Source organism: Streptopelia decaocto (assembly GCF_964273445.1).
Source record: "Streptopelia decaocto genome assembly, chromosome: 16".
NCBI classification, from domain to species: Eukaryota; Metazoa; Chordata; class Aves; order Columbiformes; family Columbidae; genus Streptopelia; species Streptopelia decaocto.
In genome coordinates, this window is record NC_138671.1 from 10,931,330 (window position 1) to 11,003,418 (window position 72,089).

The 72,089-nt window shown below is 42.5% G+C and overlaps 1 protein-coding gene, 1 long non-coding RNA gene and 1 pseudogene across 3 annotated transcripts in view; 2 read left to right on the forward strand and 1 right to left on the reverse strand.

The window, feature by feature from the left end:
* Positions 1-19,101: 19,101 nt before the first annotated feature.
* Positions 19,102-27,020, reverse strand: LOC309447056. The gene is made up of 3 exons (XR_014185553.1): positions 26,966-27,020; positions 23,054-23,129; positions 19,102-19,504 (listed from the first exon to the last, which is right to left on the reverse strand). It is a non-coding gene; the product is annotated as an uncharacterized lncRNA (long non-coding RNA).
* Positions 26,015-43,220, forward strand: LOC309447054 (myosin heavy chain, skeletal muscle, adult-like; the record flags this gene model as incomplete). The annotated part of the gene is made up of 38 exons (XM_082067315.1): positions 26,015-26,218; positions 26,307-26,450; positions 26,543-26,699; positions 27,036-27,063; positions 27,161-27,269; positions 27,363-27,455; positions 28,051-28,114; positions 28,278-28,376; positions 28,474-28,577; positions 28,660-28,798; positions 30,006-30,124; positions 30,221-30,370; positions 31,050-31,220; positions 31,894-32,188; positions 32,291-32,376; positions 32,881-32,968; positions 33,064-33,181; positions 33,356-33,479; positions 33,565-33,701; positions 33,795-34,050; positions 34,996-35,238; positions 35,455-35,631; positions 35,714-35,859; positions 35,948-36,038; positions 36,126-36,515; positions 36,692-36,818; positions 36,923-37,041; positions 37,290-37,486; positions 37,836-38,019; positions 38,106-38,271; positions 38,443-38,567; positions 38,761-39,069; positions 40,934-41,137; positions 41,491-41,616; positions 41,712-41,882; positions 41,969-42,073; positions 42,217-42,312; positions 42,935-43,220. The coding sequence occupies 38 exons, from the start codon at positions 26,015-26,017 to the stop codon at positions 43,088-43,090; spliced, it is 5,817 nt and encodes a 1,938-aa protein (XP_081923441.1). The 3' UTR covers positions 43,091-43,220.
* A 24,133-nt stretch (positions 43,221-67,353) lies between these two features.
* LOC309447052 (myosin heavy chain, skeletal muscle, adult-like) overlaps positions 67,354-72,089 on the forward strand; it is a 16,554-nt pseudogene continuing 11,818 nt past the window's right edge. The window contains exons 1-12 of the transcript XR_014186709.1: positions 67,354-67,557; positions 67,646-67,789; positions 67,882-68,038; positions 69,136-69,163; positions 69,261-69,375; positions 69,469-69,561; positions 70,231-70,294; positions 70,387-70,485; positions 70,579-70,682; positions 70,763-70,901; positions 71,159-71,277; positions 71,374-71,523. The product of XR_014186709.1 is annotated as a myosin heavy chain, skeletal muscle, adult-like (transcript). The remainder of the gene's footprint in view (positions 67,558-67,645; positions 67,790-67,881; positions 68,039-69,135; positions 69,164-69,260; positions 69,376-69,468; positions 69,562-70,230; positions 70,295-70,386; positions 70,486-70,578; positions 70,683-70,762; positions 70,902-71,158; positions 71,278-71,373; positions 71,524-72,089) is intronic.

Consider the following 72,089-nt stretch of genomic DNA (forward strand, 5'->3'; position numbering starts at 1 on the left):
ATATTGCTGTACTGGATCCATTGTGAATTTTAAGCCATTACATAACGTTTGAACATATGTAATGGCTTTATCCACATGAGGCTTAGGACTGCTTTCCCATAAATTGCCAGCAAGATCCATGGATTTCTCTGACCTTGCATCTTTCTGACCATGTGACTGATGAAACAGCAGAAACTTGCTGATAAATGAACAAAGAGACCAAACTCATACCCATTGGTTGTCTTAACTACAGTGCAGTTCTTAGATTGACTACTTGGTAACAAAAATAATATAGTTCCCCATTAGTAACTGAATAGTCTCTTCTTCCAAAAGGTCTGTTCCAACTTCAGTTCTGCTACAGCCATGGTTAATGGGACTTTGAGCCTTTCTTTATTGCAATGCCTGTTAAAGAAGGATTTTGAGAGTATATCCTGCTTTCAGATCTGCCCTTCTCTCTGTGCAAAGTCTTGGACTCCTGACCCTCTTCTTAACAAATCATCCTGACATTTACCTGACTTCCATGTGGATCTTAGGTCATTATGCTGGAGGACAAATCAGAAGTGTTAGGAACCCATCTGTACCAGTATAATATCTAACTTTATGTGACAGTCAAAGGCATAGATTTGTGGCCTGTGAACTTGCTTTAAAAACAAGTGCAGAGCCATTTTTCCTGTACTTTGAAGAAATCTCTGAGTATAATGCCTGTGATTCTAACTTTGAAGATTCAGATCTCCTTTGACCATCTTTAAGTGGCTTCCTCATGTCTTCAGTTACTTCTGGTTCCATCCTGTACCTTTCTGGCTTTATCTTGTTTTTATTTAGGCAATAAGAAGTTTAACTAGTGCTATAGAAAACACAGTCAGGACTGTTGCATTCAACAGAATTTAGGCACTTGCCATCTTCCTTTAATTGTAATGTTGAGGATTCGAATAGGAGAGGGTGAGGCTCACTGCTTTTTCAATGTTTCTGTGCACTCTTCCTCTAGGCTTGTTTCCTTACGATAAAGATAACCTTTTAGCTGGCCTTGGCTGGACTGGAAGAGGTGCAATAACCATGATTACAGATACTTTGGCAGTGTTTTAGATAACTAGTGAATTACAAACATGTTTGGAAAGCTTCCCAGTCTGACTGGCTCATAAGACACGAATCTTAGCATTTCTCAACTATTTTAAACACACTAATTAACCAGTCAGTGTTGACAGGTCGGAAGCTTGTTAGAAAGTAAATCAGTCAAAGAAGAAGAGAGAAAAATAGATAGGATTCAGGAAAGCAAATTATCCTGCTTCTGAGTCTTATATCTTCATGTGAATAGAGTCTGAGTTATTAAGCCAAATTCAGACACGTTTAGAAACCGTTCCCTTGGCTATTAGTGCAGATGGAGAAGACACCTAAAGAGCATTTGGCTTATAGAAGATACGTATGTAGTCAAGAAGAGCTCTTTTCTATTCAAGAGTTATTTGGGTTTATAGAAACAACTCAAACAAGAACTTAATTAAATTCTCAAACATTTTGTTTTCTGAATAATAGAAATTCCTAGATGCCAGTATGAGGCAATGTTTGGCTGATCATGAATGAATTTCATTTCTTTCCACAAATTAAGTACAATAGGCCCATTTGGGCAATTACTGTGATATAGTTCTATTCTATTCTATTCTATTCTATTCTATTCTATTCTATTCTATTCTATTCTAATCCACCCTCAAATTTACAGAAAATCTTTATTTTCCTAATAAGTCTGGACCTAAGGGTCAGAAGGCTTATTAAAAACCTCAGGGTGATCACTGTTAATTTTCAACGAGTAATTGCAGCACCAGACACTAGCATGTTCTGGCTAGAATAACATGGACAGTCAGCATCATGTACCTTCTATTTTATTCTGATGACACAGTGCCAGAGAACTTGACTGGTTTTTGCCTAGGTCCTTTATTGTTTTGAGGAGGAAAGGAGCTATCACAGTTGCTCATATTAATATTCCTTCTGAACTTTTAACTTTCACACCAGTTCCTAATCTTTGGTTCTTTTATGTAATAATTTTGTCTGTCCAGTTTTGTGGCCAATTTTTACATGCCATAGAGAATTCTACATTTTATTCTACAGTCCTGTAGAATCTCAGAATACTTGAGACTGGAAGGCATCTCTGGAAAACATACAGTCCAACCTCCTTGTTGAAGTACAGTGAACTAAAGCAGATTGCTCAAGACCTTGCCCAGTTGTATTTGGTTATTTCCAAGGATGGAAACCAAACAACCTCTCTGAACACTCTGCTCCAAAGTTTGACCACCCTCACAGCAAAAAGTCTTTTATTCTGTTTAAAAAAATTTCCTGTATTTGAGTTTTTGCCCATTGCCTCTTGTCACTGATCACCACGGAGAAAGGTCGGGCACTTTGTAAGTTCTGATTGAGGAAGCAAAAAGCTAGTTTTCCACAGGACTTGGCCCAGTCCTGTGATTCACCAAAAAATAATCAGAATTACTGAAAAGAGGTGGCATTTGAACCTAATGCTACCCAGTGTAGCCACAGTACTGATAATAATCAGCATTATAAAATCATAGCATAGTTTGAGTTGGAGGGACTTTAAAGGTCACCCAGTCCACCCCCTGCCATGACCAGTGATATCTTTAACCAGATCAGGTTGAAGGGGAGGGTCTTGCTCTAATTAACAAAAGCTCAAGTCTTTGTTCCAAAAAGCCCACGCGTTCCCTTTGCTGCTAAAGCTCTGCTTCCAAGCAATTTATTTGTAGCCCTTTTTAAGAATCACGCTTCTCTAACTGGACTGTGAATGTGCGCAGGTCCTGTGCTTGCTTTAAGCAAGCGCACAGAACAATACTAAGCACAGCACAGACAGAGAAAAGTGCACACGCGGCTACGGTCACTCTGGGACCATACCAGCTCGCTTCCTCCCAATGTGTGCAGATCAGCGTGGAAGGATTATTACTCCAAAATATTAATAATTCCTCCATTTCTGATATCCTGCTGACTACATCATTTAAAATGTCATGGAGGGACCCTAAAATTAGTTTTGTGGAGGCAAACAAGGTCCAAAACATACTTTATTCTGGCTGGGAAAGTCCAGCAAAACAACTGATAAGAAATGGGGTTTATACAATTAGTTAGCACTCTGGTAACGTAAAATGCAGGTTCAGATATCAGTTGAGGAAATCATTGGGGTACAGCAAATAAGAATAATGGAGATCCACAGCGTACATACACGCACTCTCAAAAAACAATGCTAGGGCCGTCCAGCTCCAGGATACTACACTCACTTGTCTAGCGAGGAAAACACTTGCCTGACTCCAGCAAGGAAAATACACTTTCTTGTCTAGCAAGGAAAATTACACTTGCCTGTTCAGCAAGGAATATACACTTGCTTATTTAGCAAGGAAAATACACTTGCCTGATTTCGGCAAGGACCTACACTCCCTTAAGCAGTGAGGAATTATTCAAGGATATATCTAATAAGTTATCGCTCACCCACACGTGGCGGTAAGGTGGTCCCAGTCCCGGGGGGTTACCTTAGGCGGTGTTCCGGCCTGAGGAGCGGGCTCATTGGCTGCGGCAGACCTATGGCTCCAAGAGGACCACAAAAAAGGGATCCTCGGCGGGCACACCACTTTTGTAGTCTTGTCAGATCTGGCTCTGGGCATTCCAGAAGCTTCTCTGCCCCCTCCCTGCCCCCCCAACTCTGGCTATGGGCACCCAGAAGCTTCTCGGCTTCTCTGCACCCCCCTCCACTCTGTCTATGGGCGCCTGGAAACTTCCCAACTTCTCCGTGCCTCTCTTCTTCTCCTGGCTAACAGACATGAGGGTCAAACAAGAGGAGCTATTAACTGCCCCATTGAAGGAGCGGGGGATGTGTTGATGGAGAGGGGGATGTGCATGCACCTTCCACATCAAAGGAAAAGCGGGCAGGGGGGGAATGTGCGACTGTCACAAACAGTCTGTGTATCTTTCTACTACAATACAGACTAAGCATTCTTTGTTGGCTTGTGAAAGAGTTGTCCTTCATTTTTTGTGTAGACTTGTCTGACATCCCAGAAGCAATGTGTATAGTTCTTGATGTTTGATTATGACCACGTATCTCAGGGTAAAAGGGGATATGCAGTGTTCTCCACAATGTTGGTTGTCAAGACTTTAAAGAGTTTAGTATCTCTTGAGTGAGATACAGCTTCCTCTGATCAGACAACAGCATCTTTGTGGACCAATACTGGGAACTCAGCAAGTGTAGCTATTCAAACCATCCATAATTTTCCTTCTATGGACAATGAGAAGGGGCTGTTCTTCCTCTTCTGGTGCTCCTGTCACGATGGGTAACCAAAACTGCAACTGCACTCACATTATCTTTTTCCCAAAAGATCTAAGGACTGATTAGTAATGCTGTAATTGAGGGATAGCAAAGTACTTTTGACCATGGACCATGCTGATGAGTGGGATCTTGCATTGCAAAATTCATGAAAATTTACCACATAGTTTTGCCTAGTTAAGACTTGCAGAGCCTTTGGTATTAAAGACTTAAGGGAGAAAGACACTTCTGCAGCCATTTATCAGTAGTACGCGTGTTTTGCTGACTATATGGTGCTGCTGCTTCTGTAAGTAACACAGATGCCACATATGAGACCTCCCTCCAGCAGTATTCAAGAGAGGACAAAGTGTGTGTGGGGAGATCATTTCCACCACCTCAATCATGCTGCCGAGGAAGAAAAGCTACATCTTAGGGCAAAACAAGTGGTGGAAAAATCTCTCCTGGACACTCTTGTATCTGAACAGCTGAGGAAAGTTTTCGGTCTCCAGTATGAAATAACTGCTTTCCTTACCAAAGAGAGCTGAGGATGTGATGAAACAGGGCAGAAGAGAGTGATCATGGTGGTCACATTCAGAGAAATGTGTGGAAAAAGGAGCCGCTCTGTACCTCGCATGGACAATTCTTCCCAAGGAGACATCAGGCTCTGCAGAGCAACAGCAAGACCAGCCCCGAAGGAAGATGTTAGTGTGTGTGGGTACATGCAGGTGTGAGTACATGTATGTGCATGTGTGCAGGGAGAACCACTTCCTAAAATTTATGTATGATATCTGAAACAAATTTATAAATCCCTCAGTTCTTATATTTGGCTCAGATCATATTCCCTGTGCAGCTGGTAGAGCTACATGTTTCACTCCTCAGAGAGCTCAAAGCTCCCCTTCATATTTTAAGATGTCAGCGAAACACTAGCTTCCTTCTGCTGAAACCCAATTCGAAGGAGCAATGACACTAACATCCATGAAAAATAACTGTCTGGGCTGGGGTCCTTAGAGAAGTGTTTGCTATTGGATTCTTGAGCGCAGAATAGAACAGGCATTTTCATAACAAGTCAGACCCTGTGGGGTCCCCATTTCAGCTTGTTCCATTGCAAACTTCATGTGTGGCAGGGAAAGGAGCAACTTTATATCACGTCCTTGTACGATGCCAACTCAAAATTACTGATATTTCATGCATTACCAGGGTTGTCCTTGCCATCTTCTGCTTACAGTAAACACGTGGCATGAACATCTGAGAAATTGTATTTTCTTTGAAAATTACTGTTGTCGATATCACTACTGACTAATGGCTACAAGTCCACTCAGGATTAGCTGAGAAGAGGCTGCGCAATGCAGAGCTTGGAGCCCGCGTGCTCCATGCTCCTGGCTGTTGCGGTACCCAGTGGGCTAAAGGCTTCTGGCTTGGTTACTTACAGTTGTAGGTTAAACTTGAGAACTGGATTTTGTGGGACTGTGGGCATGATCTCGTAGTAGATGTGCTGTCTGCCTTTCCTACGTTTCCCCTCTGGAACTCTGCAGATTGCTTTAGAGCATGCCTGTGCTGGCTCCCTCAAGCAGAACAGCACTGTCACGTTTGGCAATGCTGACACTGCAGAGGGGTATGAGAATGGATGTTTTTACACCCATCTACTGGCAGAAGGGCGTCATCCATCAGTGCCACTAAAGAGCTGTTTTCATTCCACAAGTCTGGTTGTGCTGATTTTAGGATAATGATCTTGGTTTGAATACCTTTCGGGTGGTGTTTTCTGCCTTCTCAAGGAGTCAGAAATGGGAAGTTCGATACCAAATAGCAGTTGGCTAGAGCAGTATTTCCTGTGTGGATCTGAAGTTGCTCCTATGGAGATACTGGAGTAGTGTCTCTTTATATCATCATTTTTTTCTAATAATTCCTAAGAAAAGAAAAATAGTAAAATATTGCTCACAGCATGGGCAACTAGGTGTGTAGGACTTTCTTTTTCAGATGTCAAATGAGATAGTCAGAGAAGCAGAGCACAGTAAAACAACAATTAATCTATCATTTATTCTTAGATACATACTTTATTAGATAATTCCTATTAGCCCTGTGACGTGAGACTAAACATGAGATGTCAAACTCAGGTGATGATATACTGTAAATGGAATCTTTGAACCAATGTACTGGAATCTGAGCTTTCTCCTCCATTTCCCTTGTGAGTTTTTTTTGGATGGTCCATGGAAAAAGTTTAAATGCAAAGAATCATTTCCACTGTTACCTGATTTTCTGGTGCTGTAATGACTCCATAATGGGGTATTGTCTATTTATTAAGACAATGGGCTACAAAATGTGGCAGTTCATCTGGTCTTAGATATCTGTCTCAGCCTTTCTCTCCTTTGACTGTGCAAGGAGGCTGTGTTAACGACAGACTCAGAAATCTGAATTTTAGACTTTGGAAGCTCAAAGAGAATCCAATCCCAAACTCCTTACAGATGCATCCCAAAAGGAGGTTTGGGAACATGATAACTTGCCAAGATCAGGTTGTGTTAATGTTGGAGGGTGGTTTCACAGGAGAGATAACAGCTTCAAAACTACTCGTTATGTTGCATAACTTAACTTTCAATTCCTCTGTACACAACAGACGGAAAAAAAGAAACTAGTGCTTTAAAAAGGCTTCAAGAGTGATTTTAAGGAATCCAAATCTGAAGAAAGTATAGCAAAGAATATAATTACTGAACATATAGTACAATGTCCATCAAAGGTCTTTGAAGGCACCAGGAAGGACAGTGTGTATTTATTCTCATAGAATCATAGAATCATTGTGTTTGAAAGAGACACTCAAGATCATAGAGTCCAACAGTTAACCTAGAAGTACCACTAAGCCGTGTCACTCAGAACCTCATCTACACATCTTTTAAATACTTCCAGGAATGGTGACTCAACTGTATATTGCTATTCTCTCTCAGATGATTTGTCTTATTAACAAATGCATGCTCAAAGAATACTTTGTCTTCCCTCCTGTGGGTCACTGGTGGATCTGGTTGCCTGTCTGAGGGAATGTCTAGCATGAGAGATCCTGCACATGGAGCTAAATCAACAGGGAAATGCAAAGGCCAATCACCTTCCCACCAATAGAGTTTAAGTGTGGTGCAAAGGCTCCTGTTTGAACTCCTATGGCCTCTGGCTGCTCCCTGGCATCCTCAGCAATCTGTCATGCTGTGTGGAAAGGGTCTGTTTCTGAATGGCTCAGACAGTCACTGCTCCAAATCAAGGCTGAACTGAAAGCAGTTAGGTTCAACCTAGGCTAAGTGGCAGCTAGTATCAGAACTACTTCGTGATTAGCTGTCAGAAAACAGTTCCTGCAAGCTGTCCTCTGTTTCTGCCTGTTGTCTGTGAGATATGACCCCCATTGTCACCCAGCAGCAGATCCTTTGACTTTTCTCCACACTCAGATTTTTTCCTGCTGTTTCACAGGAGACTTTTACAGGACCACATGGTTTGTTTCTCAGCTCAACTCTGCATTCAGACTCTTCATGATCATCCTTATTTCATTTTGGTTTGTCTTCCCTCTAGTTTTGTTTGCATGCCCTTCAGAAATCAGTGTCCATGCTGAGTAAAAATCTGATGATGGCAGAGAATTACTTTTCCTTGATAATTATGTCATCTGGTGCCCAAAATCTCATGTTCACCTGTGGTGTCTTGACTGCATGTGTCCCTCTGTCTCATAAGAACACATTACGTAGGTTTATGCCTCACTTTCATGGTCAAGACTGAAATGAAGAAAAAAAAGTCATATTTAAGATAGCTTTGGTGCATTATCAGCTGCTTTGTCTCTGTTGATTGTGTTCATGATCCCACTGTGCCTACACAATTTATAACTATAGAGGTAAAATTTGTTAAAAAAAATCTGTTAAAGGAGAAACAAGCTACCAGCCAATCTGAAAAATGCTCAACTTTGTTTTGCTTGTTGTGCAATGAAATTAAACACTCCTGAATATTTGCCAAAGTCCAGAGACATTAGTATAATGCACCTGTTCTTTCACTGTCAAATAGAGTGTTGAGTTTCTTCTGTGATTTAGTGATATGTCATGTCTAATGGACTACTGCTGATCCAGCATGAACTTTTGCTATGGAGCATGAATTGTGCTATTAAGAACCAGTGTTTGTAGGAAATCCTTCTCGAGTGGACCCTTTTACACACACTTTCAATGTATCAGATTGTCTGACTCCTCTCCAGTGTATTTTTTTTGCCCTGGCATTTCTTAACTGTTTGATCTAGAGAGATTGTTTTTACTCTTGTAATAACTTGTGGTTATACAAAGAATTGGGAAAATGCTTAGGACCACATTGCTGCATAGTTTAATACAGCTGTCATCCCAACAGCCTTGTGTGTGCAAGGGAAATGGCTCAGACGCACGACTGTGGCAGAGAATCTCATAGCCAGAGGAAAATCTGTGTAGAGGAAAACATGGTATGGACTTGATGTTTTCCCAGGGACTAATGCTGAGAGTAACAGCAATTTTCATTGTCACAGAACAGACAAAGGTTTGTTCTGAGGATATACATTGATGTGGGACTTGCACAGGGATAAGGACCACTGTGCTAGGAAATCAATGTGTTTATGGTTGCTCTTTTAGTGTATTGATCATTACAGAATTATGACAGCATAATTTTTAAAGCATAATTTTCTCCATGTTAACATCAACCAAAAAAATCCTGAAAAACCCCTTTTTTTTACAACATTGAAATGATCTGACTCCATGGAACTTGGAAAATCAGTTTAAGCACTTGATCAAGCAGGGAGTGAAAGGCTATAATTCATATACTGGTCTGTTGGATGTTTCCAGGGCAGAGGTCACCTATCCTGCATTGCAGTGCTATTCTTGAGTAGCTCAGAAGTTATTATAGCCAGCAGTCCATAGCTGCAGCTAAAGTATATGAGATCCACCTTCTGTGATCCTGGGAGTTGGTTATTGAGCATTCTCTCTTGAGGACTATGTTCTGTTAGGATGTCAAATAAGGAATGAGGAATCTGCACTTCCAGCAAGCTACAACACCATCCCAAGATTTCAGATTGATCTGAGTCTTAAACTCTTCAGATAAAAATACAGTTTTAAATGTTTGTATCACGCTAACTGTAGGAAAGCTACGAATTGTACAAGGGTATGCAGTCACCGACATCACAGCAAAACCAGACATACTAAGTTTGGCCTTCCTGAGCTCAGCTTCTGGCAGTTTAAAATTTCTGGAACAACAGTGTGCCACTCTTTTGTGGTCCCTCACAGGTGATTGGTATTAATGTTCTTCATGTGTTGACTTCCTTGGCTGTAAAACAAAACCAAACCATGAAAAAAAACCCAGAAAAATAATGGTGCACTCCAGGGATCAAAACAAATGCCAATATTCTTTAACATCTTCACTAACAACCTAGATGCTGGAACAGAGTGCGTCCTCAGCGAATCTGCAGATGATATGAAACTAGGAGTGGTTGATGCACCACATGGTTGTGCTGCTGTTCAGAGGGGGTATGACAAGGTGGTGAAACAGACTGACATAAGTTCTGCAAATGGAAATGAAAGGTCCTGTACCTGAGGAGGAATAACCCCATGACCCAGCACAGGTTTGGGGATGACTGTCTGGAAAGAGCTGGTAGACACCAAGATGAATGTCAGCAATGTGCATTTGTGGAGAAGAAGGTCAACATTATGAAAAACGTTTCCAGCAGGTCAAGAGCAGTGATCCTCCCCCTCTACACAGCTCTGGTGATTGCTGAGTCTGGGTCTAGGCTTCCCAGTGCAAGAAAAGGATGGACGTCCTTGAGAATTCCAGTGAAGGATCACAACGATGCTTGAGGAATTGGGACATTTGACTATGGACAGAGGCTGAGTGAGCTGGGACTGTTTATACTCAAAAAAAGAAGCCCCAGGGGGATGATGTCAATGTGAGTAAATATCTGATTGGAGGAGGAGTAAAGAAGTCAAAGCCAGGCTCTTCTCAATGCTATCCAGTGTCTGGACTAGAGGCAATGGGCACAAATTAAAATGTAAGAAATTTCACTTAAACATAAGAAAAGGTTTTATACTGTCAGAGTGTTCAAACACTGGAACAGCTTACCCGAAGTGAATGAGTACTGTCTGTCCTCCGAGATATTCAAAACACAGCTGTTATAGTTGATCCAGCTTTCAGCAGGAGGATTGGACTAGATAACCCCATGAGACCCCTTATGATCTCAGAATCCCATGACTCCCTGATTTTATATCATTTTTTTTCACCTAAGGTTATAGAGGACAACAAGTTAAACTCTGTAAAGGGTTATTGGGCACAAATGATAATATTTGGTATCTGGATACCAGTAACACCGGAGGGACTGAAACTGATTGGAGTCATCCCACAGTCTTCCATAACACAGAATGAAAGGAAGGAGAGAACATGAAACCTTTGGTCTACATTTTGTTCTTTGTGAGTCCGTAAAAAAGTTTTTATTTGAAAAGCAGAAAATGTTAAGGTCTATCTCTATTTGCTGAAGGACAAAGATCTTAATCATACTTTAGCAAATTTATAGTTAGCCATAATCCATTCTGTTTACTTCGGATGATATCACAAAGAATATGGAATGAATGACATGTCTATTTTAAAGTACTAACAAATTATTTTAAATCAAATATTTTTATTTTTTTATTAATATAGTATTGTTTCGCAGTGTCTTGCAGAAACTATTGATATTGTGGAATCTTTTTGTATAGGCAAACTCTGCAAATTTTTTAAAATAAAAATATCAATTGAGTTTCCTGCTACAAGTGGTACATTGAGGAAAGACAAAATTTCAACACATTGCACTGTGCAGATCTCCATTAGACACACTATAAAGTATAGAGGATTATCAGGATCAAAATAGAATATTACTAGAGGTGAAATGGAAAATTAATTTCTGCTCGCTTTGTGATTTGCTGACACACACAGAGGACAGGAGTCACTTTGCATTGACACACTATTTCTGGAGTAAGGCTGCCTGTCAGCTGGCAAGTGCTGATGCAAAGGTAACCGATCTTGGGAAAAACATGGATCCATAATAGGCATAAACGAACTTCTCTGAGAGAAAGTTTAAAATAGATATATCTGATACTTTGTTTGTATGACATACACTTTCAAGTCCATAATAATCTTGATGTGAAAGAGTGAAATGTATTTCTTAGCATATACGGGCTCCATTCCCTTTCCTGTCATCAGAATCAGATGTACACATCTCAGTTCCACAGAAAGCATTTTTTCTTGAGGGACTTTAGTTTTATAACACTAACTAGTGAAACTGCTTTAACCCTAGTAATCCGATGCCCAGGAAGAAACTGTATCTGAGTCCTGAGATGTAATTTAAGGCTTGATAATGGCAGGGTTTTTCATAGTGGGGAACGCTCAGCATTTGCACATGCTGCTGAGCTCTTTTAAAACAAAGATGTCACTAATATGAATAAGTATTATATAAGCAGCAATGAGTGGAGGTTTTCAGTCTTTAAAGGTAAATACGTAATTTCAGAAGAAAGAATGGAGATGAACCTCTGGGAAACGTCTGAAAAAAAAAAAAAACATCTACCAGCCTTGGACATATTCTGTTTTTCCACCAATTTCATGCCCATGGACTGAATATCTCAGTGCCTGTCTCACCGGGTAACAAAAGAGCACCTTGGGAAACAAATCAATTTGCCAGATCTCTGCTTTATCCTGGCACTGCAGGAGAGGCAGGAAGGCTCTGTCTGGTGCCTCATCATGCCCCAAGTTCTTGTGAGCCATGATGCCAAAAGAAATGGCTGAAAACAAGAAAGAAAGGGAAAGAAGAGGTACTGGTGGGGACTGGGAGGACAGAAGATGTTTAGGGCACTCCTGGGAGTGCTGAAAGAGTACGTGCACACTGGGGACTGCAGGGGAAGTTATTCTACCAGCATGTAACTCTTTCAGATAGAGACAGTCCGAGTGTGACCTTCGTGCAAACAGCTATGAGGCACAGCACTGTGAGATCATGCTCCTCACAGCACCACCCTGACCACTGAAGAAGAGTGTCCTGCCCAGAAACAGTTGTGGGAGTCTTAGAAGGGGTGGAAAATGCTGTCAGTCAGTGACTGTCAGGTCACTAAAAGGACTGATTTGGAAAGAAATAAATACTTCTCTCTGAACAAGGTGGGCATTCGAGTTACTGCTGAGCAGTAAAGGCTTTCCCAAAGTACTTGAATCCAGCTTCCCTTTTGATCACCTCACTAGTGCTTTTCTTCATCTTCTGCTTCCTGGTCCCTACTGCACATCTCCCTGTCTCTTCTTCTCTCCTGTTCCACCCCATTCATCTGCTCTTTTACTGAAACCTCAGAGCCACTCCAGTTTGCAATGGAGAGCACTGTCAGGGCAACACTTCTGTCACAGCACGTACTGCTAAGGTTTCTCTCAGAATCCCAGAGTGTCAGGGGTTGAAGGGCCCTGGAAAGCTCATCCAGTGCAATCCCCCCATGGAGCAGGAACACCCAGATGAGGTTACACAGGAAGGTGTCCAGGCGGGTTGGAATGTCTGCAGAGAAGGAGACTCCACAACCTCCCTGGGCAGCCTGGGCCAGGCTCTGCCACCCTCACTGGGAAGAAGTTTCTTCTCATATTTAAGCAGAACATCTTGTGTTCCAGTTTGAACCCATTACTCCTTGTCTTATCACTGGTTGTCACCGAGAAGAGCCTGGCTCCATCCTCCTGACACTTGCCCTTTACGTATTTATAAACATGAATGAGGTCACCCCTCAGCTCCTCTTCTCCAAGCTAAAGAGCCCCAGCTCCCTCAGCCTTTCCTCATAAGGGAGATGCTCCACTCCCTTCATCATCTTCATTCTGTCTGTACTATGAAGGTAGGACTGCTCTGACTGAACAGGTATATCTAACACGCTGCCTCTTGGCACTATGCAATCAATTGTCCATTTTGAGACAATGTGTGCAGCGCACCCTGTGGGATCTCTGATGAACCATCCGACAGAGAACACTACAGCAACATTTCTGCTTCTCTGTGCAAAATGAGACCTAACCTGTTGTTCTTCATCTTGTGCAATTTATTGTTTATTTGTAGTTTGAATAGTTTGCACTTGTCCTTATGGAGTTACATCTCTTGTCTGAATGGACTGTTTCAGTTTACTTTTCCAGTGTAACATTTTCAGCCCTGTCTTCTGGCACGTTGGCAGCCTCTTAACTTTTGGGACCACCTAAAATTTCACTAGGAAAACTTCTGTAATCTACCATCCGCATATTAGTAGCAGTGTTCATCTCAACTCGTTGCTGCACAGCGCCATACATCCATTTTGAGAGTGACTGTGTGATTGCTACTCTTTCAGCAGAGAGGGTTTCTCTAGTATTTTGATCTCAGCCTTTATGTCCCCAGAATATCTGTGTGTTTTAAGGAAATATCAGGACTTCTCAGAAGTTTTACTGAAGTTACTTGCTGTTTTTCTTCTATCCTGAAGCCTCTCAAAATGTCACAGAACATTTAAGTATGGTTTGTTTTTGACAGATCTGTGTAGGCTACTATTCAATAGGCAAATGAACAAACATTGTCATCAGACTTAAGAACGACTAGAAAATAATATTATTATATAGACTTGGTGCTCAGAACTAAATGGATCCTATAATTTCACAAATGCAGAATGGCCCAGGAATAAAGTTTTCAGTATCAACAAAGATCTCATGAAAACATGAGAAGGACAAGACATTCTACAGAGTGAATGATGATGTAGCAAAATGGCAAAGTCTGAGAAGATTTTTATATTGATTAAAATATTAGATCATGTTACGAAAGCAACTCTTTTGGGTTCTTGCAAACAGGAGCATGATACTTGAAACCTGTGCTAAGCAGTATGTAAGGGATCCTTCCCAGTGGGCAGTAAGGAAATGGATGCCTTAAGAAGATATACCTTGATCCCTATGACAGGAGCCATGGCTTTAGCAGATATAGAAAACTGTTGCCACTGTTTTCGTAATCCCATTACAAGCTTTCTGAAAAAAAAGCATGAGATATCTGATAAATCTGTTTTGGCCAGCAAAAAGCCAAAAGACAAAATAAAAAACCCCAAACAAACCCCAGTGTCTCTTATTCTCCAAAGGGTGGTAAAGAAGAATGTGGAACAAAGGATGCAAGGAGATCTGTAGAAAAAAATTGAAAAGAGATTCCACATCAGAAATTCAAATTCAGAAATGATGTTAATGGATAAAAAATAGCTGAAGTTACGTAGCTCAGATGACCTTCAGAATGCCTTTCAGTGTTAAAACCTGCGTTACATATTTGTTTCATGTTTTTCCATAATTGTAGATGGGAAATGTATGCATAGTTGAAAGAATGGGAACTAAAACCTTGATCCCTCCTCTCTGCACTGAGTGCCTCTGGCTCCTTCTCGCCTGGCCTCGCTGCTGCGTGTGGGTGTAGCTGGAAGACGGCAGCTTCTACCAGCACATCAGTTCTGCTGTCCGAAGGGGGAGATGTGGCTGTGATCTTCTAGCCTGAGAGGTTATTTATGCCATATATGGTCATGTGAAACTGTCAAACTGGGAGTCAACTACAGAAAAAAAAGCAACAACCAAGCAACCAAACCAAACCAAACCAAACACAACACCACCACAAACAAACAAAAACAAAAGCAAAACCAAAAAACCCCAAAACAAACACAAAAAAACCCCCATAATAGCTGTACTGCAGAACAGGGAAAATGTGTTTATCCTAAGAGCCATCTCAATAAAACAAGTGTTGATAAAACAGTAGAGAAAGATTCACTTATCCTTATCTGCAACAAGTGCAGCTCAGAATTATTAAAATGTCCATGAAAATAGATGGACTAGTTCATGATGAGTGACCTGAATAGACTGGATTGTTTAGTCTAGTAAGATGAAGCTGGTACAAGATGGATTTATCTGTATAACTCTACCAAGGGAAAAAAAAAAAAAAAAAAGAAAAGAAAAAGGAGGAAAAAAATCTCTTTAGGTTGAAGGGAAATGTTGGGAGTAAAATGAATGACCATATGCTAATTCATTTTGAGAATCTGAGGTACATTTCTGATCCTCAAACACCTACATGCTAGATCTATCTTCTGAGAATTTTAGAGGCAAACAAATACATTTTCTAGAAATTCAGAACTGGAAAGATACCATAACATTCTGGTCATTGCAGTGGTAAGCACCAGATCACAAATTTTTCTCCATTCCTGTATTGTTCTTCATTATAACTAGTAGCAATTTGAGACCCAATTAGATTACAAAATTGATTGTAAGACATGTTGATTGATACAGACTGGAGAAGTGTCTAGTTCTATGTTCCTATCTGTTTTCTCTTGCCTTCAGTTTAAAGATCAACCCTCTTTTTGTCCCACCTGGACCGTGAGGAGTACAATGTCCTTCTGCTCAAGAACTGTTGGCAGTGTCATGGATAACAATTGAATGACAGGGATATCTGTCAAATTTCTGTTTGGCCAGATTCGTAGAGCAGAAACTGTATTATTATTATTTAGGTAAATTAATATGCCAAAATCCCCACTCAGCAATAGCATCACAGAATCACAGAAAGCATTTAACAGAAATTTTCGTAAGATGCCAAACATTTCTAACCCTTAGAGAATTGCTTGAGGAAGAACAATAGAACTTCTAAATATTGAATTTATAACAAGGGGTGGGAATATTACACTGACTGTTGGTGGCTTTTCATCTTGTTTGTTGTGGGGTTTTTTTGTTTTGGTTGGTTGTTTTTTTTGTTGTTTGTTTGGTGTTTTGTTGTTGGGTTTGTGGTGCTTTTTGTTGCTTTGTTTTTGTTTCTTTCTTTGTTTGACTTTGCTTCTCTTTGTTTATGTTATTAGCAGGAGATTGCTGCTCCCTCTGCCCTCTGGCACCCACCTGCATTGTCTTCTGGATGAGCTGCTCGCTGGAGGTTATACAATACGGGCTACAGAAAGGGTTCATTCATGCCACATTGTACTCGCTGATTGTGACCCTGAATGCGGAATCACATTCCGCCTGCACATGCCTAACACTTTGTTGACCTGCATCAGAAAAGCCACGAAGCTCTACTGAAAGCAGCAGCCAAACTTCCTTGCTATGCAGATAATCCACTGTTTAGTAGATGCCATGCCGCTCAGGCTCTTCCCAAGCAATCCATGTAGCCATTGCATGTGTGGGTTGTTTCCTGGGCATGTTAACAAGCCCTTTTCTGTTGGCAAGACTGGCATGAACATCTCAGCTGGGGACATGAAGGAACTGCTGCTCTGGTGAGAGCGAACTGGTGGAAGGCCAGCACCCAGAGCTAAATGCAGAGCACCATCAACAGTCCTGTTTCCCTACAGCTATGGGAAGACCTATAACAGGGCTGTCCTGTCATGGCAGGGGACCAACATTTTTCTCTGGAAGGGAAAAGACTGTCAGATTGACACACTGTCTGGGATGCTTTCATACTCTGGAGGGGGTATGTTATATTAGCTGCACTGGACCAGAGCAGCGAAGCAGCTCCAAGACCCCTCTCTGGCCCAGGTTTCCTTCCCGTCCCTCCCCTTAGGAGAATCATGTCACTGCTGTTCTCTCGCAGGGCTGACAGTGACTGGCTGTGGCAGTGAGGTCCCCGGTGTTTCCAGTCCTCCCTGTTCAGTGCGTCTGGTACGACATTAGAAGGGGGCACAAGAGTCCAGGCTCACAGCATGGGGACCTAGCACATCTCTACCAAGGCTCATTCTTTTTCACACTGCTGTAGGGGTGGATTTCCCAAACTACACCCCCCACTCACTGTCTTCTTTTTCCAAAAGCTCTGGGAACTGCTTGGTAACATTACAATGGAGGGAGAGCAGGATGCGTCTAAGCATGGAGCACATTGCTGTGTGAAATCTTCCATGGTAAAATTCAGGGAACTTCTTGAAATTCTGATGCCCTGAATTGTATAAATCCTTGTGTTCTTATTACAGGCACAGATCATATATTCTGTGCAGCTGACAGAGTCAAATGCTACACTGACACCCTAGAGATTATAATCTTCCTCTCAAATTTTAAGGTGTCAGTGAAGAACAAGCTCCACGTTACTGAAACCCAACCCCAAGGGGCAATGAAATTACCATCCACAAAAATAGCTGTCTGGTCTGGGATCCTTAGGAATGTATCACTGACAGAATTCCTCTGGCCAAGGCAATGCAGATGTTCATATTAAATTAGATCTCACCTGGTCCTTCCAAACCAGCAACATCAATTTGAAGAAGCTACTTGCACAGGTCATGTGTGAGGCAGTAGAAACAGTTCTCTGTCTCATTTCAGCCTGTTACAGGGTCAGAAAAAGAGATGATCTGGAGGGGATATTCACGGGCAACAATAGGGCTGGCCATACAAGCATCCCAGGCACACCAAGGCAGGACTCACACCTGCATATTAGTAGGTTCCTCAGGGGCCTCTCTATCCACCAGCAGCCAGTTTGCAAACACAGAGTTCAGAAGCACACTCTGACTGCCTCTTCTCCAGCATTCCATCCCTTGGGAGAGAAACAGCTGGTTAAATCCAGGACCTTAATAACTCTAGCAATTGTAGAAAGACTGTGCATGTGAGTGTGAAGGGAGGGTCTGCCCATGACATGGTAGAACGATATTTCTTCTTGGATCCTGGCATCCTTGCTGACTTTTCCTTGTAATGCCCATGAGGTATCTTTGTGGGCTGTATCTTTGGCCTACTGCCCACCTGCCCTGTTGATGGCTTTGGCGAAGACTCTTTTTGTGTGATCTTTAGTTTAGTTTAGTTTAGTTTAGTTTAGTTTAGTTTAGTTTAGTTTAGTTTAGTTTAGTTTAGTTTAGTTTAGTTTAGTTTAGTTTAGTTTAGTTTAGTTTAGTTTAGGTGGATGATAGAAGTTCATGACTCACCTGTGCTGACACAACCTCCCCTAAACACTCACATAATATCTGCTATACCAATATGTTGTAGGGATGCAGGAGTCCAGCTGAGAGATTTCTTGCCTGTGATACAGCTGCTTCCATCCTGTGGCTTTCTTTAAAGGCTTCATTTTAATGCTACATATAGGAAATAGTGCAAGATGTAAAGGCAGGTCATCGCCCTCTACCTGTCGGGAGCTTTTAACTCAGGTATGTGCACTGGCCATTTTGGCAGCCCTTCACTGGATCCTCTCCAGTTTTTCCAGAACCCTCTTGAACTGCAAAGCCCAAAATGCAACACTGTGTTCCAGGTGTGACTGCACCAGCTCCAAGTACAGGAGGCAAAGCAAATTCTTCCAGTTGGTTGGACACAGTGTTCCTGATGCAGCTCAATACAGGATTTGCTTTCCTCACAGCGAGGAAGCACTGCTGGCTTACATTCAAACTAGCATCTTCCAAAACCCCCACATCCTTTCCAGAAGGGCCAGGGCTATGACACTTCCCTGTTATTCTGCCCCGGGTGGAAAACTGCACTTCTCCTTATTGAGCTTCTTTAGGTTTTTGTTAGCCTCACCCCTCAGGTTTATAGAGGTCTCACTGGATTGAATCTCTGTCATTTGTGATGTTCAGCCACTCCCCATAGATTACTGTTATCTGGAAATTTGCCAAAGATGCATCCTGTATCATCACTCAGAGTATTGATGAAGATTTAGAATGATAAGGACTACATTGTGAACCACAGGGATCCTGTTGTCATTGACAGCTGCCAGCCAGCTACTAATTAGCTGCAGATTGCTACCCCTTGAACAGTCCAGACAATTTCCAAATGTCACAACAACCCATTTGTCCAGCCCATACATCCTCAGCTTCCAAATGAGACACTTGCAAGATGCTTTACACCTTTACACAGAACCTAAAGTTGTTTAACATGGTATTTCACAAGGTGTATTACTTCCACCACTTCCTCCTCATCCACACATTTATTTCAGCTAAAGTTTCCAGTTCATGAGATGAATGGCATCAAGTAAAAAATATGTGGGGCAGTGCTGGGTGGGATGTCTTACTAGAATACTGCTTTGCAGTCTTCACCTGTGCTGCCTTGCTAAGCAGTGACTCCTTGCCCCTGTTCTCACAGTCACAGGACACGGGGCAGGGGAAATCATATCTTAAGGGGTGGCAGGGATTGAGACAGCTGCCTGGCCTCCATCTCAAGAAGGATCTATTCTCAGCACACTCAAATCCTGCCTCTTCCATGGGAATGTCAACACTGCAGAGGCTTGCCCGTGTGTTGTTACTGTGCAGCACAGCCTGTATCCAGGATTTGCTCTCATTTTGCCTCTTCTCTTTTGACTCTGCTGTGCTTTGCATTCAGCTGCAGTGGAGTCCAGCCCTGAAATGGAAACATTGGCAGAGAGTTAAGAGAGGCAAAATTAATTTCCTTTCCTTTATTCCATCAAGGTATTGCTGCTTCTTCCAACAGATCCTTCCTTTCCCAAGGACAGATACCTTTGTGGCTGCTTCAAACCTTTCTACAGGAGTACTACAGCTACACTAATAAATTAAACATGTCCAGGAACTCAGGCCAGCTGGCATGGGACTGCTTATGCTTATAGAAGTAAACTATTTCTGTATCAAGAACGGTGAAGCTGGATAGAGACTGTATTGGGAATGGTCCCAGAAAATGCCATCTGTCAGTAATGACTTTGAATCTGCTTAGGAGACGGGTAGCTGGCACAGGTCAAAAGCTTGACAGGGAATCCACTCATATTTTATAAGTGATTGGCTTCCCATACCTGCAAATGTTCCCTGCCATAATGCAGTAACGCAAAGGCATAGCATAAGACAGAGTTTTCTCCAGTGTAATTCACCAGTATCTGTGAACTTGAGGAAACAAGAAATAGAATTGAGAACTTTGGATTACAGACCTCTTTGCAAGAAGTTCACAGGCCAACATGTATGAAAATGAAAAGGCAGCAGGACAGTTTCTTTTATGAGAAGGCTTCATATTTTAGATTAACTCAGTACACAGGTACTTTCCTCAACTTGTCTGGCACAGCAGAAATAATTCCATTATTCTTTCTGCAGGTAGAAAATCAAATTAATTTGACATTGTGCCTGAGCACATGTACACGTGATCAAATTTAAATTGTTATTAATCCATCCAAATCCATTTCACTGTGGAAATGGTGTGAGGCTCCATAAGCTAACCAAAAGTTCTTCATCATTTTGTACTTTGAATTTTTTGCATTGTCTTTGGGCAATATGAGACAACCTCAGTGGAGAAAACTGTCTATAGTTTTAATTTGATAACACAATTCAGTAAAAGGATAATTCTGTAAAGCAGACCTTTAAGTAAAGGTGAAGACTGAAAAATATTCCAGATAATCTAGAATATTAGAAAAGACAGAAAAATCACTGTAACTGTATTTGTAACAATACAAGATGTCATCTGAGTTTAGGACTATGAAATATATTGACAAAGAGCATATTGATTATGTACAGAAACATTGTACATTAATGTAACAGTTAAGACCTGAATGTCCATATATCCTTATATATTGTGGGACTGTGGCATACAACTCTTAAGGATAAATAATAAAATATTTCCACATTTTTTTTCAGAATTTTTGTGAACATTGTTTCAGTTATCTTCCTTGATATCCATAATGTACTACATAGAAGAGAAATGTAAACAAACTGTAACTTTTCCTTAAGTAAAATTGAGAATTTGGCATATATTTCATGTACCTTTAAGACAATACCCTCATAAAAGTACATATGGGTATTTTCTGTTATATAGCTGTGGAACAGCACACAGCATGCAGTTATATCCTCCTGGGAACACTGCCCAAACCCACTTGAACTCTAAGTAAAAAAACCCACTTGAATGATTTTCAGCTAGAGGAAACGCCATCTAACTACTGAGAGGGAATTAGGGAGTAAGCAAGGAATTCTTCTTTCCCGTGGCCTGGCTCACACGTGAGAAGCTACCCTGGGGTTGTGACCAATTCCATAGCAGGATTTTGGTTTCTGAAGTCTTTTGTGAACAGACTATATCAAAGCTCATCGTCCTAAGAGTATTGCTGAGTGACTGTTGACATCTGACGATACCTCAGCTCACTGGCCACTTCCCTCTCAATCTAGACTTTTCGTCAGCTGACTGCATGCCCAGAGCTGCCTGGCCACGTGCCTCACTCATGCCTGTCACACAGCTGGGTCCACATCCTGCACAACACAACAGCAAAACCGAGAAGAGCTCTGTTAAGAAGACTGGCTTTACCATTGATCACTGGAAGTTCAAAGATTTTTAGTCCCCAAAGTCACACTCAGCTAGAATCTCCATGTAGCTCCTGGAGATCCAGCTACATCCTGAGGGCACTTTGTCCCAGCCTGACAGCACTGCATAAGGCAGGCTTGCTCCATACCACTAGGAGCAGGATCCCCCAGAAAAGCAACAGCAGCTACTCAAACATGAGCTCACGGATATCGGTGAATGGAAAATTGGACATGAGCCAGCAATGTGCACTTGCAGCCCAGAAGGCCAATTGCATCTTGGGCTGCATCAAAAAGAAGTGTGGTCAGCAGGTCTAGGGAGGTGATTTTCCCCCTTCACTCTGCTCTTCTGAGACTTCACCTGCAGTATTCCCCACAGCTATGGGGTCCCCAGCACAAGAAATACCTGGACCTGTTAGAGCTGGAACACCTCTCCCACCAAGAAAGGCTGAGAGAGTTGAGCTTGTTCAGCCTGGAGATGAGAAAGCTTCAAGGAGACCTTGTAGCCTTTCAATACTTAAAGAGAGCTTATACAAAAGACAGAGAAAGATATTTTACCAGTGCCTGTAGTGACAGGACAAAAAGTGATGGTTTTAAACGGGAAGACCTTAGATTTTGAGTAGATGTAAGAAAGAAATATCGTACAATGAGTGTGGTGAAATATGTTTTCCAGCGAAGCTATAGATGCCCTTACTTTGGAAGTGCTTGAGGTCAGGTGAGATGGGGCTTTGAGCACCCTAAACTAGTGAAAGATGCCCTTGCCCACAGCAAGAGTGTTGGACAACATTACGTTTGAAGGTCTTTTCCAACACAAACCTGTTGCTTCCAGAGGATGCTGCCATTACAGTTCAGATATTACAGCTTCCCTGGGAATGGGACACCACAGCCCTATGCCCAACCTGATGGGAGAAAACCCTCAGCTCTCATATCCAGGGAGAGGTCTCAGCCATCCCTGATCCCCGCCATGGTCTTCTTCAACCCATTCCCTCCTGTCCCCTCCTCGACCAGGACCAATAACTCACTGGGCTGCTGGACTCCAAGTGGCTCCCCAGGGCCTCAGTTTGGAACAGATTTGGGTTCCAGGCTGGGGCCCAGTCACCCAAAATGCGGGTGCTACAGTGTCAGAGCCCTTCTTGGAGCAAGCTCTTCATGCACAGGGTAGTGTCTAATGCTGGATATTACCTTGGATCCCATGCATAATTTTTCTAACCTTGTCCCTGTGTCCCTGACCTCTTTCAACAACCAAAATGCCAATGACCAAGAGGAGAGTGTGTTTAGATCTGACAACATTTAAAGCAGCTCAAGTAACAGTGCCCTTTCCCTAAAGCTAGATGAGTCACTCTCCAGGACTACCAGCAAATCCCCCTTTCTCAGAGTATCAGGATTGTCTACCACCTGTAGTGCTCTGATATAGGCAGCAACTTGTTATTAGCTTTTGTCGCAGAAACAGTATAAACATGTAAATGTGCAAGATACTAGTTTCTGGTACTTGCGGGTAGGAAGCAGCTGAAAGGGTCTTTGCTTTTTTCCTGGTTGGTGAATTTGACAGTGGGAGCACACATATGGGAGACAGGCTTTAGCTGAGACCGTGGTTTGTTTACGTTAGAGGAACCGGAAAGAAGTGTGGTGTATTGATGGATAAACTGAGGACTGAAAGTCTCTTTACCTAGGTTGTCTTCTGGATGTGTGAGTTGAGCTCTGGGATGGCACATGGGCTCTGGGGTTCTGCAGGAGAAGAATTTCTGCAGGAATGAAAAAAACTTGATTGATTATATAGACTCTAATGACCTGTAACCACTCTTTGTCGAAAAGGGGTATGAACATTCAAAAGGCATAGATTTCTACAGGCCCAAAGCCTTACCTCTGCAGTTTTGTTTATTTGTGGTAGAGACTGACGTATCAGACTTGGAAAAAAATATATAAGAAAGAGCTGAGGTCCTTTCCTGCTGATACGAGTATTTCCCCATGAACTAAAGAAAAGAAAGGAGTGTCTGTTGTTCAGCTGCACTGACCTATGTAGCAGAAATAACAGCATACCTTATGATATTTCGCTTAGCATGAATTCATGGACAGGCTTATAACAACATGTCTTGGAGAATGCCCCACTTCTTTGCAGTTTCAAGTGTACAGATGAGCACAAGTGCACGAATATACGTATACTCTTCTTCATACATCAGAAGTGACCTCACATCTCTCTCTGAGAGTCCAACCCAGCAGTTCAGCTGGATCCCACCCTCCTATTGCTGTGATGAAATCTTTGTCTTTAGGTCAGTCATCTTGCCATGTCTGTGACTCTCAGGTACCAATATTATCACATTGAAGTACCCAGATTACTCTTCTACATTCACAATTTTACCTAAACAACTGCCAAATGCTTTTAGTAATACTTATTTCTCTCTTAGGGGCCTGCTTAATGTTTTGCTCTTAGGAATTTCTTATAAGCTTCACACTGTCACATGGGGAAGATAAATGTTGTCATCCTCATTGTACAGCTGGGGTATCTGCAGTGCAGACATACCAAGCAATCCACCCTGGGTCATACAGTGAGTCGGTGGGAAAGCCAGCAATAGAATCCATAAGTCCTGCATCCAAGTTCTCTAAGTGCCTTGACTAGTCCAGATTCCCGCCTTAACACCCTTGTCAAATTATTTATAGGAGATGTATTCATATAGCCAGTAAGACATCAAAATTTTCTAATTATATCTAGTCATGTCAAATGACAATTATGCCCTTAGTTCAGTTTGCCAGACAATGCTTTGCCAAAAATTTTTTGACCGAAGAAAGAGTAGGCATCTGTAGCATCTGCGACTAGATAGTATAAAACGTCCCTGCGACAAATCTGCCCCGTCTCCACGGAACGCTTCAAGGTAAGTGTATGAGGCCGCAGGCTCGCAGGAAGGGGATGGTGCCCTTTTGTGCCACAACATTCCTGCCGCTTCCAGTGCTCATTTCCAGGAGGGCACTCAATTTCTCTGCTCAGGTTTTAAATCTGCTTTCAAGGCACCTGCACATTTTCACTCTGGATTACTGTGCAGCAGCAAGTAGGGAGTTGCCATTTCTGCTCTGCAGTACTGACCAGCTGCCAGCCTGCCAGCCACCCATCGGGTGTCACAGGAGGTAAGAACCTGATTTAATAGCTCTTCTAGGGCAAAGATGCTTTTGGGTGGTTGAGTGACTGGTTCACCCTATATTTTCAAACCCAATGTGGTCATTGCGGGAGGTGGTGGGATTCCCAAAGCTGGTAAGGTTTTCAAGTGAATCACAGAATCATAGAACAGCCTGGGTTGGAAGTCACCACGAAAAATCACCTGTTCTAGTCTTTAAGTGGCTGTGTTAGAAATCTCTGACCACTGATGGCAGACCAAAAAATCCCCATGGGAACATTCTTCACTTCTGCTTAACCTGCCTAACACTGAGTGAGGCATGCTGGCTTCTCAACTTTGCTGCCACAGCAGTATAACTGGACCAAGATGAGCACAGTAGGAAAAAGTGCAGAATTCAACATCTTGTCTCAGAGCATGTGAATTAATGCACTGTTTTGTCTGAAATTTGTCAAGAAATCACTAAAGAAGTAAGAATAGAAAGATGTGTAAGACAAGCAACCAAGCTCTGCTTATCCTCTTGTAAAATGCAACACTGTGGCTTGTTCCCCTTACTGTTTTGCCTGTTCTCTGCCTCACAAAAAGTGGAAGCTGCAGTCCTCCTCCTCTCTAAGCCAGCACCTATTCCTCCAGAGACAAATAAAGAATTATCATGTTACTTTCTCATTTTAGTACAAATATAACACAATATTGAAGCCTGTGTAAACTTTAGGTACCTATCTCTATACAGGATAGAAATAAAAAAAAGTTTTTCTAACATGTTCACTGTTCCTTTCTGGGGGAAAAATTGTAAAAGAAGTAATTTTTCAGAGAGATAAATATTGGTTTTAAAATTCCCTGTTTTTTACATTCCTGAGTTGAGCTTTGAACCTCTGTGTTTATCCTGTTATCCCCTGAAACTATACTGATTTTAAAAAGCAAAAGAAAGTAATAGAAATAAAGAGATGCCAGTGTGTTTTGGAACAGCAGTACTCTTCTTTTAATGGCATTGTAGCCATTTAGGACTGGATTCAAGAACTCACTAAAATTAGCAAATAATTTTGTCATTAATACAATGATACAAATGTTTTAGAGACTGAAACTGAGCTCAAGTTTTTTGCATGTAACTCAAGACAGTGGTGAACGAGCTTTCTGAGCTTTCTGAATTAGTATCACTTGGGAAGAAACTGCACTATAATGATTTCAAGTGAATTTTAAAAGAATGCCTAAGCAGCTGAAAGGAATTTTGCGGTTCCTAACTCCACAGTACAGTGCATGAATACTTGATTACTGAGCGACTATGGATTATTTCACCTAAGCCTAACAATCTATCAAAATATAATTTTCACATTTTCCATAAATGATGAATTACACAATGCAAAAATATACAATTAATTAAAAAAAATGCTATGAATCGTATTAATGTATTATCTTTATTTTCCTGCCTTGTCTTCTACTAACAAGAGCTTAGTTTTTGATGTATTTGAGTAACATATCTGCTCTTCCACAGCGTTCTCTGCTGACAAGCCCCTCCATCAACAGTAGCCATGTCATCAGACTCTGAGATGGCGATCTTTGGGGAGGCAGCTCCTTACCTCCGAAAGTCAGAAAAGGAGAGAATTGAGGCCCAGAACAAGCCTTTTGATGCCAAATCATCTGTCTTTGTGGTGCATCCTAAGGAATCCTTTGTGAAAGGATCAATCCAGAGTAGGGAATCAGGGAAAGTCACCGTCAAGACTGAAGGTGGAGAGGTGAGGAAAATGCAGGGTTTACAAACAGCATTTAATGCCTACTCTGACATCCGAGCAGACGCATGTGTACCTTTCTTTCCTCTGACAGACCCTGACTGTGAAGGAAGATCAAATCTTCTCCATGAACCCTCCCAAGTACGATAAAATCGAGGACATGGCCATGATGACCCACCTCCACGAACCCGCTGTGCTGTACAACCTCAAAGAGCGTTATGCAGCCTGGATGATCTACGTAAGTACCAGCAGCAGTCTTCCTTTGGGGAGCTGGGAGAACTGCTCTGCCAGGCTCAGGGGAAGGCAACGTGCTGTGTCCCTTCCTCGCAGACCTACTCGGGTCTCTTCTGCGTCACCGTCAACCCCTACAAGTGGCTGCCGGTGTACAACCCGGAGGTGGTGTTGGCCTACAGAGGCAAGAAGCGCCAGGAGGCCCCTCCACACATCTTCTCCATCTCTGACAACGCCTATCAGTTCATGCTGACTGGTGAGTGGCTCCATCTGTCTCAGAAGGACAGTACCATGAATTTCTTGGAAGGGATACTCTATCCCAGTAGTAGGAGTAGACATTTTCAAAGCTTTCATGGTTCTGATGCATACACACTATTGTGTGTTTTACTATATTCACACCATTGTTTCTGGTCTTTTAAATGCAAGATATTCCTGCATTCAGTGAGGTTTTGTGTAGGTTTGTTTGTTTGGATGATTTTTTAAGTCAGGCTGACAGCATGGAGTTGAAAACATTAAACTTACCTGACTATGTTTCATTCTTTCTGTGTTGTTCATTGAGTTTTAAGTATTGTTTTTTCTGCTACTTTCACAGATCGCGAGAACCAGTCGATCCTGATCACGTACGTACACTCTCTGCTGGGTCCCTGCGGGGCTGCCCGGTGCCAGGGGATCTCCTGCCTGACCACACGCTCTCTGCTTCTCTCTTTGCTTTGGCAGCGGAGAATCCGGTGCAGGGAAGACTGTGAACACCAAGCGTGTCATCCAGTACTTTGCAACAATTGCAGCCAGTGGGGAGAAGAAGAAGGAAGAGCCCGGCAAAATGCAGGTAAATTAATAGATGCTGGCTTGAATCAAAGCTTTTCTCCATTCCTGACATGATTTTTGGAAAGGATAACCAGCAATATCTATCATCCCGCAGGGAACGCTTGAGGATCAAATCATCAGCGCCAACCCACTGCTGGAGGCCTTTGGAAACGCCAAGACCGTGAGGAACGACAACTCCTCACGCTTTGTGAGTTGTTTAACCAAGTGATTCCTGAAAAATAGTAAACAGCAGTGCATGGCAGTCATTTTGTTCTGTTATTCAGTCATCATCTTTTCAAGAGTAAGAATGAATTTTCTTATAATGATTTTTCCAATTATCCTAAAAGTAATTCTCCAGCTTTCAAAAACACAGAGGCTCTGAAAAAAATTAATTCTGCTTTGCATGGAGATGCAAATTATAATAATAGATGGCATGCTTTTTCTCTTTAATTAAGCAGAAGCAAAATGGCTTGTTTGATAGCAAGACAGATTTAAGCAGCTGAACTAGTTAAATTGCTGATTCCACATCATTAAGGTGACGGTTCTCTGTATGCAGGATATATCTAGAAGAGTTTGGGTAACAAAATCTGCCCATTCCTTCTCATTTGTACATTCAACACACATAAAATAATATATCTGTGCCACTGTTGATTATTTTCATGGTCAATTGTGGAAATATCACTGATTCTTAAGAAAATGTCTCTAAGAAGAAATCTCGTGCCCAGTGGAGTAAATGGCAAAACTCTTCATTTCAGATATATATTTTATGATGTAAATATTAATAGATTTTTATTCCTTTAAAGGGAAAATTCATCAGAATTCACTTTGGTGCCACAGGAAAACTAGCTTCTGCTGATATTGAAACATGTAAGACACTTTCCTGAACTGTTCCCAATGTATCCATTCACCCATCTATCCATACAATGCCTGTTCACACAACCATTTATCCTGCCTCCCTGTTTTTCTTCCCATCTTCTCCCTACTTTCTTTTTTGCTGTTTTTCATGTTTCTAATTAATTTTTCCCTGCAGATCTGCTGGAGAAGTCCAGAGTCACTTTCCAGCTCAAAGCAGAAAGAAGCTACCACATCTTCTATCAGATCATGTCCAACAAGAAGCCAGAGCTGATAGGTAAAAAGAATTACTAACTTGGAGGGAGATTGCTGATCACACTATTACTTGCTTGACTAAACTAAACTATCCTGGATGTCTCTCTTCTTATATTCAGACATGCTTCTTATTACCACCAACCCATATGACTACCAGTTTGTGAGTCAAGGTGAAATCACTGTTGCCAGCATTAATGACCAAGAGGAGCTGATGGCTACAGATGTAAGTATAATAAGAATTTAAAATGTTGTACCTATTGTCATATTTCCCAGACAAAGCTTTTCATTTGTTTTTCCTATTGCAGAGTGCCATTGACATCCTGGGCTTCAGTGCTGATGAAAAAACAGCCATCTACAAGCTGACAGGGGCCGTCATGCACTACGGGAATCTGAAGTTCAAGCAGAAACAACGAGAGGAGCAGGCAGAGCCTGATGGCACAGAAGGTATTAGCAAAGTCTATGGCTGACACATTAGAAATAGAAGTAGTGATAATGATTCAGTATCTGGAAAACAGAGAAAGCGAACAGTGGAAATGTATTTTAAAAGTATTTAGGTACACTAGTATTTATGTATGAAACTGCCATCCAAAGTATACCCTTATTTTCAATCACTAGCTAATCTTTATTTGAAGTATAAATTGCATATATGTCCAAATTCTCTCCTGGGCTACCACAGTTCTGGACAGCACAGCCTACTCGGTGTGTTTACATTAAAGACTCCCAAAGAAGAGAAAGTTTTTTCAGAAAATATATTTCAGGTTGCTTTTTTAAAGAAAATGGAGGCATTAAATTCAGTATTAGAACTTGTCCTTCATAAATCACATGTTGAATAGGAATTTTGCCCCAGTAAAACAGAATTTTCCTTCAATTTCTTTCTTCTTTGGAGACTTAAACCCATAACTGTCACTCCATAGCAGTACTGTTTGAACATCAGTCTAAGTGAAGCATAGGTACACTATACTAGGGAAGAACTGACTTAGATTTCTATTTCTTGCCTGACTACTTAATCACTTAAATGTTATATGATGTATACATGGTTTAAAATGACCAGGCTCTCTCTATACTTCTTCCAAATAATGCTCTCAGATGGCCAGCCTCAGGACTCAAAATTTAGGTTTTTATCCTGAATGAATTAATATTCCTGTCTTTCTGCCATGACTATAACAATAAGTCTTCAGAAAGGGGTGCTTCTTAATTGTTACCTTTAATTTTGGAATGGATTCTCCTTCAGGGTTAGAGCTGCTGCTAAAGAATAGAGGTAGTGCAAGTACTCGAGTATATGTTTTGGATTACACTCGGGTGGCCAACCTGAAAACACTTGGTGTTTTGGTGCCTATCCTATGGGTACCAATTAGCTGTGGACTGAAGTGCTGAACTTCAGCTTTCAGGATGAATTTTAAATAAATATATTCTTTCTAGATGCTTCTGTGTAGATTATTAGAGAGACACAAATAACATTCAGGTGTACTGCCCTGAAAAGCTTTCAAACCAAGTATGATTTTGTTTTAATGACTGTTGTGCTTTCTCAGAGATCCAGTAAGTAGAATTTTATCACAAGGACATTCAATATTGCAGTTGCTTTGGAAACGGTTCATCACTCAAAATGTTGTATGTCTTTTAGTCCTAATTTTTCTGTCACTCTTCTACTTAGTTGCTGACAAGGCTGCCTACCTGATGGGTCTGAACTCTGCAGACCTGCTCAAGGCCCTCTGCTACCCCCGAGTCAAGGTTGGGAATGAATATGTGACCAAGGGTCAAACTGTGCAGCAGGTAAGAACCAGGTGATGACTGGGAACATCTGCCTTGTATCACTTACTATTTGCTCTGGATATTATTTTTATTCTGCTCCATTCTTCTTTGTTTTAGGTGAACAATTCAGTAGGTGCTCTGGCTAAGGCTGTCTATGAGAAGATGTTCTTGTGGATGGTTGTTCGCATCAACCAACAGCTGGATACCAAGCAACCCAGACAATACTTCATTGGTGTCTTGGACATTGCTGGCTTTGAGATCTTTGATGTAAGGATTCCAGGCTTGAGGACAGCTTTTACAGGGGGAGATTACTATATCTGAAGACTTCCAAGTAATATCTTTCTGAAGGTTTAACATGCTAGTCATTTGCAACTTTCTGGGAAAAAAAAAAAGTTTTCTTTTGTAGCACAGAACAAAATTCTCAGAAGCTTCATCAGTACAAGAACAGAGTTATGTTGTTTGTATGGAAGTAGCAAATTTAATTTTATATGTTGTAGTATTTTAACTTTCGGAGCTTAATATTCATTAAAATAATCCAACACAATTACAAAATGTTATATAAGAGCTTCTAGAGCAGAACTAGGATTTGGTGACCCGTTGACAAACACTTTACCGATTAAAGATGGACCAAGGAATGAATAGATAAGTGTTTAATCAGAGATATCAAGTTTTTAAAAATTGGAGACCAGGGCTCATCTTTTGGTTGAATAAAAAATGCCAAAGTACTTTGTGAATTTTAAGAAATACTCTAAGTTTATCTGCTCTGGAAAAATTTCCATTTTCATTATGTAGGTACTTCTTTGGGGAGCTGCACATAGGTCCTGCTATGGTGCAGTCCTGATAACACAGTTGTGTATTAATGGGGATGATTTCTAAAGTGTTGAGACTGATCAAGAAATGTGCATGTTGATGATGGATGGGTGTTGATTTTTTTTACATTTGGCAGTTCAACAGCCTGGAGCAGCTGTGCATCAACTTCACCAACGAGAAACTGCAACAGTTCTTCAACCACCACATGTTCGTGCTGGAGCAGGAGGAGTACAAGAAGGAGGGAATCGAATGGACATTCATTGACTTTGGGATGGACCTGGCTGCCTGCATTGAGCTCATTGAGAAGGTAAATTTTTAATTTAAAGTATCTTGTATTTTCAGGAACTCATTATTTTAAATTGAAAATAGTTAAATGCTATTAAAAAGAAAAGGTGTCTTCCATGGTTAACTTGATGCATTCTGTTTTAGTTGTTCAAATATCTCTTGGTCTGTACTATTTCTTATTACACATAAGGGATATTATGATGTCCACAGATAACTATGAAACTCATTCCTTACACAATTCCAGAATAAAGTTAACTGGACAATACTTTTTTTTTTTCTAGATGATTCACTGCAAAGTAAGTACAGGACAATACAGTCAGTGACTGACCTCTGAGTGAAAGAAACTGAAAGAGACTTCTTGCAGCTCTATATAATTTAGAGAGTTGATTAAAAGTGCAAAGCCTGAAGTAAATACACAATTGACAGATTTGTGAAAGATGTTTTTAAATATAATCTTTCTGCTCCTGATTTTTTAAGATGGCTTTTAGCATAAAAGACATTCCTAAGTCACTGTGCTAAAGAGTGAGCCAAACACGTAAATCTTTTAAGCTCACTTTTCAGAAATATGTTTTCATCATGGTGAGGTTATTGGTTTGGTTTTCTGCTTCCTTGTTTTTACTACATTCTCTTTCAGACCAAGTCATGAACATATTATTCTACAGGCATTATCTCTTCTTTATTGTACTATCTTCCAGCCCATGGGCATCTTCTCCATCCTGGAAGAGGAGTGCATGTTCCCCAAGGCAACTGACACCTCTTTCAAGAACAAGCTCTATGACCAACATCTGGGCAAGTCCAGCAACTTCCAGAAGCCCAAACCTGCCAAAGGCAAGGCTGAGGCTCACTTCTCCCTGGTGCACTACGCTGGCACGGTGGACTACAACATCACTGGCTGGCTGGAGAAGAACAAGGACCCTCTGAACGAAACTGTCATTGGGTTGTACCAGAAATCATCTGTGAAGACACTGGCTTTACTTTTTGCCTCCTACGGTGGAGCAGAAGCAGGTCAGTTTTCTAAAATATTTTTTCCCCCCCCAACATCTGTGATATGTAAAAGTGCAACAAAAAAGATAACTCTTTTTGGTTTTATAGAGGCTAGTGGTGGTGGTGCTGGTGGTGGAAAGAAGGGTGGCAAGAAGAAGGGTTCTTCTTTCCAGACTGTCTCAGCTCTTTTCCGGGTAAAGTATACATTTCACTATCTGTAAAGTGAAATGAACATAGTTTCAAATGTGAGCTATCTATACTACTGTTCTTCTCATGACTTTGGTTTTATTATGAAACAGTACGTAGAAGTTATTCACTGCCATTTCCTAGTAATTATCTGTTCACATTTGGGTTTTATATCCAGAAGACTTCAGCTGATCCCCTGAATTGCTTTTAAAAGTTCACTTGCATTCTTTGTGAATAAAGTTTTACAGAATCTGAGATATAAACATTAATCCTACAGAGGCTTGTGTTAAAATATTTATACAATATTACTTGATTTCCTCCAGACTAAGGTGTAGAATACTAAACTTTTTTTTAATGAGAATACTTAAGTGTATAGAAGGTTTGATCAAATATATGTTTTGAATTTGAAAGCTCGTTCCTCCTAAGATTCATTTTATTAGTTCCTTGGCATATAGACACAGAGTGTACAGAAGTAAATGTTTTAATCTAAGCTGCTACACATGATCCCACAGGAGAACCTAAACAAGCTGATGACCAATCTACGGAGCACTCACCCCCATTTTGTCCGTTGTATCATCCCCAATGAAACAAAAACACCTGGTAAGAACCTCAAGCAGAGAGAATCCATAGTGTGAAGCAGCCATTATCCTCTGTGCCTTATAATGAAGTATCAAATATTTGACTTAACTGCTTAGGTGCCATGGAGCATGAACTGGTACTTCATCAGCTGCGCTGTAACGGCGTGCTGGAAGGCATCAGAATCTGCAGGAAAGGTTTCCCCAGCAGAGTCCTCTATGCTGACTTTAAACAGAGGTAAGAGCACTGCAATTTTCTGCATCATTTAAAGCAATGTTGGTTCACTCCTGTAGGTTCATTCAAGCTGGACTCTGTTCAACAACAGCCGTATATGAGCTGGCAGTGTTCAGTAGTTTGAGCATGTTGGCTGGGGAAAAATAATCTCATCCCCCTCTTTCTCTCATTCTGCAGATACAAGGTGCTTAATGCCAGCGCCATCCCAGAGGGACAGTTCATTGATAGCAAGAAGGCTTCTGAGAAGCTTCTTGGGTCAATCGATGTGGACCACACCCAGTACAAATTTGGCCACACCAAGGTACAACCCCCTCTTGTTTCACCCCCTGTGTGCCTGTGCTTTGCTCTGCCTGACAATGATGTGCTGCAACTTTCCCTTTCTCAAGGTGTTCTTCAAAGCTGGGCTGCTGGGACTGCTGGAGGAGATGAGGGATGAGAAGCTGGCACAGCTCATCACCCGCACACAGGCCAGGTGCAGGGGCTTCCTCATGAGAGTGGAGTACCAGAGAATGGTGGAGAGAAGGTACATCTTCAGTTAATGTCACTGTACTTGGGGGAAAGTGTTTAACACTTGTCATACTGAAAATATTCAATGTATATTTTAATTATGCTTCAGGGAGTCCATCTTCTGCATCCAGTACAATGTCCGTGCATTCATGAATGTCAAGCACTGGCCCTGGATGAAGTTGTTCTTCAAGATCAAGCCCTTGCTGAAGAGCGCAGAATCGGAGAAGGAGATGGCCAACATGAAACAAGAGTTTGAGAAAACCAAGGAAGAGCTTGCAAAGTCTGAAGCAAAGAGGAAGGAGCTGGAGGAGAAAATGGTGAAACTGCTGCAGGAAAAAAATGATTTGCAGCTCCAAGTGCAGGCGGTGAGTAACATTATTTTACTCTTTTTTTTGTTGTTTTGTTTTGTTTTGTTTTTTAATATGATAAATTAGTAAATAATATGTAACTCTTCTTTCATACTACAGAATTCTCAAATTGCACACTAAACTGCCTTACAAAATATTTTAACCTGAATTCCCTGTAACTAGGTAAAATTCTGGCCACATTCTTTCTCTTCTCAGTCTCACTGTTGCAAAGTGGAGTTTAAGCTAAAAAATTACTTTTTAGTCTAATTGCCTATATGTACATGTTTCCACGTGAGTTCATGACATGAATTTTTTGGAGGCAGGACAGTGATTCAATTGACCAATTTCTCTGCCTCAATTCAATTGTCGAAATGAAGCACCTATTGCCATTTCTTATGGCATATCTGACCTGAGCTCCTGTAGCTACTGCTCCCAGGCTGAACAGATGCACATTACAGCCTATGACACAAGTGCCAGCCTTGCACTTTTGTCTCTAATGCTACTTGGCATCTCAGAAAAATTAGGCAACATTTAGGAAAATACCCCTGAGTTGAAGTGTCGATTTCATGGAAAGATGAATCTTATTCTAGTGCCAACTGTCTGTATTTGGTGGGAATAAATATACTAATGAGAGTTTCAAATACTTAATCAGTGGTGGAATTATTTACATTTCTCAATACTTCCATGTAAAGGAGAAAAGGAAAATATCAATTAAATCCAAGAAACCCACTGACATAACTGAAATTAAAAAGATGAAATGTAATGAAGCTAGCCACAGCATCTGATGATGAAAAAGTCAGAAAACACAAAAATTTATTAAAAACTTATTCTAAATTTGTACTTTGTAATGTAATTGCGCAGTAATCTTTTCCCAAAAAGTAATCTCAAAAATCTCAAAAGTAATCTCAAAATGCATACCTGTTCCTTCAGCATTAAACGAGGTTTCCTGTATTTTCGAACCAGGAAGCAGATGCTTTGGCTGATGCTGAGGAAAGATGTGACCAGCTCATCAAAACCAAAATCCAGCTGGAAGCCAAAGTAAAGGAGGTGACTGAGAGGGCTGAGGATGAGGAAGAAATTAATGCTGAGCTGACAGCCAAGAAGAGGAAACTGGAGGATGAATGTTCAGAGCTGAAGAAAGATATTGATGACCTTGAACTAACATTAGCCAAGGTTGAGAAGGAAAAACATGCCACAGAAAATAAGGTACACACGTGGGGGGTCACGTAAAGGGCGAAGACATCACTGGTTTTCAGAGTAAGAGGCTGCTACAGTAAGACATGTAGACTTTGGAAAGTTTTGAGATGGACCTTGTCAGAGCATCCAGAGGATACATGAAACACCTGGCAAAACATTGAAAAGTGAAAATGTCACTGTACCAGTGAACATGTTTTTAAAATACGTTGACACTCATATTTGTAGGTGAAAAACCTCACAGAGGAGATGGCAGCTCTGGACGAGACCATCGCCAAGTTGACAAAAGAGAAGAAAGCCCTCCAAGAGGCCCATCAGCAGACACTGGATGACCTGCAGGCAGAAGAGGACAAAGTCAATACATTGACCAAAGCCAAGACCAAGCTGGAGCAGCAAGTGGACGATGTAAGAACAAATGTATAGGGGGAGATCAAGGCTGTTATACATTCAGCCACTACCAGCTGAGCACTGATGGTCTTCTCTTTAGCTGGAAGGGTCCCTGGAGCAAGAAAAGAAACTGCGCATGGACCTTGAGAGAGCTAAGAGGAAACTCGAAGGAGACCTGAAGCTGGCCCAAGACAACATAATGGACTTGGAAAATGATAAGCAGCAGCTGGATGAGAAACTGAAGAAGTAAGTGCAGCTGTGGGACACCTGAGTGCTGGGCTGGTTGCGCTTGCCTTTTTTCTTTGAGCTCTGACATGGTTTGATTTGCCCACAGGAAAGACTTTGAAATCAGCCAGATCCAGAGCAAAATTGAGGATGAACAATCCCTGGGCATGCAATTACAGAAGAAGATCAAGGAGCTTCAGGCAAGTCTCTGTTCCTTCCCCTCTCTCTCCCAGTCTCAGGTCAGGTAGGAGGAGGCCCAGGTGTGAAGGGTCCCTAATGTTCCACAGGCCCGTATTGAGGAACTGGAGGAGGAAATTGAGGCCGAGCGAACCTCTCGGGCAAAAGCCGAGAAGCATCGTGCTGACCTCTCCAGGGAGCTGGAGGAGATCAGCGAGCGCCTGGAAGAAGCAGGAGGGGCCACGGCAGCTCAGGTCGAGATGAACAAGAAGCGTGAGGCAGAGTTTCAGAAGATGCGTCGCGACCTGGAAGAGGCCACGCTGCAGCACGAAGCCACGGCTGCCGCCCTGCGCAAGAAGCACGCGGACAGCACAGCTGAGCTTGGGGAGCAGATCGACAACCTGCAGCGAGTGAAGCAGAAGCTGGAGAAGGAGAAGAGCGAGCTGAAGATGGAGATTGATGACTTGGCCAGTAACATGGAGTCTGTCTCCAAGGCCAAGGTATTGAATATTATACTGAAAAAAACTTTTAAAAAATTATGTTAAAACACATATTTTTAAAATGTGCTCAGGTTGCGATATATCTGTCTCTGTATGAAATCCTCTTTTGAGAATCATGATGTTCAGAATAAGGAGTCCAGATACTAATCTTCTTTCATTCTCTTTGATTTCCACAGGCAAATCTGGAGAAGATGTGCCGCACACTGGAAGACCAGCTAAGTGAGATTAAGACAAGGGAAGAGGAGCATCAGCGCATGATCAATGACCTCAATGCTCAAAGAGCTCGTCTGCAGACAGAGTCAGGTGAGAGAAACTCCTCTCTGCTGCGGAATGGGACAGTATTCTAAAACAGTTTGTTTCTGTCACAAATGAGAATGAAAATATTTCCTTCATGTGTGTTTTCGTAGGTGAATATTCACGCCAGGTGGAGGAGAAAGATGCTCTGATTTCTCAGCTGTCAAGAGGCAAGCAGGCATTCACCCAACAGATTGAGGAACTCAAGAGGCACTTGGAGGAAGAGATAAAGGTGATGAGTTTTCCTACACTGCCTAGTAGGAACTGGGTTTGTTTAGCACAAGCCATACTGGGAGGAGATTTTTATTTCTGCAAGAAGTGAGACTAGTGGGTTTTGTCCTTCAGACTTACATCTTTCCTTCACTGCAAACACCTATACCCTCACAACAGTGGGGTTTTTTTTGCAGTGTTAAATTAATTCATTGGAAGATATTTCCCAGAATATTGCCATTCTTTCTCCCCATCTCACCCTCTACCCAGGCCAAGAACGCCCTGGCCCACGCCCTGCAGTCTGCTCGCCACGACTGTGACTTGCTCCGGGAACAATATGAGGAGGAGCAGGAAGCCAAGGGGGAGCTGCAGCGTGCGCTGTCCAAGGCCAACAGCGAAGTGGCCCAGTGGAGAACCAAATACGAGACTGACGCTATTCAGCGCACGGAGGAGCTGGAGGAGGCCAAGTACGTGGGAAAAGTGGGGAAGACAAAGAAGGGGTAGACTAACAAGAGAAATTTGAAGACAAAGCTGTGATATTGTCAGAAAAGGTTAAAGCTGTACCTTAAGATAATATAAGGGCTGAGGAAAAGCATATTCTTCAAAGTGTGGGGTTTAGAAAATGTAGAGGAAAATATGCCACTGACTCCCTGAATCAGAAATGGGAAAACGATGACTGGCTGGGAGAGGACTTGCGCTGTCTGTACATAGGATACTCTGTCAATGAAGCAGTAAAATGTCCTGTTTTGCCCATCATCCATATGCCATAGCCTTCTCTTTGCTATCGAACCATGAGCTGTGCTTACCACCTCTCAGGAAGAAGCTGGCACAGCGCCTGCAAGAGGCAGAGGAACACGTTGAAGCTGTGAATGCCAAATGTGCCTCCCTGGAAAAGACAAAGCAGAGGCTGCAGAATGAAGTGGAGGACCTGATGATTGATGTGGAGAGATCAAATGCTGCCTGCGCAGCTCTGGATAAGAAGCAGAAGAACTTTGACAAGGTCTTTTGGGCTCCAGACGTGGGGTTCCTGGGCAGAGCATCCCCTCCTGATGGCCACATCCAAACTCACACCTGGTTTCTCTTCAGATCCTGGCAGAATGGAAGCAGAAGTACGAGGAGACACAGGCTGAGCTGGAAGCCTCCCAGAAGGAGTCTCGCTCTCTCAGCACGGAGCTCTTTAAGATGAAGAATGCCTATGAGGAGTCCTTGGACCACCTGGAAACGCTGAAGCGAGAGAACAAGAACTTGCAGCGTAAGTGCCCGGCCCTCTGCTCCTGGCAGGGCTTTCTCCTGTCCAGCACTGTGCACCGCTGCACATGGGTCTGTGCCTGCAGGTGGGCAGGGATGTCTGCCACCTTGGTGTGACAGGGCCCTTCCCGTTGTGCTCTGTGCCTGACCATGCCATTGGTGTTTGTTCCCACAGAGGAGATTTCCGACCTCACGGAGCAGATTGCAGAGGGAGGAAAGGCGATTCATGAGCTGGAGAAAGTCAAGAAGCAGATTGAGCAGGAGAAATCTGAAATCCAGGCTGCTCTGGAGGAAGCTGAGGTACAGGCCCATAATCACTGGTATCTGCATTAAAAATATAAGCAATGGGTACACATGACTAAAAAATTTTTGGTCCCCCTCTGTTCTGGCTGTAGAGTGCAGTCAGCTGAGATTTCATGAAATACACTGTAACTGCCTAGAAAGGAAACTGTATTTTTATCGCTGTTATGAATGCTTGTGTCCAATTGCCCAGGCCTCCCTGGAACATGAAGAGGGGAAGATCCTGCGCCTCCAGCTTGAGCTCAACCAGGTGAAGTCGGAGATTGACAGGAAGATAGCAGAGAAAGATGAGGAGATTGACCAGATGAAGAGAAACCACCTCAGAATTGTGGAGTCCATGCAGAGCACCCTGGATGCTGAGATCAGGAGCAGGAATGAAGCCCTGCGGCTGAAGAAGAAGATGGAGGGAGACCTGAATGAAATGGAGATCCAGCTGAGCCATGCCAACCGCGTGGCTGCAGAGGCACAAAAGAACCTGAGAAACACCCAGGGAGTGCTCAAGGTATGTTAAGCTAGGGGTGTGCATATATGTGTCTAGCTTGTCTAATATCATATAATCATTGAATTATAGTATAGTTTGGTTAAAGATAATCTAGTCCAACCCCTCTGCTGTGGGCAAGGACATCTTTTACTAGATCAGACTGCCCAAGGCTTTAGGAACCTGACCCTTAACATAACCAGTGATGTGGCAATCACAATGTCCTCTGTCTGGATACCAGGGAAAAGTAATCAGCACCTCTCTCTTTACTTTCCCTGCTCAGGTCATCCCTCAGTGCCCTTCTCTCCAAACTAGACCTCAGCCACTCTTCAGAGGACATGCCTTCCAGCCCATTCACTAGCTTTGTTGCCCTCATCTAGATGCATTCCAATACCTTAACGTTCTTTTTAAATTGAGGGACCTGGATTCATTACAGATTCATTCACCTGCGCTCATTACTTGAGGCCACAGGAAAGCTTAGTACAACAGGAATTCAGCTCCAACTGTGCCTTAGCTTTCTTGATGCTACCCCTACACATCTGGGCAGCATCTCTATATTCTTCCCAGGACACATCTCTGGTGCCACAGCCTATGCATTTCCTTCTTATACTTTGGTTTGACCAGGAGGTCCTTACTCAGCCATGTTATTCTCCTGCCTTTTTTGCCTAATTGCTTACACATGGGAATTGAGAGATCATTCACTCTAAGAAAAATGTTCTTAAAGAGCTGTCACCTCTTTTCCTTTATCCCCAAGGGCAGTTTCCCAGGGGGTCACACCGAGTAATTTCTTAAATAACTGAAAGTCCACTCTCCTAAAATTCAGGGTCTTGACCTTACACTTCATCTGGCCCATATTCCTCAAGATTATGAATACGACTGTGGCATGATCACTGCAGCCCAGGCAGTTACCAGCCTTGATATCTCTAGTTAGTTTGTCCGTGTTGGTCAGGTGAATCCCATCAGCTCCTAACAGTCCAAGCTTCTTAAAGGTAGATCCATGATCATAGAAGCCAAAACCTTGAATATGGCACAGGATAGAGAGCCAGGCATTCAACTGCTCAATTTTTCTCTTCCTTTCTGAACTCCTTCCCCTGACTAGAAGGACAGAGGAGAACACCACCTGTGCTCCAGATCCTTTAGACATTGCTCTGAGGGATATAGTCTCTATTGATGGTTATAAGTTGTCTTGTTGCAATATCATTAAAATCTACATGGAATACTAGGAGCAGTTGATAATCTGAAAGGCTCACCAGGCTTGGCAGCCTCTCAGTAACATCACAAATGAGAGATCCCTGTGGGAAGCAAACTTCTCTAGGGAAATTGTCTGGAGGGTGAATGAGTGTTTTGGTGTCTCTCAGTGAGGGATCTCTAATTACTAATACCTTATGTGCTTTTCTGGTTGCACTGATTCTAATGCAAGTGGGTAGATGGATCAACTATACATGGCTGACTTTTTGTTTATAATGTTAGTCATATGCTCTTCATTTTTCAGCCTCAGAGTATTGTGTCTGCTATGTAAGGGTTAATCAGAGGATAGGGAAAGGTTCTTTATTCTGCCCCAAGCAGAGGCAAAGGTCCAGTTTCCTTCATTTTGTAAGTTACTTGTGCCAATCAGCTGGAGTTGGAATTCAGGCTTACCCTTCTGTTGCACAGCCTTAAATTTACACAGGGCTGTCTCTGTGTCTGGGACAGTACACAATGCCATGTACCAGTCTCTTGCTCTTGGATACATACATGCTGTGCATATACTGACATAATAACCCTGCATATAAATATATATCATATCTATAAATAGAAATATTATACTCACATAGAAATTATTGATGTGGTAATTGCCATTGTGCAACAGTGCTGTGCTGCCTTATAATTTTTCTTTCCTCTCTTAAAGGATACCCAGATACACTTGGATGATGCCCTCAGAACACAGGAGGACCTGAAGGAGCAGGTGGCCATGGTAGAGCGCAGAGCAAACCTGTTGCAGGCCGAAATTGAGGAGCTAAGGGCAGCTCTGGAGCAGACGGAGCGTTCGAGGAAACTGGCTGAGCAGGAACTGATGGATGCAAGTGAGAGAGTTCAGCTCCTCCATACTCAGGTTAGAATCACAGGATGCAAAATCTCAAGAGGCTGATTTTATTCTGTATCCAGATTTTTCGTCTGTGTAAATTCTTATCTCCTGTAAGAAAAAGCTTAAACTGAATCAAACTTATTATTTTTGTACGAAGAACTGGATTATAGCTAAATGAGCAGGATGCCATTAACAGCAGGAATTGCTTCTTAAAATTTTAAGAACTCTCTAATATCTGTGTATGACCTGACAAGATCCATTATTTCAAAGGCGATGTTAATATTAGATATATAGATGATAACTTTAAATCTAAACAGTATATCTCTAAAATAAGTGTTCTTTTTGGAACTAACTAGACAGTATTTTTTGTTGTTACACAGAACACCAGCTTAATCAACACCAAGAAGAAGCTGGAAACAGACATTACCCAAATTCAGAGTGAAATGGAGGATACGATCCAGGAAGCCCGCAATGCTGAAGAGAAGGCCAAGAAGGCCATCACAGATGTGAGTCGGGGGCTCCTTTCATTGCTGATGCTGGATGTATTCTCCTTCAAACTTTGTCCAGCCCCCAAATGGACTTGACCCTTTGCTCTCATCAGGCAGCCATGATGGCAGAAGAGCTGAAGAAGGAGCAGGACACCAGCGCCCACCTGGAGAGGATGAAGAAGAACCTGGACCAGACGGTGAAGGACCTGCAGCTCCGTCTGGACGAGGCTGAGCAGTTGGCCCTGAAGGGAGGCAAGAAGCAAATCCAGAAGCTGGAGGCCAGAGTGCGTAGGGCTGCTCTTTGTACATGAGTGAACATGTCACATAAGCAGCCATCAGGGAAGCTCCAAAGATGGGCTTGTCCTTGCAGGTGCGGGAGCTGGAAGGGGAGGTTGATGCTGAGCAGAAGCGCAGCGCTGAAGCCGTGAAGGGTGTGCGCAAGTACGAGAGGAGGGTGAAGGAGCTGACCTACCAGGTAAGGCAGGAGGTCTCCTTGGACTGACAGAGTCTTCTCACTGCAAGTCAAATTTTTCACACACTTTCCCCAAGGTGAATTGTTTACTTTGTGTGGTGGGAAACCAATAATTCATTATCTCTCCTCTTCGTCAACTGCTTTAGTCAGAGGAAGACCGTAAGAATGTTCTCAGGCTTCAGGATCTGGTGGACAAGCTGCAAATGAAGGTGAAATCCTACAAGAGGCAAGCTGAGGAGGCTGTAAGTATTGTTTGGAGAATGGGCAAGTGCCACCTTCCATCAGGGCAGCTCTCTCATTGAGATGAGCATGAGCACCAGGAAAGGAGCGTGAAGGAAAGATCCAAGACACAACAGTTCTGGCCATGCCATTTCACTATGGTGTCAGGAGGCCTTGCTGAGTTCTGGGCACCCTGTCATCGGGGATGAGGTGGGGGAAGTCCTGTATCCTGTTTTATACAGGAGGTCAGACTAAACAAACAGAGGGGCCACATCCACTGACTGAGGAATTCATGCATCTCTGCTGCTGATCAAGAGCAGAAGGCTTCAGGGTGTTTCTCAACCTAATAAAGCACACTGATAGTTGGGTAGCAAATAGTGGCAGAATAAGTACAAAAATGACACACTCAAGTGAAGAAATAGGTGCTCACAATTGACACAGTACTGGTGAAGCTTGTTCTAGTTGGGTCCTGAATAAGGGAGGATGAAGAGGTCTGTGTGAGTCTTATGTGTAAGCAGAGGTGGGTGGGGGATGGAGCTCTGGGCCTTCCCCTTTAGAAGTCCCACTACTATACAAGGCCGAGCTGCAGCAGGAGTGAAAGCCCTGCCCTGGGTTCCTCATCAACAACTCCCTCTCCCCACACAGGAGGAACTGTCCAATGTCAACCTCTCCAAGTTCCGCAAGATCCAGCACGAGCTGGAGGAAGCCGAGGAGCGGGCTGACATTGCAGAGTCACAGGTCAACAAGCTCCGAGTGAAGAGCCGGGAGTTTCATGGCAAGAAGATAGGAGAGGAAGAGTGAGGGTGTTATAAGGCAAAAAAGTGAACCAAGGAATGCGCAAAATGTGAAACTCTTGGTCACTTTCTTCTGTAATTAGTCTTTGGTATCCTGTCACTGTGTAGAGAATAAAGATTGTAGATTCCTATGCATATACAGCAGAAGTGCTTTTGGACATTATAGTTCAATTCTGCAGTTACCTTTGCTTGGGACATTTTCAAATGAAATATTTTGTTTCACTTTAGCCCTTGAATAGCAGTAGGGCCTTAATTATCCTATCCACAGTATTTTTCCACTGTTTCTATTGCATTACTGGGTATGGTATAATACTATTTTAGTTCCCATATTGGCAAGTGGAGATGATCAGGACAAAGGCAAGATGAGTACCTTGCCTGTCCTGACACAGCAAAAATGTTTATGCCTTGGGAAGTCATCTTTCTAAATGAGTGCAGTACACAAAGGCTCTTTTTGCTGGTCTCATTCTCATTTGGACAAGCTGTATTTAGAGACATTTTGCCTCATAAAATAAATAAATAAAAAATCTAGATCCCTAAAGGCATCTGGATGTCTCTGAGTCCTCATGGAGAAACTTCCGAAAGGGCAGAGGTGTTATCTTATTTGAACCAGCAGATGATGACATGAACTCTAGAGAGTGGCTTTTTATTCAGCAAAAGTAAAGACCAGGCCGAGCTTTTTTAGGGAAGAATTTATTAACAATGAGTTATAAAGCAAAACAAATAATGTATTTGTATAAGAAGACATCGCACTTCCTTACTTTCTCTGATAGACAAAGAAGTCAATATTGAGACAGAATGCTTCTGTTGTAAATGAAATGAAGATTCATGAAGAGATTGGTAGATGTAAATGTGAACAAGCGGACTCGCTATGGGATAAACCCCAACCAATGTAACATGTAGTGCCAACAGAATAAGCTAGGAACTGCTGCAGTACTGTACAGGGTTTTCCAGTGCTGGAAAATTAATATAAGACTACAATAAGCTTTTGTGTCAAGGAATAAGGTAGAGTTATGTGTAAATACAAAAAGCTAAAGGAACAAGTTTTGATCATGTAAGATAAAACTTCAAGTGGAAATAATTCTGGTAACGTTACAGCTTTAAAGAAATCACAAAACCACATTAGAGAGGAAAAAAACATAGATTATAACACAAAACTGTGTCTTACCTGTCTGACTCTTGCAGCAATGGATGAGTCGGAAAGTAGATACCAATGGCATCCTGGTGGATCGGAGAAGTAAAAAGCCACCTACACAATGTGTGCTGGTCTGAAGTCTTAAACAAATGACAGCCTGGTTCCTGCAAGGCAAGAAGGAGTACTTAAAATATGAAACAGCCATTCTGGCAGCACTGGATGCTGGTGCATCATGTAACGGCTAGGGGCAGATTCTACAAGCAGATGTCAGGAACGGTAAAGCAGACTTGGCTCCCTTTCACTACATGGACACTTACGGCTCCCTCAGAGTTCCTGGCTGGCACTCCATCACTACATTTCCAGGGGGTACTTTAAGGAGTTGTGAAGTTGCTGGGGAAGGAAGCTGGAGTTGTTGGAGGTGAGGAGGGGAGGAGACAGCAGGAAGGAAGCCTTTTGCACAGACCACAGCAGTCAGGGTGTTTGCAGCAACAGCATTCAGGATTAGGAGGTCCTCCTTCTCCCAGGCATGGTGAGGTTTACACCCAAGGAATCCTCCCATGTTATGACTACATATGGAAGTAGTTTGCTAGGCAGCAGCTAAATATATTCAAGGAACAGGTGACACCCTGTGTTGACTCCTGTGTAAGTGATGCTCTTGAGGGACAGCATCTTTATGTGTGAAGCTGTGAAAGCTGCATCATGGCCGCAATATCTGAGCACCAAAAAAGAGAAACCACACCTCAGCCCTCTCCCTTCCCACACTATGGTCCCATGAAATGGCTGGGATTCTTTCTTTCCAGACAACACCTTTGTTGCCACACCTTGAAAGACAGCAAAGGATTTTTTCTGTTCCAAAGCACATATTTCTTTCAACAAACAATACCAAACACAAAACTTGAATTCCAAAGTCAGTGCCTTGCAATTGTGGCTCAGAAAAAGCATGGAGAAATATTTCTAGCTCCGTGGGTACCTTTTTAAAGCTGCTGGCTGACCACAACAACTTTGGGGACTATGTTTGAACGCCTAAAACCTCTGTACCCTTTGGACAATATCGCAATGACCATCCAAAATGAACAACCTACCCTGACTGTGGAGGAATCATAGAATCGTATACTTTCTGTTGAAAGGGACATTCAAAGCTCCTCTAGTCCAACCCCCCTGCCATGCCCAGAAACATCTTCAACTTGATCAGGTTGCCTAGAGCCCCATCCAGCCTGGCCTTGAATGTCTCCAGGGATGTGGCATCCACCACCTCTCTGGGCAACCTGGGCCAGTGTTTCACCACCCTCATTGTAAAAAATTTCTTCCTCATGTCTGACCTGAATCTGCCCTCCTTTAGTTTAAAACCATCACCCCTTGTCCAAGTCTGTCCCCATGGTTTTAAACTTACTCCTTGTCCTTTTGTAAGAAGCCCTGCTAAGAAATCTGTCCCCACCTTTCTCATAGGCATCTTTTAAGTACAGAAAGGCCGCAATAATATCTCCCAGGAATCGCGATGTGCTTTTAGTACTTGAAAATGTTGGGGCTCATCTCTCACCTGTAAGAAATCATGACTTAAGAATTTGTTCTTAAACGTTCAGCTGATGGAAGGTAACATTACAGGTTCCTCAAATGACAACATCTTGGTCCAATTATCTGCTTCAAGTTGCACATGCAGGAAATGGAGAGAAGTCCAACACATTGCACTGGGCTGACCTGGCCCTGCCACCAGCCATCCTGGAAAGCAGGATTGGAGATTTCTTGCAATCAGACTGGAATATTAATGGGAGGGGTAATGAAAACTAATTCCTGCTCACTTTGTAATTTGCTGTCTTAAGTGGAGGACAGGAGTCATTTTGCATTGACTATTTCTGGAGTCAGGCGGCTTGTGACCTCACAAGTGCTGATGCGAAGGTAACTGATCTTGGGAAAAACATGGGTCCATAATAGGCATAATGGAACATCTCTAAGGGAAGGTTTAAAATAGATGCAGCTGTTGAACGCCACCAGAGCTGCTGCTGCAAGTGGACTATGGAGTTCTCTGACCTTAAACTCTGAAAGAGTATGGTGTGTCTCCTGAGCACAAAAGCATGAGTTGTATAAGAGTCAATAAGAATTGGAGAAGGTATTTCTGACCTGCAGAAAGAAGTTCCTTACAGAGATTTATTGCCACCAATGACAGATTCAGCTTTCCAGTTCTCAAAGTACTTATGGCCCTGCACTCAGGCCAGAGAAACATTGCCTTGAGCAAAAGATATGTTCCTCCCCAATGACAGAAAAGGAGAGGAACCAAGAAATCAAAATAGATTGAGAATGGAAGAGAGAGAAAGAGAAAAGGATAAGGAAGGACCGAGAGATGTAGAAAGGAAAAAGAGAAAGAGAGAAAGAAAGTGAGGAAGGGAGGAAGGGAGAGAGGGAGGGAGGAAGGGAGGGAGAAAGGGAGGAAAGGAGGGAGGATATGATCAAATTAACATCAGCTGGGGTACCTGACCCTGGATTTCAACTTTGTGCCTTTGATCATCTGTGAGATCATTTGCTAATTACAAAATCAACCATCATCAGGTAGTTGTGTCATGGTGCAGAATATTGGCTTCAGTAGCTGGGAGTGTGATAAGGAGAACACAGGGATGCAGGAAACGTGCTTGGGAGCAACTGCCACAGCTGTACCTACATTCTGGAATGGGAACCCACACTGCTCTTGTGAGCCCACTGTCCATCCACTCATTTCATGGCCATTGCCTTAGTACCTCAGTGCCTGCCTTGCTGGGCATCTTGGGAAGGAGATCTGTTTTTTGATTCTCTGCTTGTCCTGGCATTGCAGAAGGGACAGACAGGCTGTGTCTGGTGCCTCCTCACACCCCAAGTCCTTGTGATCCGTGATACCAAAAGAAATGGCTGAAAACACTGAAGGGAGGTGCACCTTGGTAAGGCAGAGTTACTGGTTGGGAGGGGGTGGACAAATAGAGCGTTGAACACTCCTGGGAGAGCAGATCGTGGCCTGCACACTGAGCCGTGCATGAGAGGCTATTTTATAAGCAGTCAACTCTTTGAAATACAGTTAGCATGAATGCAACCTTCATGCAAACTATTATATAGAGCAGTGACGTCATGGCCCTCCTCAAAGCTGCAACCTGCTCACAGCATTGGCATAAGTAAAACCTGCAGGGCAAGGTCGCTGTATTCCAGCCAATAAACCAGACACCCTGTGTAAGCTAGCAAAGAACAGAAATTCATGTTTTAATGATGGCAAACACTATCCCGGCCTGCATCCATAATGGTATTACTAGCAGAGTTAGATACGTGATCATCCCACTCTACCCTGCACTTGTCAGGCTGCACATGGAGTACTGTGTCCAGTTCTGATCACCACAATTCAAGAAAGATGTGGACAGACTGGAGAGGGATCCAAAGGAGGACCACATAGATGATAAAAGGATTTGAGAACCTGCCCTGTGAGGACAGACTGAAGGAATTAGGTGTTTTCTCCCTGGAGAAGAGGCTGCTTGGGGGGACCTTATCACAGTTTTCCAGTACTTAAAGGGCACTACAAAGAGGACAGAGGTTCTCTCTTCACAAGAAGCCACATGGAGAGGACAAGGGGTAACTGGTGCAAGTTGTACCAGGAGAGGTATCATTTTGATGTAAGAAAATAATTCTTACCGTGAGAACAATCATTTACTGAAACAACCTCCCAAGGGAAACTGGTGGAGTCCCCACCACTGGAGGTTTCCACAACATGACTGAACAGGGTGCTAGATAATGTCATCTAGGCTCCCTTTCCCATGAAAGACTGGGTGAGATGAACTGTTGAGATCCCTTCCAACCTGGGTTGTTCTACAATTCTATGATTTTTGAGCTTTTTCATAAAGATGGCTGTGGCAAAAGTGATGCAATGTCAGTGTAACTTCCATCTATATTCTCAAAAGAGTCAAGCTTGAAAATGAAGCTGATATACTTCCATAGAACGACCTTTAAGTTTTTACTGTATGTGAACCATAGCTCATCATCTTTTTTTTTCTTCTCTTACTACGATCTGGTTGTTTGTTGTTTCTTATATTGAACTTTGAACACTGATTTCTGTCATTTCTGCTTCACTCTTCAACATCTCAGGCATTTCCAGATATCTTCTTCTTCCCATTGACTTAACAGTCTTTCCACCCTTCTGTGTAACTAAAGATCCAGTGTGTGTTGAAAAAGTATCCTCTATATCACCCTCATCTTATTTTAAAAACGTCTCAGATGTCATCCTCTCAGGTTTGCTGTGATGGTAGGAAGAGGATAATTAGATAACACTGATGAACTTTCAAGGACTGCTTATCTTAATATCCCAGGTCATAGTGTTTACGTTCTTGTCCACCGCTCAGTGAAATGATACCTTCCTTTTAACTGCAGATTATCTGTCAATGCAGCTTTTCAGGAAGCTGCTTGGAATCACACTGGTAAAGGATGGCATAACATTTACAAAAATGAAACTTCCAACATTCCATACTAGGGGATTGATTTCCATTAATTGAAGCAGGTTCACAAGTACACCAAGCACTAAGATCAGAGAGACAGGACTTGGAGAGAGAAAAGCCAGCCATTCATTAAAAACAAACAAACCCCCCAAGTAAAACAAAAAACCAAACAAAAACAACAAAAACCCAATCCAAATGAAACCAACCAAACCAAAACCCACAAAAAACCCCACAACTCCTCCCCAGCCTTCACTAGCAGCACTATCCTGGGGTTTATGCTCTAGCTCCATGGATTTTAGCTTGCCTCTCTAATAGCCCATGCAAGGAATATTCTGAACTGCTTTTCATCCCAGCAAAAGTATTCAGGTTCTTTGTTAGTCACGATCATTAGCAACTTTATTCCAGAGGTCGGTTCATATTTTCTATTTTTTTTTCTCTTTTCTTTATTTTTTTTTTCTCTGCACTAGCTTTGAATTCTGTTTTAGGGAGCAGATCTCTAAGACGTGTTTCCTTAGCAGGCAACACTGTGCCAGCCACAGTAAGGCACATAAACAGACTGCAAACAATACAAAAAATATTCTCTCACTTTAATTTAATCTGACCTAATTCTATACTGATTTTTATACGCCAAGTGTGTCCTTACCACTACTACAGTCCAGGACGCAATTGCGTCTTAGCAGAAGGGTAAGGATGAGAAGTTTTGCTCTAGTAGTTTAGAGTATCGGCATTTCTTTTTGGCTTGTGCTAACATTCCTGGAAGCTCTCGTTTTACACAGAGGGCAGCAGAAATGCTGCTGCAGCACGGTCTGGGTATTCGCTGTCACACAGTTAATCAGGGTCCATGGGGTGCACTGATGCCTCCAGCACGCCCCGCTCATAATGACAGCATGGCCGACAACAGCACTTGCAAGCTGCAAGTCCCGTGGGGAGCATGTTGAATAAAATAATCTGCTGTATCAAATAATCTAAAGAAGTATAAAAAATTTAAATGGCAATGTTCGTATGTTTGTCTGCGTTATTGGTGACATTTTATGTAGCTTATTACATAGCAGATATGTCTCTGTATGTCCGAGTTTTCCGCTGTTTGCTACAGCATTTCTGATAACTTCACTATTAACCTTGAAAGTGACAAAAATTATCGTTGGAGAGTGATCCTATTAACTGCATTATTGGGACTAATCTGTTCCAATGTGAGAAAAGGTTCTAAAAGGTGATCCAAGAGGTCTCACCTCAAGCATCAGTGTATGTCTATATATTTGTATGTCTATTATAAGCATTTTATGAGCAGAAGACCTGCATGAGAGGATGCATAAGAAACAGTAATAATTGAAGTATAAAAAGAGCACTAAAGGAAAAGAAGTAGAAAAGCTGAACTATTTGTGCTAGTTTTTACTAGCACAGAAGTGAGAAAGTTTCCGGAAAGAACACCTATTAAGAGAAAAAAATGTGAGGAACCCTGTTAACTTAAGGTCTCCATTGGATACTTCAGGTTGTAGGAGAAAATAATATGCTGAACAGCAACACATCTGTTGCAGCGAATTTTATATACCCAGGAATATTAAAAAAAAAAAAAAAAGATTGAAGTGTTGTAGAAGTGACGTTTCTTAAATCATGCGTAGTACCAAGGGAAGAAAATGTTGTACGTGTGACATTAGACATTTAAAACTTTCCTCATTGTAGACAAGTAGATCTATCAGTCTAACATCTGAAGAAGACAAATTGGTAGAAACCACAATAAGAACAGAATTTGAGATTGAAAGCCATCTCTCACAGTAGTTTTGACTTCAGGAGAATCAACAGGGACATGGGTAAGGATGATCTTGTCAATGCAGTATGATGAGATTTTGAAAAGTATACACATGCTCACACACAACATGGGCAAAAGTTGCTTTGACTAGAAAGATATGTACCTTCTGGATTAAAAGACAGGACACGAAATATGGAAATAAATGCTTAGCTGAGGTGGGGAGCCACAAGCAGGTTCTCACAGAGGGTGCATTATGACCTGTGCAGTTCAACATACACATAACTGACCTGGAAAAAAAGGACTTAAAAAAAAAGACAAAATCATGGTAAGGTCTACTTGTGACACTAAAATTGTATGGAATGTCATGACACAGAATAATTGGATGATTGTCTAACCACTCAGGTGAAATTTAGATTAGTGGTGTTTAACGTAAATAAATCAATAATTTATCTACATCCAGAAAAAACTGTTTATTCACAAAAAAAGATCTTGGGATATTTATGATGGTCCCCTGAATTGTCAGCTCAAAATCAGGCTGACAGCACAGGTGGCAAAATAGGAGGTTTTATGGAAGACACTGTTGACAGATCAGAATATATCGTTATGTCATGGTATTAATCATTCATGTGTCCAAAGACTGAATATTGAATTTAGTTTTGGCAACCAGCTCCCAAAAAGGTGCAGAGAAAGGTCTCAAGTTATACTAGAGACAGAGAACTGCTCCCATACAAGGACATCTTCAGATGAAAGAAGAAATGATCAGGGCAGGATGTGATAGACATCTATAAAATCAACAGTCGTGTGGAGAAGGGGAAGATAAATAGATTGTTTCATGTGTGGATAGAAAACAACCAGCAGTAAGTAAACTTGCTTTTAATATTAGTAACACAAACATGCCTTTCTACATTTCTTTGTCAGCTGCTACGTGAGTGAACAACCCATAAATTTTCCTGTGCCATCTGGCACACATAAAACAGCACCTCATGTGACAGTTCACAGCACTAAACTGCAGCAGCTCTGGGATGCACAATGGGATGTATCCTGACAGCCGATGGCCCAGCTATGCCCCTAGGAGACCATTCTTCAAGCACACTGCCTCCTCAGAGAGGTTACTCAACAACAACATCTACATTGTCTTTGTACCCAAGAGAGTGTATCTTGGGCACCAGAGCATGTGGTGCAGCCTTGGTAACACCACTGCTGTGGCCTCTGGGCATGGTATGCTGTCCTCCTCCTGTGCATGGGCTGCAGGACACCGTGGTGTGACAACTGTTCCTCGACTCTCCAGATTTCCACATCCTTGATCTTCATTGCACAGTGTGCACATGACTTTTCATGAGCTCACCAGCATTCAGTGTAAAATAGCCTATTTAAAAAAAAAATCCTAGCTTCTGCTTAGCACTTCTTTTATCACCTTGCTGTCTACTTATCTACTGCTTTGCACATACTTTGAGTATTTGATTTGATGCCAAACTCATGCAGTGGCCTTAATGGCCTGGTTGACAGCAGCAACACAACTCAGACCTCTGTTATTAAGGAAAAGTACCAAGCAGTGAGACTACAGACCTTCTATGAGCAACACAAGGTACTCGCCAAGGAAATGTGAGTTTTCCTCTGGAGCCTGGGAATGTCTCACTCACAACAACCTGTGTTAAGCTAACTGCATGAGCAAGTTCACCATAAGCCTCCTGACGGCTGATGTCTTGTAGACCATGCCTTTTCCTGCAGTCTGTATGAGTTTATCAGGAGCTCCATTTAGAAAGGATTGCCCCACTGTGGGATATACTCCTGCATTTGCAGCACTACCACTTTGTTCTTGTAAATAAATGAAAGTCTTTTGTTATCTTATTTTATATGGCCCTTGTTCATTATAGAAAATTTATGGATGATACTACTAGTTAAAATTGCCAAGTTTATGATACTGATGCTTTGTGTTGTCTGATCAACTGTGCAACCCCTGCAATGGTCAAGTGCCACAGTGTGTGGTGATGATAGCACACATCCCTTCCTTCCCTGAGTCATACAGTGTTGCGAAAACAGGCATTGCACCTTCAACAAGGCATGACAGGCCAAGGTTGCACATACCTTCCATGCTATAGCCACAAGGTCCTAGTGAGTTCTTACAGCTACTGGTAGCTTGTAGCACTTACAACATCAGGTGAGATATTGCAGAAAGAGGTATAAATAGTGGCATAAGATCCTCCAGAATACCTGTTTATCACTTACTACCCTGTCTACTGGTGGACTTGACTCCAAGGATTGGCAGTGAGTGATAATGTAGTGTATGCAAATAGACGGCTCAGGCAAGAACAAACCTTACACTACAAAGAACAGTGCACTGGAGATGTGCTACTGAAAAGTGCTTACCCTGCCCAGGTTATCCTTAAACACTCTTCTTCTTCCTTCAGAAGACAGTCTTATTTGCACCCACACTAAACCCAAACACCTTAATCCCTCCCCTAAACAAGACATCAGTTCCTACCTTATGCATACATACATATATGGCTACTGAGTCACAGAATGGTAAGGGTTGGAAGAGACCTCTGGAGATCATCTAGTCCAACCCACCTGCTAAAGCAGGTTCACCTAGAGGAGATCACACAGGAATGTGTCCAGGTGGGTCTTCAGTGTCTCCAGAGAAGGAGACTCCACAACCTCTCTGGGCAGCCTGTTCTATGGCTTTGTCACCCTCAAAGTAAAGAAGTTATTCCTCATATTGAGATGGAACCTCTTGTGTTTCAGTCTGTGCCCGTTGCCCTTCATCCTATCGTTGGGGACCACTAAAAGAAGTCTGGTCCCATCCTCTTGACATCCATCCTTGACATATTTCTAAACCATCCCAAGGCCTCAAAGTCTCTTTTAATTGCCCTTGGATTATGGGTCACAACTTCACTGCCACATACATGAAAAACCAGTAATGGGTAGTAGTTCAAGGGCCATACCAAGCTAGGAAGTTTCCTGGCAATATGCTTAACCCGGGACTCAGGAGGGCAGCAGACATCCCTAAGAGGAGAGTCCTTCCAGCATATTGGGCCCTCCATAACCCCCAGAAGGGAGTCACCTACAACTATAACACTCCTTTTTTTTCTTGTGGACATGGTTGTAATATGGGGGTTAGGCCTTTCAGATTGTGTGAGTACCTGTGGTAGAGATGGTGTAGATGGTCCTTCATTTCCATCAGCCATTGGCTGGCCTTCCACTTCCAGAGGCTCGTACCTGTTGTATAGAGGCACCTGGCAGGGTGGAGTGCACAAGGCGATGTTCTGCTTGCTGCTACATGTGTGGACTTGTTCCCATTCATCCCTTTACCTTGACCAGTCAGTCAGGGGGAGGGTAATGAACTCTCTTGGTCTTGGTTACTTGGTGGTGGCCTTTCATGTCTTGGGAGGTCAGGGCTTGATCCCACCAGTCTATTTCTTTCTCTGTCTCCCTGATATTTTGCAACCTTTCTGTCTCCTCTTTTAGCTCCAGCACCAGGCTGAGCAGGTCATCCACCTGCTCACACCTCACACGTCTGTTCTATCTCTTACCGTTCCATGCCAGTGGGAGACTCTGGCATTCCCTGCAGCCCGAGGTCTGGATGTCTGCATGTTTCCTTGGCAGCTCTGTCTGTGTTGTTGCCTTCTTCATGGCAGATGCAGGGGACTTACCTTTCTTACGAGTGGCTACCATAGTTAGGCTCCTCCTGCACGGGTGATAACCACTAACTGCACTAATCTCTTGGGCTGGCAGACCTGCATCGCCCTTGCTGCTTGCTCTTTTGTGCAAACTACCCCGCTAACTGCCTCATTCCTGTTTGCTGGCCCTGTTCACTGTGCTCCTGGTCATCTGTGCTCCCTAGGGGTCATTTCAATATCCTGGCAATGCCCCCTCCATGTCAGCCCCACTCCCAAGATCTGCTGCTTCTTGGCGTGAATGCCAGAACTGCCTCTTCCTCAAGCTTCCCTGCCTCTGGGAAGCCCGTTGTCTGCCCTGGTCTAGTGCTCAGCCATGGGAACTAACTGATCTGGTGCTCAGCCATGGGAACTTGCTGCTGCCACCACTGAGTGCCTCCTGACTGACTGTTCCTCCCCTGGAAAGACCTATCATCTGCTTCCCATCAAAACTAAATATTACTGTTCACCAGCTGCTGACAACCTTTAAGATAAATCACATCGTACCCCTTATGTTTGGGCTGGGAGTTACATTTAGGAAGTCCAAAGGTCAGGCATATGTATTGAAAACTCCTATGAAAAATATAAGTAAACTTTCATTATAACAGAGGCAGTTCCTTTCTGCTGTCAAATCTCTCTGCCTGCCTGTAAGCAAGAAGACAGAAATTTCCCTACATCCTCTATGCTGCCCGAGCCCCATTCTGGTTCATATTTACAACAGACTGCCTAAATGATGCAGAGTGGCAAAGAGTTTTCAGTGAGGTTGGAGAAAATTCTACCACCAGTCATGCTAATCTTCAGTGCCTCTGTGAATCATGAGAGGATCTAAGTGCTGTTCGTTGAAAAGTTATTTTGCTGGAGTGCCTGAAGTGCAGTGCTCCTGTTGGCACCTCTAGTGGTTGTCAGAGTCACCACTTCAGATTCCAATGTTCCTTGAAGCCAGATGACAAAGTAGGAAGAACTTCAGTTCTAGTGGAACCATACCTTGACATGATACCAACCCAGTGTGAAAGGATCCCTTTTAGAAATTACCATTGTTTACCAGGTATTGCATTGCACTTGATTGTCCATACTCCATAAAATATTGTGGGATAAAAAATGCATTTAAAACACATTTCCAACCTAATTTACAGAAATCTTCAGGAAGGATTTCCAGGCTGCCTTCTTATACCATGCACGCACCATGTATAGGCTAGAGCAAGGTCTGGGAATGACAAAGTCTGGGGAAAGAATGACTCTCCAGAGGGTCGGGGAATGTGCTTTGGTCTTCAGCAAGAGGTAGTGCTCTGCAACAGAGTCTGAACTACGAGGAAAAGTGAGTGAAAGGCAGTTGTCAAAGGCCAGCCAAGACAGGCTAACCTGTCATCTACCTCAGCTAAGATGCCTAACTGTCCAGGCAAAGGAGCTGGGATATTTCTGATCTAGCTGGACTAGAACAGAGAGGCTCTGGAAGAAAACCAGCACAGAAACTGCTGTTAAGGTGGAAAACTGCCAAACAGTCATGCATTGAGCATTGTGAGGTGGGGAGAGGAGTGTTTCCCTGACAGTCAGTCTGCCAGCTGACCCCCTTCAACTGACAGGGCTGCAGGGACTTTTACTGCTCAAAATATTCTGGCAGTGTCTGAGATAACAAGTAAATGACAAGCATATTTGGAAATTTCCTCTGGCTGACCTGGCTGGGCCTTCATATAGGTCACTTCTAAGTACCAAAAGGCCACAATAAGGTCTCCTTGGAGTCTTCTCCAGGCTGAAAAAAACACAACTCTCTCAGCCTGTCCTCCCAGCAGAGTTGTACCATCCCTCTGATCATTTCTGTGGCTCCTATGGCCCCTCTCCAGCAGGTCCATGTGTGTCCTGTGCTGAGGACCCAGAGCTGGACCAGCACTGCAGGGGGGTCTCACTAGAGCAGAGCAGAGGGGCAGAATCACCTCCATCGACCTGCTAGCCACAGTTCTTGTCATGCAGCCCATGATACTATTTGTCTTCTGAGCTGCAAGTGCACATTATCGGCTTGTGTCCAATCTTTCATCCACCAGTATCCCCAAGTCGTTTTCCACAGAGCTGCTCTCAACGACTTCATTCCCCAGCCTGGATTGATACCAGGAGTTGCCCTGATCTGGGTTCAGGAGCTTGCATTTGGCCTTGTTGAATCTCATGAAGTTCAAGACATCCCACTTCTCAAGCTTGTCCTGGTCCCTCTGTATGTCAGTAGAAGATATGTGTGCAGGCACCACTATACATCGCCTCAAATAATACCAGCGATGCTCTCAGCAACTGCCATGTAGACACTGACTGAAAGCAACTGCTGTGTCCTGTCAGCACCAGCCAATGTGCAGCAGCAAGGCAGGTAGGTCCCCTCAGAGTCAGCACCTGGCAAAGAGGCCATAACATGGGGCACCTGGAGCCCAGGTGCTGCTGCTCCGGTGCCTGGCAGGCTCTGCTCCCTGGGAGGGAGGGAGGACACCTCTCTGTTTGCACAGGCAGGCCGAGCACAGGCATCCATCCCATGGCTGTCGAGCCACAGCCTTGGATGCTCCCTGGGTTCAGATGCCAACATGGGACCGCGGCACAGCTGGGCCTGCTCACAGCTGAGCAAACCCCACTCACGGGCTCCTATGGGCAATGGGGACACACCAGCAGCGCTTTCAGCAAAGCTGCTGGAGCCAGGGCCAGCTGGGGCCCTCTTCTAACCTGGGCAAGGCGTCTTGCGCTGTGCCTGGTGATACTGGCTCCAGACTGCCTTTGGTTTTGAATTTGGCAAGTGATCGATGTGAAGTGAAGGAGACAGAGTCCAGGGAGGCAACACCCCATAGGATTGCTTTGTAAGGATCTGTCCCATCTGAAAACAAGTGGGTGGCTTGTCAGTGCCTCTTGGGCACTGTCCAAGGCCCGGAAGCAAAGGAGCAGCTCTGGAGGAGGGACGCTGTGCTGCCATCATGGAGGGAGGAGCTGAAGGGGTGGGACTGATGGCAGGCCTGAGACATGTTCAGCTGCCTTTGGGGTTGTTGAAGGGCCAGCAAAGTGCCATATCGGACAGTGGCTGGAGCAATTATGGTGGCATGAATGTGTGGCAGCTGGGCAGACATGGTGTGCCTGTTTGACTGAAAACAAGTTGATTTTCTTCATGCAGTTAGCAACTTTTCTTTTTTGTATCTAGCATGATCATTGTTCGGAATTACTTTGAGAACAAGAAGATAACAACCCAGGACAGAGTTTATGTTTTTAATTGCTGTTATCTGGGAGCCATGGACTTTTTCTGGGATCTCCATCCACAGGTGAGAGGCAGCTGGGAAGAGGGGGCGTGGATGGGACAAACCTTGATAAGAATACTCTATCCCATTAGCATCATGCTTTATTTTTTACAGAGAGTCAGGATCTTCCAGCTAGGCTGGGAGTTGGATCAGAGCCGAGTCAGAGACCTGTTCAGGAGAGTTCTGTTTGAGAGTTTATTTTGGCCTTTCACCATCCTGCTGCTTTGCAGAGACCTTGGTGCCTTTCTGCATTTTTCTCTCTTTCTGCAACCGGTTGTTCGGGACCAGGGTGCTGTTTCCTGGGACCGGCTGCTCGGTGCAGATGGAGTTCATGAGGAATTACAGTGAGTATCTTTTATTTTCTATTCCATTTCCATTTACTATATATTATTATTAATAGTGGTATATTAGTGCTATTTAGTTATTTTATTAAACTTTGTTTATCTCAATCCACAAGTTTCTCCCTTCCCTTTTGATTCTCTCGCCTGTTTGGGGGTGCGAGTTGGGGGGAAGTGAGCAAGCAGCTGTCATGGTTATATTGCTCACTCAGGTTAAACCACGACACATGGTCATCCTGCAGAACATTGCCTTCGGTCTGGAGCTGAGCAGGTTTGGTGAGCAGCTCCTATATGGGGGGGATCAGTTGAAGCTCAAGGATGTGTTGTCCCTCCAGTACATTTGGCTGAGATTGTACAGTGTTTCTGAGCAGGAGTCATCAGGGTTTTATACAGTGCCACTATGGCTACACCAGCAGTTTTCAAATGTCAGCTGATGATACACTCAGCATCATCTTGCTTCTTTGTGAAGCCTGCAGCACTCCTGTGACTTCCACTGATGCTCTGAACTCTGAGGCATTATTGCTGACGAGCTCTCATCCTACCTCAGAATTGATACAGCAGGGTAGTATTTACCCCAGTGTCATACAGCTCACATGGATTAAATATCAAATTATCATTTTGGCTCTCATTTTAGCCTTCTGGACAGTACACACACATTCCAGGATAAAGAGAATTTTGCTTCTAGAAAGCTATTTGTGCCTTATTTATGTCAGTATACTCTTCAAACGTTGTTATGGTCAATACCCCAGTTCTTGGGAAACAGGAAAAAATACCTACTTTCTTATCCCAGAGACAGCAGTCAGATTAATACCTTAATAAGTATCACACATTTTTTACATATTCTCATTTCAAGCAGGAGGTAATGTTACCATGTCAGGGATTCTGAATTTCTTGACATTAACTTGTTCCTGTTTCTTGAAAATAAATTTATGGACAATTCCATGCACTTTTTGCCCTAAAATAACAACTAGTTTTCATCTCATGTGTAACCTTATTCCTTACATTTTCATTTGTTATTTAGAGCAGGAAGATAAGTTATAGCTCTCCAACACCAATAATGGCTATAATTTTTCTTCTTTCTTTCCTTTTCTTATTTAAGACATGACTGTAGGCTTCAGAGCGGCAGAAATGACTTTTTGAACTAGATGTAAGCAAGAATTTTGCCAGCCATTCTTGAGAACTTTTTGCTTACTTCCATCATTCAAGCTGCACTAAAATGTGGCCTCACTCTCAGATTCTTTTCAATAATCACAGAAGATGGGGGAGAAGCAGTTGTGTCATAAGGTATGGTAGAAAGTGAGGTAGCTGCCTGATGTAGCCGTAGGTGGCAACTGGTTCTAGGTGGTCCTGCTTGCACAGGCAGGTTGGAACAGATGACCTCCAGAGGTCCCTTCCAGCCTCAGCCAATCTGTCATTCTGTAATTCCCATGGGGAATATCAGCAGTCCAGTGTTTGGCCCACAGCACATTGCTGTGCAGAGCAGTCTGTATCCACAGATGTCTTTCAGTTTGTCTCTCCTCTTTCAGCTGTGATGTGTTTTAATTCCATCATTGGTGGCATCCAGCCCTGCAGAGATGGATGGAAACAAGAATGGCAGAAAAATAACGGTTGACTTTTTTTGTCTTTTTCAGTAGGTTTAGAATAAAAACTTGCAGTTTCAGTGAAAGCTCTCACAAATTAACCTGACTTGGCCTTCCAATCTCACTTATCTGCTTTAAGCTGACAATAACAGAGATCTGTAAATTCTGAAACTTTAGCTGAACCTAAAGGAGCAGCTGCTAAAGATGAGGTAAGTTGAAATGGCATATTGGGTTTGTGTTCAGTGGGAGATCCCACTTCTCCTCTCAAACTCCTCCTCTTCCAGGACTGAACAAAAATGAATAGCAGTGAAAAAAAACAGGGAGAACAAAATCTCATTTTTGCATCAGCAGTTAGCTGTTCCAGTGGCTCAGTAGGCTGTCACAATTATCTTAGCAGTACCGAAATTTATCCTATGAGGAGGTAAACACATAGTGACAGATAGTGGCTATGGCATACCTATGCTCAATAATCCGACTGAATCTCTCCAGAAGAGAAAGCCACAATCACTTTTTCATGCATAAATAACAGAAGGCTGTAGTCTTTCACATGAGAGGCCTTAGGAATTCCTGGACTTTTGCAAAAGACAGGAAACAGAAAGGATACTGCATTGGCATAGCATGTAACATGAGGGAAGCATGAAACAAAAGACTAGAGTCACACCCTGTGATAAAAGACACATGTTAACAAGTAGCAGAAAATTATTTGGTATTGAAATTGAAAGCCAAAGCAGAAAAATATGGTATAGGGTTCATCGAACCAAAATAGTGAAAACTATGATGTCCTGATGGGGAACAAGAGGTTGCAAAGCAGGAAGCACCATAGCAAAGGTAAATTTAACTAGTTATATGTAAACTGGATAAATGATGTAACAGGATGTGATAACCCATCTTATACATATTATTTATTTCATTTTGCATGACACCATTTACCAAAACTGTTCAAGCACCAGTTCTGTCTCGCAACCTTCTCAAAGTCTCCAAGTCTTCTGTGCAAAACATGAAGAGAATGAAGCTCCCTATGTCCCTCACTAACAAGAGCTAGCTTGTTGTTCCCCGTTTTCTGACCCTGAAATGATGGCTGGTTCTGGTGCCTAGCTGCTAGGAGGGAAATATTTATGTTACTTTCTTATGATATAGTTCATGCTGAGGAGTGAAAATGGCATAGACTTCCTTACATTATACAAGATGGTCATGGGCAGCAAAGCCAGGCTGCTGAAAGAAGTGAAAAACATTGAAAACCCTGTACATTTAGATTAAATTGTGAGCCAAAGAGATCTGAAAAAATGGCACTTATTCTTTGTAGTTGATAGTTGAGTGATGTCTGCAGCAATGTTGGTTGAACACCCAACAGAGAATGTCCAAGTATACAAAATGAGAAAAATCTACAACTAGTTCTTGCCACCTCTGGTGGACTGGGCAAGCACCATTCTAATGCCTTCTAGAAGCTGCCGAGGACCATGTCCAGCTGACTTTTTACTATCTGTAAGGATGGGGACTCCACATCATCTCTGGGCAACCTATTTCAGTGTTTGGTCATCCTCACAGTGAAAAAATGTTTCTTAATGTTCTAATGGAGCTTCCTGTGTTCCAGTTTGTACTTGTCCCTGTCACTAGGCAACAATGAAAAGAGCCTGGCTCCATCTTCTCTACACCCTGTCTTCAGCTACTTACATACTTGGATGAGATGCCCTGAACCTTCTCTTCTCTAGGCTCCCTCAGTTCCAACTCTCTCACCCTTTCTTCATAGGACATGCTTCAGTCCCTTAATCATTTTCACAGTCCTTTGTTGGACTCCCTCCAGTATGTCCATGTCTCTGTGGAGCCCAGAACTGAACAATTACTTCAGGTGTGGCCTCACCAGTGATGTGCAGATGAGAAGGATCACCTCTCTCCACCCACTGGCAATAGTCCTCCTAATTCAGCCCAGGACTTAGTTAGCCTTCTTTGCAGCAAAGTCACGTCACTGGCTCATGTTCAGCTTGGTGTTCACCAGGACCTCCAGGTCCTTTTCTGCAAAGCTGTTTTCCAGCTGTGTCACCCTGGAAAATATTGGTGCCTGGCATCGTCCCTCCTCTCCAGGTGCAGGCTCATTGTTGAATTGCATGAGATTCCTGTCAGCCCGTTTCCCTAGTCTATCCAGGTTCCTCTGTATGACAGCCTGACCTGAACCTCTAGCATATCAGCCACTCCTCCCAGTTTTGTGTCATTAGTGAACTTGCTAAGGTGCGCTCTGCCCCATCATCTAGATCATTAATGAAGATGTTAAACAGAACAGAACCTAGTATTGACTCCTAGGGTTCAGGGATAGTCATTGGTCTCCAACTAGACTTCGTGTCACTCATCAACACCCTCTGAGTCTGGCCATTCAGTTTTCAGTCCACATCACTGTCTTTTCATTGAGCCCACACTTCAACAGCTTCTCTATAAGGATCGTATGTGAGACAAAGGCCTTCCTGAAGTCAAGGTTGACAGTATCCACTGCTCTGCTCTTATCTACTATGCCAGTCATTTCATCATAAAATGTGATAAGGTTGATGAAGCATGATTTCCCCTCGGTGAAGCCATGCTGACTGATTTTATTGTCCTACAGGTGCTTGGAAATGGTTCCCAGGATTAGTTGCTCCAATACCTTCCCAAGAACCAAGTTGAAGCTTACAGGCCTGTAGTTCCCTTGGACCTGCTTCTTGTCCTTCTTGAAGATATATCCCTTCAGGGCCCATGAACTTTTGTATGTCCAGTTTGCTTAGGTATTCCCTGACCTGATCGTCTTCCACCAAGGGTATACCTGCCTTCCTCCAGACTTTCTCCCTGCTCTCTGGGACCTAGGATTCCTGAAGGTCTTGCTAACAGCATTTAGTACCTTAGACTTTTCCATTTCTTGTATCACCAGGACCCCCAACCCTTTCAGTAATGGGCCCACATTTTCCCTACTCTTTTTGTCACCTATGTAATTACAGAAGCCCTTCTTGCTGTCTTTATCTTCTCTGGCCAGATTCACTCCCATTAGGGCTTTGGCTTTCCTTACGTCATCCTTGCATGTTTGGACAGTGTCTCTGCATTCCTCCCAGGTTACCTGTTCTTGCTTCCATCCTCTGAATGATGCCTTTTTGTGTCTTGAGTTTTGCCATAAGCTCCTTATTCCTCCATGCAGGCCTGGCATTTTCTTTACCTGAATTGCTATTCCATCCTGACTATGTGTCTCAACAAAGGCAAACAGTAAGACTACCTGTCATTACATATGGAGTTCCACATATTCGAGTCTAATGTGTTAGAGTTCTTCCAACTAAGGATGAAATAATCCCCACCTTGAAAACACATGTCTAGGTGTCCAAGAATATCATCAATGACACAAAGTTATTCTCAGCGGGCAAAAAATAAACTGAGAAGAGCTGTGAAAGAATTTTGTGATACTTACACTGGGCAAAAAAAATGTTGATAAGTGCAAAGTAATGTACACAGGGAAGCAACGCTAACTATCTAATACAGTGACAGGCAGTGTTAAGATCTATGGTGCTGCGGTATTAACACTGCATGTAATCTTGAGAGAGAGGAGGAAGAACAAGAAAATTATAGGGGAGAATGTCAAAACTAATGAGAACTAAGTAATGATGTTCATAGAAGTACAGATAAGATAGATTAGTACTATTTGCCTCGTTATGTGGAGAGGGATTATTGATTTTTTTTGTATTACGGGAAGAACTAGGGATTGACAGGGAAATAAACACCACTAAAGAAAGTATTTTTCAATAAATCAATTTAAAATATAAATCTCTATAAATCTTTCTATGAATATCTAAACTCAAGATTTCAAAATGTTGGAAGATACCAACACAAATTTATTTTATATTTATATCCAGAGATGGATTACAACTCAATGAACACTTAGTTTGGTTCAAGGTAGCTATTCTCCCTGATACATTGTGCTATATTATGTTACAACTGGAAGAAGGGAAGCAAAGTCATATTTAATAATCTGATTAAGATAAGCAATGCAGACAACAGTAAAATCCATGTCTCGTATCCAAGGTCTGTAAGAAGAGAGCTCTGTTAAAAGGCAGCTGTCATCAGGCTTATGGTGGCCTCAGAAAAGGTTAAGGTATGCACCCAAATGTCACTGTGCTTGTCCAGTGAATGGTTGTCCCCGCTTCCTTAGCTCAGATTCATAGAGCATCTATGGCCTACAGTTATTAGTAGTTACCCTCATCCCTCTAGTCAGCATTCATTGAAATTCTTCCTTAGGAATCTTCTCATATTATTTATAGGAGATTTATTCACATAGCTAGTGAGAGACCAAAAACTTCTAATTATATCTATTAACATCACTTTACAGTTCTCAGTTCGTTCAGTTTGCCAGACAATGCTTTGCCAAAAACAAGGTTTGCCAAAATTCTTTGCCCAAAGACAGAGGAGGCATCTGCAGCATGTGCTGACCAGAGTCTATAAAAGAGCCCTTGAATCTGGGCTGCCCATCTCCAGAGGAAGCTTCATGGTAAGTACGTCTGTGTTTGACAGAAAGGGACAGCGTCCCCACAGTCCACATGTCCCACTTCAGCCCTGCTGTCCCGGTGTACTTATCTGTGTCTGCAAGGATTTAATAACTGTAAGATAAAGCATGTTGGCTTTTTCGCTTTGTGACGTGCCTGTGGAATTCTGTGCAGCAGTAATGAGGGATCTGCCATTTCTGCTTTACAGCACTGATCGTCTTCCAGCCTGCAAGGCATCTTCTCATATCATAAGAGGTAAGAGCCTAATTTACTCACACTTAAGGGAGTGTGGCAGCTTTCTCTAGAACAGCCTTCTTTGTGGCGACAACTTTCTGTAAAATTGTGGGGGTGATTGCTGTATGCCCATGTATTCCTGGCCACTGCTGGGTTATGGCATGCTGATGGTTGGGTAGGCTGTTCATGGCAAGCAAGCTTTCCAAAGTGGCTGTGCTTGAAGCCACTAGCCACGGATGTCATGCCAGGAAATGTTTCTTGGGGATTCCTCATGTTTAATTATGGATCAGTGAAGTAAGTGATCTGTTCTGGCATGAAGTCCAGATAGACAGAGCCAGCCAACAGAACAGACTATTGCAACATCTTAAAGGTTTGTAACAAATTGTATGTATTACTGTAGATGATACTGGCCAAAAATTTATATGAAAATACTTTTCAGACTTATAATCTGCATGTGGGTCTCATACTAGGAAACTCAGTAAAAATTAAAAAAATCAACTAACCAACTAAATAAATAAAGTACTGCTTCTATTCCTCTGAATGAAAACACAACAAAATTAAAGATCTGCATGCTACTATGTGTTGTTTCAGATATTAATATTTGATTGGCTTACTTAAGTAACTAAAAGTCATGACATAACATCTAAATAAGTTGCTTGTTTGTCTAACTTCCAAGGAACTCAAGTGCTTTCTATTACTGGACATGTGGTAGTTCCTTGGAAATCCAGTATTGCATTTGATATCTGGCTTTGTAAATTCTTGACTTAAGTTTTATAACTTTGTATATAATTATTTGCACAAACAACAAGCATACAAAGAAATAATTAATGATGTGGTATTTTAACTTACCGTATTATCTGTCCTTATGCACCATTTGCTTACTTACTACTTCCCGGAGTTAAGTCACTTGCAACACATTTCTGTCATTGTTAAGTAACTATCAGTGCACTTGATTTAAGGTGGCAGCCTGTCATAGGTGGGAGCAGGAGTCGAGTGTGTCCGTCACAGCCACACTAGAATTGCAGCATGAGATCAAATAGGAAGTTAACTATAACTTAAGTTCTTGAACAACAGAATGCACACACACACACACACACACACGCACAAATCTTATTTTGTTCAGACAGAACAGATTTCTAAAATTTCCAGTATGACTTTCTTTGATCATTGACATTGTTCTCTTGTCCACACCCAGGATTATTTCTAATTTAGACCTGGGTATATGTCTCCCTTTAAACACAAAAACTAATGTTGTTGCATCTCTAAGACGCCTAAAGGACACAATTTTACAAGCAAAGGTGGCCCAGCTAGCACTGACTAGTACAAGTGATAGCATGGCTAACATTCACAGATAGTTTCAACAGCAGGAAAGTGGTTGTAGACATCTAACCCCTACTTCATAATCAGAATCTATGCTAAAAAATGAGGCTGGAATCCAGCCTGAGGGGGTTTGATTTGCCCCACTCAAGCTGTACATTATTGCTCTTGCCCCAAGGCTGGAAGCCATTCATCATCACAGGCCCTTCCTTTCTGCTGGAGGAGGTGTGCCATTGTGCAACCAAGAAGGGAGCATTCATCAGTACGGCAGGAGGACAACCAGGACAGCAGTTGCTAGAAGAATGTAGTTGTTCAGAATTTACATTTGATGGTTTTGGCCCTAAAACTCCCCTTCAAGTAACACAGAGAGGGAAGGTGCACACCTTGTTCAAACATGATGTTACGATGCTGGGCTGCTTAAAAAGTTTGTGACAAGGAGTAAACAACTCCAGCGAATTATTCAGAGCACCAGCAAAAGACATTTGGACCTTCTGCCACCTTCTTGAGTCACCTACCTCTACTTTCTGTATAGGCAAGCAAGGCTTTTAATGTGGGCTTTTGGGTTTGGTAACTCCAGGTAGGTGGTGTGAATATCCTGTTCCTCTGGCATGGTGCCTCACTGTGATGCTCCAGTTCTGCTTTGGAACCCATTCCTTAATATTTACTTGCAGAATGACACAAAGCACTTTACAGCATGCTTTTAAACCTTTGAGCATAGAAAATTGCAAGTGCTTTATTGACGTTAAATTCAACCACAGCAGCCTTGCAGCCTTCCTCTACAAATAATATAATCTAAAAATTTCCTGGTGAAATTTCCAATCTCCTGGGACCTATCAATCTAACTGGAAAGAACAACTTTTTGGTGAGGGGTTAGACGCACTAGACACAGAATATGAAAAGAATGTAGAAGTTGACCTGCTCAGCTTGACCAGGCATAAGTAACTTAGCCATTTTCCAAAGTTATGTAGATGTCTAGACATGTAAAAAGAAACACTAATCTTTCAGTTTTTCAAAATTTGAATCACAACATAGAGTACAACAGTGCTGGAAATATGTCAGTGCTAGGAGCTTGATATTTCTCGTCACCACTAGCAACCAGAATGATGGATGGAATGCATCCTCAGGAACTGGGCAGATGAGATCAAACTGAAGGACTCATGAATACGCTACAGAGCAATGATACCCTTAAGAAGGCTCCAAAAAGTCTTTAGCCTGGAGCTGACAAGAACCTGACAAATTTTAGCAAAGGCAGTGTGAAGTCCTGCATATAGGAAAGAACAAGGCCAGACAATAGGATATGTTGGCTGTTATTCGGCTAGAAAACACCTTTGCAGAAAAGGGTCATGTGTGCTGGTGCACCTTTGTCAGCAGTGTGCTTTTAGGGGAATGAAGGCCAACAGCACACTGTCAGGCACTCAGGCACAGAGTGTAACCAGCAGGTAATGGGAAGTGATTCTTCGCCTCGTTCAACTCCCACATCTGGAGTATGGTGTTCAGTTTGGTGTCCATGGTGACAAGAAAGATGTTGAAATTCTGGAGGGCTTCCAACACAGGTAGAAGCAAATTATGTATGAGGAGAGGTTGAAAGGATAGGGTTTGTCTGCTCTGGAAACAAAATTGAAATGGGGTTGTCTTATTGCTGTTGATGATAGCAAGAAGACAACCCCATTATAATTTTGTGGGTAGGTGGTTAAACAGGACAAAGAGCCAGACTCTTCTCACATGCGCAGAGTGAAAGGATGAGAGATAACAGACGTGTTGCAGATATACAAATTTTGATCTGATATTAGAAAAAAAAAAATCACAATAAAGGTGGTCAGACATTAAACAGGGATGAAGAGGGACTGAGGAATCCGCATTCTTGGAGATAAAACTTCACTGGAAAAGACTCTGAGTATCTTGATCCAACATTTGTCTTGCTTTGCATGGGAAGGTGGACCAAAGAACTGCCTGAGATTCTTCCCAAAGATCTCATTCTATGACATTGTTTAAGTTTTTCAGTGAACTGAATAGCAATGAAAAATGTTGACTCCTTTAAGCAACATATCTGTTCTTTCACAGTGTTCTCTGCTGACAAGCCCCTCCATCAACAGCAGCCATGTCATCAGACGCTGAGATGGCGATCTTTGGGGAGGCAGCTCCTTACCTCCGAAAGTCAGAAAAGGAGAGAATCGAGGCCCAGAACAAGCCTTTCGATGCCAAATCATCCGTCTTTGTGGTGCATCCCAAGGAATCCTTTGTGAAAGGGACAATCCAGAGTAGGGAATCAGGGAAGGTCACCGTCAAGACTGAAGGTGGAGAGGTGAGGAAAATGCAGGGTTTACAAACAGCATTTAATTCCTACTCTGACATCCGAGCAGATACACGTGTACCTTTCTTTCCTCTGACAGACCCTGACTGTGAAGGAAGATCAAATCTTCTCCATGAACCCTCCCAAGTATGATAAAATCGAGGACATGGCCATGATGACCCACCTCCACGAACCCGCTGTGCTGTACAACCTCAAAGAGCGTTATGCAGCCTGGATGATCTACGTAAGTACCAGCAGCAGTCTTCCTTTGGGGAGCTGGGAGAACTGCTCTGCCAGGCTCAGGGGAAGGCAACGTGCTGTGTCCCTTCCTCGCAGACCTACTCAGGTCTCTTCTGCGTCACCGTCAACCCCTACAAGTGGCTGCCGGTGTACAACCCGGAGGTGGTGTTGGCCTACAGAGGAAAGAAGCGCCAGGAGGCCCCTCCACACATCTTCTCCATCTCTGACAATGCCTATCAGTTCATGTTGACTGGTGAGTGGCTCCATCTGTCTCAGAAGGACACTACCTTGAATTTCTTGGAAGGGATACTCTGTTCCAGTAGTAGGAGTAGACATTTTCAAAGCTTTCACGATTCTGATGCATACGTACTATTGTGGTTTTTTTACCATCTTCACACCGTTGTTTCTACTCTTAAATGAAAGACACTCCTGCAATCAGTGAGGTATTTGGCATTTTTCTTGTTTAAGTTCATGCTAACAGGCAAGTGGCTGTCAGCATGATTTTATCAAAATGTCATTTTAATAGTTATGAAGTTCTCCTAACAAATATGCTGACATTTTCTTAGCTCATCATTAGACTTTTATTTCAGTTGTAGTATTGACGGCTAATTTGCATAGCATTTTTTCATGTTAGTATTTCTAAAAAGGAAGTATATTACCACAGATAGTGTGTCCGAAGAAACGATAAGTCAAATGGACCAAACAGAGCAAGAAAGATAATGTTGTCTGTAGTGAAACAGTGAAAGTGAAAAGAGTATGAGATGGATATGTGATGTGAAATATCTGACTAATTATGTGAAATAATCAAAGGGCTACTTTAATCATCAATATCACAAAAGTTCAGATTTGTCTTGATAAAAGCATGACATGAAAAAATGAAATAGAATTATATATTGCTGCTACTTTTGCTTCCAGCTTTTCATTCTTTTCTTTCTGTGTGCTATTGAGCGCATAACTATTATCCACTCTGAGGATTGCTTTGTTGTGGGTCCTTACTCTCTCTTTCTCTACCTCTCTAAATATAATCTCTGTAGCAGAATATTAAAAAATGAACAAACAAACAAAACAAACAAATGAACAAATAATACAAACAATATGCTGGATGCAGGAGAAAAAAAAAAAGACCCTAAAGAGTGCAGGAGGGAAGAAACATGTCCCTTCACAGGTTTTCATTGTTGATGGAAAAGCATTACTTTGCAAAGAATTGAATTCTTAAAAAACTGCTACTAGTAAGCCAAGGAAAAAGCATGCAGGCAGTCTTCTTGTTATAACTTATATTTAACTGCATTAATTTTCAGTCTTTTTATGTTCTTCATTTACCAAGTCTATTTGTTTCTTCCTCCTACACAGATCGCGAGAACCAGTCGATCCTGATCACGTACGTACACTCCCTGCTGGGTCCCTGCGGGGCTGCCCGGTGCCAGGGGATCTCCTGCCTGACCACACGCTCTCTGCTTCTCTCTTTGCTTTGACAGCGGAGAATCCGGTGCAGGGAAGACTGTGAACACCAAGCGTGTCATCCAGTACTTTGCAACAATTGCAGCCAGTGGGGAGAAGAAGAAGGATGAGAAGCAGTCAGGCAAAATGCAGGTAAATTAATAGATGCTGGCTTGAATCAAAGCTTTCTTCCGTTTCTGACATGATTTTTGGAAAGGATAACCAGCAATATCTATCATCCTGCAGGGAACGCTTGAGGATCAAATCATCAGCGCCAACCCACTGCTGGAGGCCTTTGGAAACGCCAAGACCGTGAGGAACGACAACTCCTCACGCTTTGTGAGTTGTTGATAAGAGAAGCTGACATTTACAAGTGAACAATGATGTCAGAACAGAAACTGTAATTTCTGAAGTGTCATGTTTGGATTATTGTAGTCATTGAACTAGTAGTTTCTTCATATTTTTATCAACTAAGAGCTATCTAACTAGACCACATTATTAACAATATGACAATCCAATCCACAGTCTCAGGCTAAAGTTCTGTGTTCTGGTTGTGTTGCCCCTCTCCCCACAACTCAAAAAATAACACCTGCCTTCTGTTTTCCACAAGATTCAAAAAACTCTTTTAATATTTTCACCATTAAAATCTATCTTCACAGCATTGTATCTGATTTAAAAATGGCAACTGCATCTTTGCTTTTTCTATATTCCTTATTCAAATTGAGGCATAAATGACCTAATAAAAGGCTTGCTTAGTGGTTTTCTTGTCCCTGGGCATTCAGGGTAGTCCACTGAACAACAACTCAACAGAGTTTTTACCTTAATATTTCCAGTATACAAATTTTATTGACTTGTTTTTTCATTCTGTTTTGATACTTAATGAAAAATAAGAAAAAATAATTCATAATTAATTCTAAGTTTAAATCTTGTCCTCTGTGGGCAATGTAAGGTGATATACTTTTAGTGTAAGTGAAATTTCAAAATTACTTTTTTCTTTCCCTTCTAAAGGGCAAATTCATCCGAATCCACTTTGGAGCCACAGGCAAACTGGCTTCTGCTGACATTGAAACATGTAAGACACCTCTTGACGAGATCACTTTCCTTCATCCCTTTCCACCTCAGTGTACTTTCTCATGCCTAACTCTGTCCTACTGTCCTTGCCAGATCTGCTGGAGAAGTCCAGAGTCACTTTCCAACTCAAAGCAGAAAGAAGCTACCACATCTTCTATCAGATCATGTCCAACAAGAAGCCGGAGCTCATTGGTAGGAAGTATTATAAATTCTTTGATGGAATTTGAATGTGTTTAATGTTTGTCTTCATTCTTATGACCAAATATGTCCTATTCCTCTTTATAGACATGCTCCTCATTACCACCAACCCATATGACTACCAGTTTGTGAGTCAAGGTGAGATCACTGTTGCCAGCATTAATGACCAGGAGGAACTGATGGCTACAGATGTAAGTGACACAGAGCATATTGGTATGGGGAAAGTTCCATTTAATGGCCCAGAGGTTTATTTGACTGATTCTGTTGCCAGAGTGCCATTGACATCCTGGGCTTCACTGCTGATGAGAAAACAGCCATTTACAAGCTGACCGGGGCTGTCATGCACTATGGGAACTTGAAGTTCAAGCAGAAGCAGCGTGAGGAGCAGGCGGAGCCGGACGGCACAGAAGGTATTAGCAAAATCTAGAACTCTGAGTAACAGTACCAGTTACAACAGCTGGCAGTTGGCATTCAGGTGTCTTGCTCCAATTTACTTTAATAAAGACATAATTCTCAACTATCATCATTGTCATGCTTCTAAATTGCCCTCCAAGCTATCACAGGACTGCAGTGCTGAAACCTGCAGCTCTGCAGTTACATGTTAGAGAAGGACCAGTTTCAATAACCATTCTCCTCTGTCACTGTTTCCTTCTCTCTTCCTGTATAGTTGCTGACAAGGCTGCCTACCTGATGGGTCTGAACTCAGCAGACCTGCTCAAGGCCCTCTGCTACCCCCGAGTCAAGGTTGGCAATGAATATGTGACCAAGGGTCAAACTGTGCAGCAGGTAAGAACCAGTTGGTGACTGGGAACATCTGCCTTGTATCACTTACTATTTGCTCTGGATATTATTTTTATTCTGCTCCATTCTTCTTTGTTTTAGGTGAACAATTCAGTAGGTGCTCTGGCTAAGGCTGTCTATGAGAAGATGTTCTTGTGGATGGTTGTTCGCATCAACCAACAGCTGGATACCAAGCAGCCCAGACAGTACTTCATTGGTGTCCTGGACATTGCTGGCTTTGAGATCTTTGATGCAAGTACCACAGAAATCATAGTAAAATATTGAAAAGGCAATTAGGGCTTAAGAGACTCTGGGGAATTATTGTGGGGATTTTTGTTGGGTTTTGTCGTTGTTGTTGTTTTTTGGTGTTTTGGGTTGTTTTTAAACATTCTATTCACTTGTAATGTCAAATCAAGTTTTACATTTTTGTTTTAAAAGTTCATTTTTTTTTTCCTGGAAATGCTTTCCTTCCTTGTATGTGTCACTAGTTTTTCTTCAGCACAATCCATGAGCTTCAATGGATCTGTGTGTAACAGCTTTATGTGATACACAAGGAATAAGCAGCTGCTGTTTACATAATTAGCACAAAAGTAGCTTTTCAATAATTTGGGATTAGTATTGAAAAAATCCACTGGCAAACAGCACATAAGTACCAAAGATGCAATGTCATGGAATGTAGGAAGAGAAAGGTAGACTTAAGTCCTACAAAAGCTTGTGCTGAGGCTTTGGAAAAAGACAGCAATATATATCTTCTGGTTCTGAAGGGCCAAACGGTGATTTGAAAAGGAAAAATGCACTGGCTTCCATTAGTGTAGACA